We start from the raw sequence: 72,089 nt of genomic DNA, 5'->3' as shown, positions 1-72,089 counted from the left end.
TCATGGTGGCAAGATTGCCAGTAAGGAATTCTAGACTTAGCGTTTTTCTTCAAATCTTCATGCTTTAGGCTACTACGCTGTTGCTACAGTCCGGGGCTCTAAAACGCAATTTTTTGTGTTGATTTCTTCTTGAATCGCGTTGTCAAGCTCACCTAGGCTTTTTCTATGCCTGTAAGATGAAATGAACCAATTAAACCATAAAAAGGCATCAATTCACTAAAAAAATACACAAGTTATACACAACAAATACATATAAAATACATACATTTAAACGTTTATCACTGTTGTTGAATTCTTCTAGATTGACTATGCCTTATCCTTCTTGTTAAAGTTATTGACGCAAATGTTTCTAGTTGATTAACTGCCATTTAGGTTTAGCTCTCTAGAATAAATCTATTCTAATGCAGTAAATGAATTTCATGACCCATGTGACCAGCTTGAAAATGGGTATCCAATAGGTAGGAAGCAGACGTAGGATTGAATTGATCAAGGTTAGTTGACCACCAATGCATAAGAAGTTTGTTTTCTAGGTTGATAATCATGATCTTATCCCAGTAATTAACTTCTCCCAGTCTTGCCTCCTAGGCCACCAACGAGCAGTTGACCCACCCAAGTACGATAAGGGAAGAATACGCAAGGAACAAAATAGGGGTTTGAGCTCACCTTATTCTAGCAAGAATGTCGAGTAAAGACATGATTACTAGGCCTGAAATCCCTTCAAACAGGTATGGAATCAGCTTGATGATCCTGAGATCTACTTTTCCTCTGTCAGCAAGGATGATGAGGTCATCTGCATATTGCAAGTGACATAATCTCCTATGGATTCCTAGAGGTACACTGTAAATAACCCAGGATGAGAGTGCATGGGTGAAAATTGTGTTGAGAACATCCATAGCTAAGACTATAGTAATGGAAAAAGAGGATATCCATGTCTTAGGTGACTTGATATCAAGCATATCTATCGGTGAGCCATTGATGAGTATTAAGGCTTTTGAAGTGCTCAATAAATGCTCTATCCATCCTCTCCATTATGGGCTAAACCCTTTAGCTGGTAGAAGGTCCATTAAGAACATCCAATCAAAGGTATCAAAAGCTTTGGCAAAGTTAACTTTAACTATATTGCCCATAATGCCCACTTTTCAAGACTGAAAATCAATTCCTCTACTATGACTACATTATCCATGATTTACCATTCATTGATAAAAGCTAATTATGATTTATCCACCAACTAGTCCATCCTTTAGCCAGTCAGGCTGCCAAGATTTTGGAGATGATTTTGAAAGATGAGTTAATCAGACTTATTAGTCAAAAATCATTAACAATAGTGGGTTCTACATTTTTTAGACAAGTAGAATATTTGTCTAGTTGATCTATTCTAGATTTGTTGAGTTGCTATAGAAGTCATTGCATTCTTTAATCATGTCTTATTCAACCACTTCCCAAAATTTACAAGTAATATATTGGGAAACCGTCCTACCCAAGAGCTTTATTAGCTCTTTAGTCTAATAATGCTAACTTGATTTCTTCAATGGAAAAATGAATTTTTTAGGTGGGATATGTCCACATAGAGTTTATCAGCAAAAAGCATAGACTAGTCAATCTTAAGTCTTTGTTGGTGTTTAGTGCCAAATTGTGGTATTATCATACTCTATCTTTTGAATATAGTTTATGTTTCTACATCCATTGGCTAAGTGGTGAAAAACTTAGTTGTTGGCAATGCCATATTTGAGAAAGGTCACCCATGACCTCTATTTCCAATAGTTATCCTCCTATTGTAGTGGTGTTATGAAAGAGTGATTGAAGTCTAATTTCAGTTTCTATTTATCTGCATTAAGATGTCAGGTCTTTTTTGTTACATTAAGAAAGTCGAATGAATCAAGAGTTATGAGTTTTCATGCTTAATGACCACGAAACTATTTCTATCCTAGAATTTTTAGTCTCTTTTTTAGCTAATTTAGTTTTTCTTTAAATTATGAAGGCACCACACCCTACCAAATGTGGCTCATTCCACCACTCTCTGACCAGGTCCGTAAATCCTTTTGTGGAACACCAAGTATACTCAAATTTGTAACGCATGGGTTTGAAACTATACCTCCATGACTCTAAACAGATTGAGTTATAATCAGAACTAGTTCTGAGAAGACTGATTTGGTGAACCCGAGGGAATTAGGTTAACCAATCTAAAGTGACAAGGAACATATTTAGGCAAACCCACATAGGGGTTCCTATCTATTTGTCCATGTGAACCTCAAGGATCTAAGGGGAGTTTCAAACAAGTTTAGATCTTGATAATCTCTTCGATGTTGTGGATATCCTTTAGGTTTGGATTTCTAGAATTCTTGTCTTGGGCAGAAAAAGTTGGGTTGAAATCTCCACAAATTTTCTAAGGCAGTGTTTTAGATGCTGCACTTGCCCAGAGTTTTGTTCAAACTTTTGTCTTTAAAGCAATGGAGTTAGGTCCATACCTTGTCATTCATAGCCAACTATTTTGATTTTGCATGTTAGAAAATTCCATAGTCAAACAGAAAGGTCCAAAGTGAATTAAGGTTCCTTTAAGCCTAGAGCTCTTCCATCCTACAATCATTCCTCCAGAGGTCCCTTGGGCGAGGGTGAAATTGAAACAATTAAACTGGCTACCACCAATTAACCGTCAGAGAGAACTATTCATATATGCTAACATTGATTCTTGAATATAACAAATGTCACCATTATAAAGGTCTAAGAAATCCCTCACTAAGAATCTCTTAGATGTCCTACCAAGGCCTAATACATTCCAAGATATGATATTCATAATGAAAGGGTGCCTTATCGAGGTCCCTTAATGGGTCCTTGTTGTAGCTCTAAATGAACTCCATTTTTTATTTATAATTATCTAATTTATTCCAAACAATTTAATTTATGATTTAAGATTTCATAAAAAATAATGCTACATGCCATGCAAATATTTGATAATTGAAAATCAGGCCATGTTGAAATCAAAAGGTGGTCAGAAGGTGTACCTTTAGAGGAGCGTCCTGATATACCTTTCTTCTTTATTAGTAAGGTGGTGGAGCCAAAAATCTTACATCCTCACTCCGATGTGAGGAGGTTTTTTTGTTTGCTACTCTGCCACTAACATGTCAAATCATTTGTGAAAGGGAACATTGTGTTCTGTCACGTGGGAGTAGGTTAGCTGCCTCCTTAGTAGTATCCTAATTTGACTTCCCAGAGTTTTTATTGATGTTTCCTTGTGGGTCTTAGCCTCCAGTCTTGATGAGTCAAGGGTTGATGGCTCATTTTGATAGACATCCATAGTCCAGTCCTCCTCTACATCTTCTAGGTAGATGGTATTTGGATTAGGAAGGAATGAATATATCATGTTTGTGTTCATTTCGGGGACCATTGACCAAATCCCCGATATGAATTACTACATTAAACCAAGTGGATTGTGAATCCCCTAGGATAGTTTTATAAGCATCCTTGAATAAATCTAGTATCTAGTCACCAGTAGATAATGAGCCCTGAGTGGAATCAACTGTAGTTATAGATGCATTTGTGTCCCAAGCACTTGAATCAAGTGAAGGTGTAGAGTACAATGGGCCCATAAATAGTCTTCAGTCTAGCTTGATTGATGCTAGAGCCTAGTTCATTTGTTTGGGTTGCCTCATAGCTAGTCAGTTTGTTGAGCTAATTCCCTATGAAAGTCTTAACAGCTGATGAAGATCCAATATCTAATTAAACTCAGCTACATTGTCAATCTTAGATCTCTGCATCGAATGATACTCTGGTGCCTTTAATTGATCAAGAGCATTGCTAATTGACTGAGCCAACTCAACATAATGGGCCTTAGGTAAGCTAGCATCATGATCTGGTAGGATTATGGCATACCCAATTAGAGTTGAATCACACTTGGTTTTAGTTGTGTCTAATATGAAAGCAATAAAGCATAGTTCAATGTTTAAATAGGCATCCTTTATTGTGCCATGTTACTGCATCTGCACATTAGATGTTTTGGACTTTAAAGAATCCCATTGTGCCACCTTAGCGTCTTGGTTTGCCCTCACCATGATTATGTGATAGCAATGTAAGAAACCCAAGTTTGTATGGTTTGACACTCTCCTAAGTTGCCCTCTGAATGATTACTAGGCACTATAAAGAGTTGTGAGTGGCCATCTCTCTAATTGTCATTTTGCTGTAGTTTCCAGTGATCACCGTTGCAAGAACTCTTGGGACTCAGGTGTTGATGGTCATTTGAATCTCAACCGAAGCTAAGGAACCACCAATGACATCAACCTCTAGCAGGATCATATTTTCCAGAAAGCTTATCTCAGTTTGAGCTCTTATCATCATACTTTTCCCTTGGCCCTCTCCCGAACCTTAGTCGGTTGAATGAGTGCTATGGACCTCTATCTCCACATCTAGGATATCTCTGTCATTTTCATGCAATACATAGATGTCATCCTAGGATCATACTTTGGCACTGATGATCTCTGTAAGGTCAATAAAAGAGTGAATCCCCTTATGCATAATGCTAAGCTCCACGTTCATGGACAAGATGGTTATTACACGCTCACTCAGTGCAGTTGTTGGAGATTTAAAATGGTTTTTCACCGTAACAAGCCCAATGATTGGTCTCGAAATCTCCATCACTGTACTCCAACCCTAGCAATGCAATGGGAGGTTCTAAATGTGGGCCACTCCTTAATACACAATCCCTTGCTATCCAAAATTTCATAGATAAAACAAGTAGAAAAGTTTACCCAAATAGGTCAGGTAGTCCAATCCACAAAGACTGGGAAGCTTTTAGTAGTAACTGATCTTCTAATATCTAACTGGATCAAAGGTTAGGAAGGTATTAATCTAAGAATCTAAAAGGATCTAAGGATGATAGGGGGATGGAAAGAAATAGGGAGTCGAATTAGATAAGAATCACCAAGATGAAGCAGTACTCTAGACTACTCCCTTTGAGGAACATGTATTGATGCCTACACTGAAAGTTTGACAACATAGGCCCTATCTCTAGGCACGTACTCAATCTGTATCCTCTATGTGTGCCCTCACAAGAAAAGATGCAACTATGGTAATTAGGCACAATGAAATTATGCAATCCAAGATAAAACATAGAATTAGAGTGCAAAAAACTCTATAGTCAATGTAATTAAGCAAATCAAATACGACACATCTCAAGGTTCATAATCCGGGGCACTGGAGAACGGTTTAGCCCCTCATGGTTTCACATGACATAATAAAAATAGAGAAAACAAATAAGTAACAATCCATAAGACTCCCTTTTGCTTCTCTAATCTCGATAATCATGCTCCGAGGAAGTTTGTGCTGACTTAGCTCGGCTCTAATCAATGCTCTAGTATCTCATCCTCTTCCTTTCCAAGATGGTGATGAAAATCGCTCAGTAGCCGCAATAGAAAACATAGAAAAGTCCCCTAGAAACCCTAACTTTGGGATTTAAAAAGCAGTTCCTAATATGAACACGACTGTGCTTAAGCGGTGTTTATAAATATGCATTTTATGGGTAAGTTTGGGTTTTTGAATCTAGTCAAAAATCAGTGAGGTAGTGATTTGCACAGGCATAAGCATGCCCGTGCTTGGGCCGTGCTTCCATCTTCACATTCGTGCTCTGAACTTGGCACCTGTGCTTCTCTTCTTCTTACAAAATCTCTATATCTTGAGATCTGAACGAGGCTAAGCATGGTCTTAACATGCCCGTGCTTCTCCTGATGAAGTTTATTTGTGCTTTGTTTATGCTCACTTCACTCCAAATGTTGTTATTTTACCCCAATACCTGTTTACCTGCACTTTGAAGCACAAATACCCAAAGTAGCTAATAAGTGCTTGAGTGAACATATTTTGAAATATGTTTTACATGCATTGAGCATAATTTTTACCATGGTTTATGTCTCATATTGTGTATTTGTTGTTCTTTTGTGCAATTAGGTTGTGAATGCCTTGAAGAATTAAAAGGGAGCAAATATAGGCTATAAAGGCACAATGTTGAGAGTTCTTGTGCAATTCAAAGACTAAGAAACTAGAGGAGTTCATGAATGTGAAGATGTGTGCCAACTTCCAAGGAGACTCAAGTCAATTCACTAGTTGGAAGGGCACAAAGGCAGTCACATCTTTATGTTCCTTCTCTTTATGAAGATTGCAAGATCTCTCAAAGACGTGTCGATGAAGAAAAGTCTTATAGTCTACCACATGATTGTGGGCCCGATTATGTGGCCTCGAGAGAAGAATTTTTGGATTGCATTTGTGAAAATCACTGTAGTAAAGTATTGTAGTAAAGTGTTGTAGCAAAATATTGCAGCATTTTTACTATAACAGTACTATAGCAAAGTTACTGTTTATGCGCCATGTGGAAATTCCTGCAGCCCACACGGGCGCGTGGGAAATCCACATGGGCGCTTAAGGGCACGTAACAGATGCGAATCTGAGCTATAAATAGGCCATTTGCTCTATTTTTGAGGGACTTTTTGCAGATCTTTTGTGCGGCTCTTGAGGGGTGAGATGGCTAGGGTTTGGAAATGAGGTCTTTGCCAATTTGGAGGATGTTCTTCACTAACTTTGATAGTTTCCTTCGCCGTCATAGAACATGAAAAGCCACCGGCGGCCTAGCTTCTAAGAGGAATCCTTCAAGATGTTGAACTACCCATCAAGGCCAATCATCATGAATTCAAGGGAGTTTTCTTTATGGTTTTTGTCGCTTTTCATTGTATTAATCATTATTTTGTAACTTGCCCCATGGAGGGCTAAACAATAGTTGGTACTTGGGCATGTGAACCCTAAGATCTATTCTTTTGTATTGATTTGCTTTATATTTCTAGTTAATCCGAGTTGATTTGAGTTTTAACCTTGTAATTTCATTGCTTGCATGTGTTATTGATCTTTGTGATTGATCAACATTGCATGATTTGTTACTTTGATGTGAGAGGTCTCCATTAGAGTTAGAACTTCAAGGTTAAAGAGGGTTGAGAGGGTAAGTTGTGGGATAATGGAGCGCCCCCTTTCCCTTCTGATTGAGTGTTTCCTATCTCCGTATTCCCTAGACTCTATCCAACTATATTTGGTGTCAGGTGTGAGATTGATAGATTTCTCCGCCAAGACCTTGTAGGGGGTTAGGAATCTTTCGCCAGGAAATAGGGTTGGATCTATCTTAAGGAATCGGTTTCACTCTTAGGTATCCCTAGAGCTCATTGCAGTCATATGGGGTGTGAGGTGTTGAGATTGAGCGATTTCTCCACTAAAACCTTGCAGGGGACTAGTACCAGTGGCTTGGAGCAAGGGCCAGTTGTTCTTGGATTACCTCCACTCATTAGACTCGGTTTAGAGGCATTTAGCAAGTCTTGAACTTCATGTTAGATCCTAGGGGGAGCATTTACCGGGTACCTCGTCTTTATTGATTGAGATCTCCCTTCATTTTACCCTTGTATATTTGTCTCCGGTATTCATTTCTTCATACATTAGATCACCACACAATTTATCATTAGGCTAGATAGCAGAGAAGTAATTAGTACTAATAACCTTGTTCCCTGTGGATTTGACTACCCACTCACCAAGGTATTTATTACTTTGACTCCCGTGCACTTGCAGTATACACACGCATATTCGAACGTGTCAGTAGCATCAAAACACAAGAATTGAATGCTAAAAGACAAGCTAAATACATAAAATAGGTATATAAAATGTTTATATAAAATACACTCATCACTACTCACTACTCGTCACATGATCTAATGGCCCCTTCTCTGGTGTCCATGGTGATAAGAGGATCAATAGTGGCCATGCGATGAAGTAAACTAGAATTTTTATAAATCCGAAATCACCTTGCCTCCTTCGAATCATTACATGTGAGAAGGAATGAGTTTCCCCCTGACAACTGAGAGTGCACCCACCTTTGATAACCTTAGTTCATTTGCTAACGCCTTCTTGATCTCTTTCACCAGAATGAAACCCAAATAGACCTTTATGAGCATCACTTTTTGTACATGTTGTTTAGCCTTGATATCACCCGGCATTAGTGGGAGGGAGATAGTAATTTTTTGATGTTGTTGCTATGCCACTAACTACTGATGTGCCTCTAAGGCTAACACTACCTCATTCCCCTTATAGATTTGTGTCTTATGTCTCACTTGCATTGAAGCTTTACCTTTTCTTCTTTGATTGTCCGATCTATCCTAGGAGGGATGGGGTAGTGGAATACCGTGTGGCCTATGCGAGAGCATTTAATATAGCTAATTAGATCCTTTAATTCCTCCGTCTTGTACCTAGCCTGAGGCAATGCATGCAACCTCGAGGTAACTTTCGTCAATCTTGGCAGAGGCATTCCTCATTCAAGCTCATCCTTTACGTCAACCCACCAACCAAGATGATTGTTAGTCCTTGTAAGTTGGTATCTGTCACTGCGGTTGTTGATTTATGGCCGGCCGGGAGCTTGCCACATGTACATATAGGGTCCTAGGTCTTACTTGTCCCCCATCTGATGAAGGGGCCTTGCTATGTGGGTTTCCTGTGTTGTGAGAATGCTTTCTCTGTGCTCTGGCTTAATTGCTGCTATCTGCATGTTTCAAAATCTTACCTGGTAGTATGTCCATCGTCCTAGCCATCCACCCCCTTAGGAGCTTCGCCATGTTTTGTTAATTTGATAAGTGTCTAAATGTATGTGTTTTATCATACATATTTTATACGCTTAGCATATATTTCATTAAGAATTGATGCCCGTTTTGTGCATAATCGTGTTATTTGTTTTGTAGGGCACAGACAAGCCATGGAGAACACGAAGACATGATTAGAGTGAAAAAAGAAGAAAACTAGTGTTCGCAAAACTGTAGCGTATTTATGCAGTAGATTATTGTAGCTGTAATACTGTAGCACTTGCAGGTTTTTCAGAAGAGAGAATTTTGCCTAACTCATGTGGGCTCCATACAGGGGGGGCATGAAGGCCACGTATGCACCCTGGTATGCCACCATTCATCAATATTTTGGGCATAATACACTCTCCATACGGCTCCTATATGGCCTCGTATGACTTGGGGATATTAAAGCAATATTTTAGGGCTGAAAAGGATGCTTTTTGCGACCATTTGGGAGAGAAGACAGATCAAGAACGACGACATCTTTGGAGGTGAAATTCAAGGGCAAGGAAGGTTTCAAGTGCTTCATCACTCAAAGGGGAAATCAACCACCACCAAAGAAGGAAGGATTCTTAAGACCGGGAAGCGGCCTTCGGCTAAGGGAAGACTCATTCGGCAATCCTTGGATAGGGGAAGCATCATTTGGCCTGATCTCCACCTCTTTCATCATTTTAGCTAGGAAGTGTCATCTATGAACTCTTATTATGTTTTACTTTACATTTTTAGACCCCCAAGGCCACTGGATGTTGGTGAACCTTGGGAGTTTCATCATGTATTTTATATGATTGATGCTTAATTCTAATGTTTGGTGATAAGTTCTTGAGTGAACATGTTTTTATAAGCATTTTACATGAATTGAGCATCATTTTATATGTGGTTTATGGCTCATATCATGTATTGGGTGTTCTTTTCTGCATATAGGTTGTGAATGCATTGGAAATGCAAAAGGAAGCAAAGATAGGCTATTAAGGCACTATGTTGACAGTTCTTGCGCAAATCAAGGACGAAAGCACAAGAGGAGTTTGTGAATGAAGAGATGTGTGCCAATTTCTATAGATATGCAAGTCAATTCACCGTTTGGAAGGGCACAAAGGCAGTCACATCTTCACATTCCTTATTTTTGTGAGGATTTCAAGATCTTTCAGGACGTGTCGATGAAGAAAAGTCTTATAGACTACCACATAATCGTGTGCCCGATTATGTGGCCTCAAGAGAAGAATGTTTGGATCGTGTTTATGGTAATCATTGTAGTAAAGTACTGTAGCAAAAGCACTGTTGTAATTTTACCGTAGTAGTATTGTAGTAAAATTACTATTCACACGCCCTCGTGGAAATTCCTACAGCCCATGCGAGTGCATGAAAAATCCACATGGGCGGGTGGAGGCACGTGACAGACGCGGTCTAAGTCCTATAAATAGCCGTTTTGCCCTATTCTTTCTCATTTTTTGTGCGGCTCTTGAGGGGTGAGACGGCTAGGATTTGGAGAGGAGGTCTTTGCCGATTTGAAGGGTGTTCTTCACCAAGTTTGATAGTTTCCTTCACCGTTATAGCACTTGGGAAGCCACTGGCGACCTAGCTTTTGAGAGGAATCCTTCAAGACGTTGAATTACCCATCAAGGCCAATCATCCCGAATTCAAGAGGGTTTTCTCGATGGCTTTTGTTGCTTTTCATTGTATTAATTATTGTTTTATAACTTCCCCCATGGAGGTCTAGACCCTAGTAGGTACTTGGGCATGTGAACCCTAGGATCTATTCTTTTTGTATTGATTTGCTTTATGTTTCTAGTTAATCTGTGTTAATTTGAGTTTAACCTTGTGATTTCATTACTTGCATGTAATATTGATCTTTGTGATTAATCTACACTGCATAATTTGTTACTTTGATGTGAGAGGTCTTAATTAGAGTTAGAATTTCAAGGTTAAAGAGGGTTGAGAGGGTGAGTCATGAGATAGTGGAGCGTCCTCTTTTCCTTCCGATTGAGTGTTTCCTATCTCTGTATTCCCTAGACTCTACGCAACCATATTTGGTGTGAGGCGTGAGATTGAAAGATTTCTCCGCTGGGACCTTGTAGAGGGTTAGAGATCCTTCACCAGGAATTAGGATTGGATCTATCTTTAGGAATCGGTTTTATTCTTAGGTATCCCAGAGCTTATTGCGGTCATATGGGGTGTGAGGTGTTGAGATTGAGCGATTTCTCTGCCGGCACCTTGTAGGGGACTAGTACCGGTTGCTTGGAGACGAGGACCGATTGTTCTTGGATTACCTCAACTCATTAGACTCGATTTAGAAGCATTTAGCGAATCTTGAACTTCATATTAGATCCTAGGGGGAGCATTGCCCGGGTACCTCATCTTTATTGATTGAGATTCTCCCTCCATTTTCACCCTTGCATATTCGTCTCCGGTATTCATTTCTTCGCACATTAGATCACCACACCTTTCCATTTATCATTAGGCTAGAAAGTAGAAAAGAAGTTAGTACTAGTAGCCCTGTCCCCTGTGGATTCGACTACCCAACTCACCGGATATTTTATTACTTTGACACCCGTGCACTTGCGGTACACACACGCATATTCGGACGTGTCACTTGGGCTACTTTGTGATTTAATTCATTGTGCTTCATGCTTAGAATTACTTATGGAGATATCTGTAGTTCTATCTTGAGTTATACACATTGATGTGACCTACTCACGTGTATTAGATCATGAATGAATTAAAAGGGGTTGGTTGTACTGATATACCAAGAGATTGGATGCCGGTAGCCCTCCGATCTTCAAGGGTTTAGACTTAGGTTAATTGTACTCTTATCTTGGGATTTCCTTGTTCTTAATGTAATTGTAGGGATGTTGGTTAGGAAGGGATTCCAATCAACATTCATATGGGATTAGGGTTTAATGAACAAGAAATTGGGGTTGATCTAATCTCAAGATCCCTCTATCCAAATCACCCTTGCATCTTTTGTTCTTCATCCTTTTGTCATGTTGACCCCTCAAAGGGATCCATATCCATAGGCCTTTGTATTTTATTGTTGCTCTTGTATTCTCTTACTTCTTTAATTTGTGTAGCCATATCTTATGTATTGTTTTGCATCTAGTAAAGTAAATTCTCTTGGTTAAGATGTTGGGTTAGATAGTAAGCGGTAAAGGAGTAATAGTAGATCTTTAACCCTGAGGAATACGATCCTCGTGTCTTTATATGAGGTATTACTTGGCGATCCAGTACACTTGTGGAGAAGCAATCATAATTAGAACTATGTTTTCATGCAATGACGACTCAAGGGTAAAGTCAATCAAGCAACAGCTTTAGGCCTCTGAAAATTGGCAACTCATCTAAGTTTAAACCAATATAGTTTTTAAAATTAAATCACTATAATTATAATAATAAATTATAAATTTAATTTGCGGCATCATTATTAACTTTAAATTTTATAGTAATGATAACCCTAATCCAAACACAGCATAAAATCTTATCCGTGTAATCATAATAATTATTTATTGTATAATTAATTCATACTTAAACTTTTTCATTTAATACAGCAGCATAAAATCTTTCATCAACTAGGTTTTTAAAAAAAAATTAATAAATTAAATTCTTAATTATTTTTACTTTAATGTATAATTAATTCTCTTCTTCTCCCAACAAACAAATCTATTTACAAAAAAATGTAGCTCAATGCATAATTAATTCTCTATCTTCTCCCAACCGACCAATCTATTTTAATAAATAAATAAATAAATAAATAAATTATAGCGTGAGTAACTAACGATCATATTTTCTAATTTCTATTATAAATCATTCTTCTAATTAATTTATACCGTTAATGTTTTTTATCTTTGCTAATTGCTATTGAATTCTTGCTTGCGATACTCATCGCTGCATTAGCTGTGGATTTCTTTTTCAAACCTACAAGCTAAAATAAAACATTTGCAATTTCTATGAAGCTTAAGCTGTGTTCCCAAAGGAATCTTTGATCAACTTATATTTTGTCAGATTACTTGAGCCTCACTGATCTTTTCCAACATGATGAAATGGTTGTGCTTTGGACATACAAAGAAGATATCAAGTCTCCTAAACAACTTCTAAAGACTTGGTCTAACATTATGTCGGAGCTCATTCATAGACAACATAATTTAATGGCAAATAAACTTGCTTAATCTTGTAGCATAAAACCCACAGGTTTTGATCTACCTAATTGAATGGCACGTACCGCAGGTTTATGTAAAAGAAGGTTTTTTTTTTTTCCAAAATAGCTTTATTCTATATTATTTTTATTTGCTTTTTGTTGTTTGTTTTGGTGTCTATCATTTTTTTTTTTTGGACAAATAGACGACAAGAATGTCCCATTTAAGGACATGCATAGATGATGATTTAGTAGCGCCACCCCTCTGTGCCCTCACCCCATAGGATCGATTCCTCGCCAACTGCGAAAGGATCTCACAGAGGACCCAAGTGCTAATTGACCCGAAGACCTTGGGCAATCTCTATCATTTTGTTGTTGTTTATTTTATATTGTATTTTTTTAATAATTTTTTTCTTATTAATTGATTAGGACCCCGTTTTATGCTTGGGCTTTAGGTTTTTATAAGCCTTGAGCCACCTATGTTTTCATGTACTCTCTGTATCCATTCATTATGTTTTTTAATGAATTTGTAGTTTATCTATTTAAAAAAAAAAATTTTAAATAACTAATAAAAAATATTTTCTTAAATTCTTGCAAAATATAGCATATATTATCTGAACAATTTTATGAAAATAACGAAAGAATTAAATGCATGTTTTAATAACATGATTATTTTGTAAGATCAAAAAGAATAATAATAAAACAAAAAAAGAAGGTAAGAAAGTGAAGCTGCCGGCCACCTCAAGGGGCCACCCATGTCGTCTTTCCCTTGTCATCGACCCAGATATTTTTTTGACAACAGCGAACTAAACCTAAACGAGTTGTCATTCCCAAACTTTTGATCATCACCACCAACAGAAACAAAGTGAGACAAGAAACCAGCCATAAACCCAACCAAGTAGTTCACGCATCCTATCACACTGAAAACAACAACCTAATTAATAAGATCTAAGAATGTGGAGTTAGTTGACTTGTTTTCCCTTGACCAATTCTACCCATGCCAAAATCCGGCAATCGCCCAACCTCATCTTCTTGTTTGCCATGAATCACCTCCAACTATGTTTTTCTTCATCAACAAATACCTCAAAACCAATTCAAAAGTCACCAAGAAGCACCAGTCTGAGATGTCATCTGGCTGCATATCTGCGGATGCTCCTCAAGCTTGCATCCGGGGCTGCTGTCTTGCTCTGGTCGAAACCAGTCACCATAACAAACGCCTAAGCAACGCCAAGACAGTAAACACAACAACAACAACAACAACAACAAAAGCATCACGCTCAGACTTCGTCACCACCACGGTCACTCTTCTCATGTCCAACACCTTCTTCACCAACCATGAATCCCTCCCAACAATCTCTGACGCCTTCTCTAATTTTATCTCTACTTATCCCCAATATACAAACACTGAGCAAGCTGATCACATTAGAGACTATGAGTATTATCATCTATCTTCTCATACTTGTCTTGACTATACGGGCCATTGCCTTTTCTCGCATGCTCAATTATTGCCCACAGCTTCATCCATTCATGCACCCGTCAGAGTGCCGTCCTTTGCTATCTCCTACAAGTCTGCCAGCCTCAAGTCTCAAGTCCTCTACGGTGATCAAGAATCAGCAATGGAATCGAGCATTAGAAAGCGAATTATGAGATTCCTGAATATCGCCGAAGATGAATATAGCATGGTCTGCGTCGCAAACAGGACTAGTGCATTCAAGATCTTGGCTGAGTATTACCCCTTCCACACCAACAAGAGGTTGCTAACTGTCTATGATTATGAAAGTGAAGCCGTGAATGTTATGATAGAGAGCGCTCAAAAAAAGGGAGCTAAGATTGTCTCCGCTAGTTTTTCATGGCCTAATTTGAGGATCAACACAGGAAAATTGAAGAAGTTGGTGATCAAGAAGAAGAAGATGAAGAATGGACTTATGGTTTTCCCTCTTCAGTCAAGAATGACTGGTGCCCGATACCCGTATTTGTGGATGAGCTTGGCTCAGCAGAATGGTTGGCATGTTGTTTTAGATGCTAGTGCTCTTGGGCCGAAAGATATGGATACTCTCGGTTTGTCTTTGATTCAACCAGAGTTCATAATTTGTTCTTTTTTCAAGGTTTTTGGAGAGAATCCTTCTGGTTTTGCAGCCTTGTTTATCAAGAAAACAATTACTAGTGTGTTGGAGACTTCGGTTGTTGGTAGGAGTATCGGTATAGTTCGAATAATTCCAACGAAAGCAGGGTCTCAGATTTCTGAGGAATTCTCTGGAAATGAGTCTGAGTATTCACAGGTCCCAAGTTCATTGTCTGGTCCTGAATCTAGCCATGCTCATTGTGATCTGAAGCAGAAGCAAGTTGAGGTGTTTGAGATTGGAGAGACTTCTGAGATTCAAGGTTCAAAACCCCGAGAAGAAGAAGATGATGATGAAATTGTTGAGTTGGAGAGTGATGATTATGTTCAGGAATCAAGTGTTAATAAGACTTGTGGTAATGAGAGAACACCGTATTCAGAGATTGAACTTAGAGGACTTGATCATGCAGATTCTATTGGATTGCCACTCATTACTGGCAGATTGAGATACATTGTAAATTGGTTAGTGAATGCATTAATGAAACTCCGGCACCCGAATTCTGATAGAGGGCAGCCTTTAGTTCAACTATATGGTCCTAGGATAAAGTTCGACAGAGCACCTGCAGTTGCATTCAATGTGTTTGATTGGAAAGGGGAAAAGGTTGATCCTACACTTGTCCAGAAACTTGCTGACCGAAGTAGCATTTCTCTGAGTTGTGGATTTCTACAGAACATATGGTTTTCTGATAAATACGAAGAAGATAAGAATGTATTGCTGGAGAGGAGAGTTTGCGAGGTGACCATTGCAGGTAATAAGAGAAGAGAGACAATTGATTTGGGTATAACTGTTGTCAATGCTTCCCTCGGTTTCTTATCGAATTTCGAAGATGCATATAGGCTTTGGGCTTTTGTGGCCAAGTTCTTGGATGCTGATTTTGTCGAGAAGGAGAGATGGAGATACATGGCTCTTAATCAGAAGATGATTGAGGTATAGAATTTCATTCTTCCCTTACAGAGATTTAGCTCTTGCTTACAGTTTCAGGCTGATGGTAATTCAGATATCTTTCAGCATATCATGTTTGTGTGCTGACTGTGGATGTAGAGATTTGTTTATTCTTTATCAATCAAACTTTTAAATCATTGTAATTCAAAACTTTTGATGTTACAACAGAAAAGAAGAATGAAAGTTGCCGAACTATTTGTCAATATCTGCTGAATTAGATAAGAGTACAGCCAGAGATATTAGAAGGATACAAAGAATTAATTATAAATTCCTTGATCCGTCTGAAACACACCATTAAATTACTGAATACTTTGAAAGAAAAGTCTTTATTTCGATTAAGATTTCTGGATGAGTACCCAATGGGCTAATTCCTACAAATAATCCTTTTAGAAAGAAGATCTATTTTAAATAAACGGCAGAAAAACAGTTTGCTTTGATATCATGCTCAGTCTTAAATGAAACAAAAGGATTGCAAGAAAGTTTAGTACATCAAGCCACCTGTAATTAACAGTAGTACAGTAGGCCCACCTAAACCCAATGCGACAGCATCTTCCTTGTTCCTAAGTTTCTACCAAAGGCTGCAACAATTAACTGAGTTTAACAAGTCTGACTGAAGGACAATTCATCAAATAATGGCTCTCTTCATTCTTATTCGAGTATTTCGATCCTTTCCAAAGGGCTTCATGATGTCTGTGATTGATAGAGTAGTTTCTATTAACTTGAGACCTTGGATTTTTAGCACTTCAGGGCCTAATTGATAGTTTAACTGAACAAAGCTCGTGTTATGTTTTTTTGCCCTTTACATCATTGATAATCTAAACATTATAGTCAGGCTTTGCCTGCTTTATTTCTGCAGATTACATAATGTGGATTAATTAAATTCAGAAAGATAAGCCTTCTCTTATGGTGTATTAAAAGAAATCAGCTCTTCTCAATCCCACGTTTAACGGTTTGTAAATTTGAAAACGGTTTATTTATAATGTCTATGCGGTTTAAGTTGCAGGAATGTCTTCATATAGGAAATTAATTAGTGGTTGATAACGGGCCAGCTCCACATGGCTATCACGCTCAGCATGATTAGCCAGCACGACAAACAGCATAGCTCTGTCTCGGCCTGGCTAGTAGTTCGGTTGTGCCGGCCCACAAGCCGAAATTATACTTAAAAGACCTCCGAGTATTGATGTCATTTTAAATATATATATATATATATATTAAAGTTGTGATTCCAATTTTGTTTAAACAAATTTTTTCAAACAAATATATAAAAAAAATCTTAATTTAAATTTAATGAAAAAGTAAACAACAATAAATAAATGTAAAAAAATAAACAAGTTAAACAGGAAGTGGTACAAGATATTGAGGAAAAGTAACACCTTTATCATCATGAAATTTTATCGATCACCTAGAGGTTCACGGGTCACGGATGACTTGACTACTCAAAAGCCTAATGCAATGTTTAAGATGATGATGCTCCATGGAATTAGTCTAGTAGGTGTTTGGTTGCAAGCAATGGAATACAGAGGAAATGGAAGAGTAATGACAACTATATTTAGTTGGAAGTAATGGAATTGAGGGGTATCAGAGAAGGAATATGAATAAAAAATATGTTTAGTTGGAACGACTGGGGAAATAATTTATTGGAAATGGTAAAAGTGAAAAAAAAATATGATAAAATTACTATTATGGCCTTTACGCATATGAATGGTATGTAAAATGAAAAAAGTAAATTAATTAATATAAATAAATATTTAACTTTAATAGGTCACCAAATCTCAAAAATTTTGTTAATATGATTAATTAACTCTAATAAATAATTAATTACATGTTTAAAGATGTTTTAAATTAATAATTAAAGATTTTTTTGTTAATATCATTAATTAGTAATTAATCAACTATAAAAAATAACTAATTAATGAAAAAATATAACTAATTAATTATTATAAATAAATATTTAACTTTAATCATTAGTTATTATTATTACATTTTAATTATAAATTATTATTAAAATTATCTACTTAATTATTATATTTAATAAATTATTATTATTTTTTTTAATTAATAATTTTTAAAAATTTATTTATTTATTTATTACTTTAATCAAATTATTATTTTAGTTAAATGGTCATTTCTCGCTAAGGAGTGAGGGGAGAATGAGCAATTCTCCCATTTTTGGGAGGATTGCTCACTGCCCAGTCACTCCCCACCCACTCCTATCTCATTCCTATTCATGCCATCAAACAAAGATTTCGGTTTACTCCATTCCCATTCCCATTCACATTCCAAGCATGCCAACCAATCACCCCCTTAGTAGTAGAACCACCATCTATATTAATTCAAAGTCAGAAGATTTTTGTCGCTATACCAAATTGATAAAAGTAGAAGGAATACTGTGAAACAATTCCTATCTATAAATGAAGACTCAAAATTTGGCAATAAGCAATGACAAGGTCCAAGAACATTTTCAAAAGGCTGTGAGAGATGCAATGTGATTTTCATAGCCCAATGATTTTGTTGAGCCCATATGATGAACAACCACATATTGCCCATTTCAATCTTTAGAGATGGTGAGCTGTGTGAATAAATCTATAAATCATAAGTGCCCATGTTGATTAAGTAATAATAGTGTGGAAGCAAAGTTGAGCCCTTGATGAAATTGAGTTCTAAATACTTACTCCCTATTATTTAGGTAAAACAATGACAAATTTAAGACTCAAAACAAACAAAAACAAATAAGAACAACATAATCACTTCTAAATCTCAAACTCAAATCAAGAAATGATCAAATCAATAAAAGTATTGCTTAGATCATGAGTTCTTTTGCTTATTAAATATAAAAGACTTCTAATTGAATGTTCTTGAGTCTAGTTATTCTTTATCATTGGACCGTGAGGTTCCTTGCATAAGGTAGCTATTGTACCCTGCCCTATTTTTAACCCTAATATTTTTTTAATATTTTTCATACTTGGGAGTTAGAAGGGAAATTTGATCCTTTTCCATGTCCCTTCTTTTGGTCATACTCCCAACCATGCCTTGTCATTTCAAAGCCATGACTTGTCTTTTTAAAGCCATGCTTTTTCTTTCGTTACCTCATTGTTTTTCTCTTGGAGAAGAAGGAGACCTTGAATGAAAACCTTCCCTTGATAGATTGAAGCTCCATCTTTCCTTCCTCCTTCTCTCTTGAAGCTAGCAAGGTAAACACTATATTCTTCCTTGTTTTCTCCTTGTTTTCTCCATCCTTGCTAGAGGAATCTAGTGCTTGTGGTAAATGAGCATGTTTGAGCTTTGATTCTTGCATTATCTTCTTGTTAGAGTGTAGAAGGTTATTGGATTATGATTCATTTGTTTGTTTCCCAAAATATCATTGGAATCTCGAGTGAACTTTGTGCTTGGAATTTAAGGGTTACTGTAGCACCAGTGAGTTCTCCTTGTTTTTTTGGTTTCTTTGGCTTAGAGGGAAGCCTAGAACCTTTGGAATTCTTTAAAAATCCCTGATCTTAGTTTTGAGCTAACCCTTGACCTGGTTGAGGATCGTTTTGTGTGTTTAATCTTAGGTTTTTTTTTGGTGTTTCTTTGGCTTACTCTTTTCTTGTTTGTGTATATGTGTGCAGTCATGGTTAGTTAGGTGTTGAGGGATCGGCTTGAGGCAAGGAGCCCCCAGAGAAGTAACACTCTCGTGTGTTTGATAAGAGCCTCAATGTAAGTATGTATATGTTGATTATGTATATGTTTGCATTTTATTTCGGATAAATCAGTGCCTGTTTTTCACCTAAATTGGTTATATTCTTTTTGCAGGCCGCGAAGAAGCTAAAATGAGCTCGAGAACGCAATTGTAGTGAAATCAACACCAAAAATCACGTTTTTGAAGCAAGAACACTGTTGCAGTGCTATAGCAAGCAAAAACTTGGTACAGATGGCTTTTAAGTAAAGTTAGGCTTGTTTTACGGGAGAATCTTTTCCACATCTATCATCATCTCTTTCCCATCTTGGAGGCTGTCAGCTGGGGCAACTTCACCGGAGTTAATTGAGGCCGAATCTAACTATCTAGAGAGGGAAAATCGAGGGGAGAAGCGTTATTGGGCAAGATCATCATCGATTCCACCCTTGAGAAGATTGGAGATGACGAGAGAAGCAACCCCCATTGCGACGTTCATGGAAGACATCTGCGCCTTTCCCCTTCCTCTTCTTGTTCTCATTGTTTGAGAGAGTTTTTACATGCTTTATTAGTTGTTTTCATGAACCTATCTTGTGTAGTTTCATACATGGATATCTAAACCCTAAGGTCAACGGATGTCGGTGAACCTTGGGGTGAACTTATGTTGTTGAATGCTTTGATTTGCTTAATGCATGTGGGTTGTTCATGGTTTAAGCTTGGTGCACTTTTATGTGTTGATCTTGCATGAGAACTCTACATTTCAAGTTCGAGGTTGTACTTGGCGGTGACCATCACCCTTGAACAAGACACACCTTGCTTAATGGGGATTTATGTATGAACACGCCGTGACCATCAGGTGTTTCATACCCCTACAACCATTAGGGCTGGACCTAGGTTGAGTATTGGCCATAATTAGAGATTTCCCTATGCATCTTATAATCGAAGGAGGATTTGGCGAGAAGAGATTGTGAGCCAATACTCGTATGGGATTAGGGATCATCGCCGTGACCATGGGTGTGATCTATCTCTGGATCTCTCTTGGCCTGAACCACCATGTGCTTAGCAATTCTAGCATTCTTCTAACTCTTAGTAACCTAGGGAGGATCCACATCCGTGACCTCCCTCATTTCTTGATTTTCCTCTTCTCAATCAGCTCTTTCGCAATTATTTGCTTAGTTTTACTTTAATTAGTAGTTTTAAACATCAAGTGATTTATAGGTTAGACAATGAGTGAAAAGGAAGTAAGGGTACTACTTGGGCCCAGGGAATACGACCCTCTCGTGCTCGCACGAGAGGTATTACTTGATGACCCCATGCACTTGCGGGACAACCATCAGTGTTATACTCACTTAAGTTTGTGAGTGGGACTAATTAGCATAATTCTATTAGAAAACTACAAATATCTATATATATATATTGGCTTAAGTAAAGCTTTATTGGTTTATACTTGTTTTGCTTTTTGTTAAATGATATTTATTATTATTAAAGATCTTGAAGGTATTTTTTGGTGTTTGAATGTTCATACATGACTTGTAATTGAGACCCTTCAAGGAGTTTGTGAGATCCTTGTATTTGTTTTTGAAGAGTATTGTGGTTCAAAGTGGTTGTTTTGCAAAAATTAGGTTTCCTTGTGAAAATCTTTGATTTTGTGAAATATAGATTTGAAACTCATTTTTTTTGGGATGTGGAAAAGTAACGCCTTCTATGTTGTTTCTTGTGTTAAAGTTTGTAAAATGATTTGTGTTAAAAGCTTGAGTTTTGCTTGTGCTTTTATCATTTCCTTGTGGAAATGGCTGAGGTATTGTTGATTGATGGTTATTATTGGATATTGTACTCTATGTGGAGTTGTGCTTATTGTTCAATTTGTATGGTGATACCCAACTACAGTAGGCGGTCTCCACGGCAAGCCTATTGATGTGGCGTTGTAGACCAGCTGATTACTATAACAACCAGTTCAAGTGGAAGTGTAGAGTCTTGACTAGATATTCATCGGGTAACAATTGTTACCATACTGTAAACTAATGGGTCAATATCAAGGGCATGAGTACCTTGATAGATGTGGACCTAGTCGCGGCTACGACAAAGGTTTAGAGAGGTTTCTAGAGCATTTCATGCTGGGTGTGTGTTGTGGGTTGAGTATTCTTTTGAGTTGTTATTCTCTTGCTTTTGAGCTTGAGATTTATAGCATTGTGTTTCTTTGTAGTGCCATCTTAAATTGGTGGTGAGCAAGAAAAGCCCAACTATCGCTCCTAAGAGGGTAGTCTCCCATAAATTCAATTTGGCACAAGTATTATGGTTACTTATTATAAAACTTGACAAGATCCCCTTGCGTATATCCCGCAAGTGCACAGGTTTGTCGAAGTAATAATCCCGGGTGAGCGGGTATCGAATCCACAGGGAGTAGGGAATAAAGACACTTAATTCGATTCTTAGCTATGTGGAATATCAACAATGATAAGTGTGACAATGATTCAATTCTCAACAATTAAAAGCAACAAGTAAGAGAGCAAAAGTAAGGAGGAGGTAAGGCAATCGATAAAGATGGGGTACTCGGATGATGCTTCACATAGGATAATCGCTTCAAGTGCAAGAACTCTCTATTATGCTTCCTAATCAATGCAATGGTGAGTCGTGGAAATCCTTACATACATAGTCCCAAATCTAAGGTCAACTATGCCTAACTCTATTCATGTCCCGGAGGAAAGATTAAATAACCTCTCAACCTCGCACTCGAATAAAGTTGCAATGAGCTCTAGGTTTTCCAGGTGATAAATCTCTTCCTAATTATAGACCTGACCCTTTGGTCCAGGCGGAAGGTCCCTAACCACAATTAAGCCCTAAATACTAAGATCCTCTCAACGCTTCACTCCGTTGCAAGCGGAGATTCATCCCTTAGACCATTCACTCTATTATGGCCGCAAAGAACTCGAGGAACGGATGTAGAATCTATCAGGTCGGAGGGGAAAGGGGACGCTCCTGTACCTCTCGACTCACCCTCTCAACCCTCTCCAACCTAGCTTTGTCTAACGCTCGTGGTGTGTCACTCACTCACAAGGTTACCAACAAGAACTCTCAACCCTAGTGTCACTCTAGGGGAAATGTTCATACAATCAAGCATTCAAGGTTGGAACTCACAATAAACATCAATTTATTGAAAGCATAATAAAAAAGTTCAATGAAACGAATACATCCTAGGGTTCACAATCACCCAAGTAACCACTAGGGGTTTAGCTCTCCATGGAGCTAAGTGCAATCAAAGAAATCGAATGTAAAAGCAATGAATCCATAAAGAAACCCCCTCGATGGTCGTATCGATGGTCTTGTAGAGAGTCCTCTACTCGTCGTAAGGGATCCTTTGTCCGGCCTAGGATACACCTCGCCGGATTGATGCCGACGAAAGCTCTCCCAATAACCTTCTTCCAAACGACGCGCGATGTCAGAGCAGTAGAACCTCTCCAAAAACCTATCCAATACCCCTCAAAACCCTCACCGAAGCCTTCTCTCAAGTTGGGGAAAAGATGGAGAAAAGAATACAAAAATCGGGGCTGATTCGGCTTTAAATAGGGCTGGAATCGGGCGACTACACGGGCATGGATGCTTCACGTGCCCGTGAGGAATTTCCACACGGGCGTGGGTAATTTCCACACGCCCGTGTGGATTCTCTGAAACTGCCATTTTCGGCCGGCTGTGAACAGTAACTGCTACAGTACTATGCCAAAAAATACTCCCGAATCCACTTTTCATCGAGGTAACATAAACGGGCACACGTTTATGCCGTGGATAGCTTTGCTTCTTCAATGACGGATAAGTTGATGGAGATCTTGTTCTATGTGCATAAGTCAGAATGCTTGAGTGTGACTGCCCTTGTACCCCTCCAAATGGTTGTGTAAACTCAAATACGGGGAGGTTGGCACGCACTCTAGCATCTCGCACCCGACTTATATCTTCGCGTTTGAACCTTAGCAAGATTTCCTCCAAAATCGGTGCATTGTGATCCACATTGGCTTCTTTCCTTCATAATTGGTTTCACAACCCTAACTGCATAAAAGTAATATAAAAACACACATATTAATGTAAAAACCCGAGTAAAGTAATGCTCAATATAAGGAAAGAATGCTTCGCATTCATATCACACAAGCACTTATCAAAACTCATGCTATTTACTTTGTCATACTTATAATTGGAACTATTTTGATTTATATCTTAAATGGTGGAAGTTTTGCTTCATGCTTAGCTTGTTTTCATAATTTGAAAACCATAGTTGGAGTAAAAGACTTTCTTTACACTATCTTTTGTTACATTGTATTGATGATTTCTATTATATGTATTTATTTTCTAAACTATTGGTATAATTGGTAAAACCTTATTTGGATGATTTATATCGTCTATCTTGGCATATTCTTATAGAGTTGTGCTAACCCACTCACCAAGTAACTTTAGTTTCTCACCCCTCTTTCTTCTTCCAAGGCGGTTACAAGTAGTAGCTGCGACTGTGTGGCAGTGTGCTGAGCATTTGTTACCTTCCTACATTTTGTGTTTCCCTTTCTATTCATGTATGCTATTTTGGCCTTGAACATGTTAATTGAGTCTTGGATCCACTAGTAGGTCAAAAACTATGTTGCATGGTTTTGTATTTTAACAACTTTTAAACTTTTTGAGTATGAGCATTTGTAGTTGTCGTTGTTGCTTCTGTATGTGCTTGTGCATCTCTTTATTTTCCATACTCATTGTCATTGTTGTTGTTATTGTTGTTATTACTTCCGCTGTGTATCATTGTGCTTCTGCACTCTATATCCGTGTTAGATATTATCGAATTTCAAGTTTGTTGAGTAGCCTTGAGTGTCCCAAGGGTTGAGAAGCAGGGTGCCCCTACTTGGGATTGTCTCGGCGGTTGTCGTGTCCTGTGGGCCTACGGGTCGGGGCGTGACAATAGCCCTTATGTAAGTGACTAGCTCCTAAATATAGAGGAGTAGGTATTCACATATCTCCTTACGAATGCATTATGTTTTGTTAACATCTCTATTAGATTACCCTAATTTAGAGGTGTTTTGCACATTCTCACACATACTCGGGCTCTCTCTAACTAAGTGTGTGACTAGTCATAGTTTCAAGCCCTAAATAAACCTATGCTCACTCATTAGTGTCTAAATGTATGTATTATAGTATATGTATTTAATACTTCTAGCATGTATTTTTATATGAATGGATGCCCGTTTTGTGCTTAATCTACTATTATTTGCTTTGCAGGGCATGAAAATGCCATGGAAGACACGAAGATATGATTTGGGCGGAAAAAGAGAAGAAAACCAGGCCACGGTACTATAGCATATTTACTGTAGCTGGAGTACTATAGTAGTGGCACCGTAGCAAGATTAATGTAGCCAATATTGTAGCACCTGGATGATTTTCAAATCAGGAATTGATCTAAGCCATACGGCCTCAATGCTGCCCAGGATTGACCCCGGGATGAACACTGTAGCATGAGAAGAATGGGTTTTGGTTGGTCCATACTGCCTCAATGAGGCCACCATTGACCCCCTCATTCACCCCGGCATGGCATGTTTTTGTAGAGTTTTGGTCTCTTTATGAGGGATATACGGCCTCTATATGGGAGATATACTTGGGGGGTTTATGAGGGCATTAGAGGAACTTCTCGGGGGAGCTTAGAGAGCTTCGGGAGTAGCCAACACTTGGGGAAGAAGAGGAAGAACGAAGACATCTTTGGAGAGCTTTGGCTTGAGGCTTGGAGGTGATCAAGGGCTTGAACTTCAAGGGGAGAGCTTCACCATCAAGGGAAGAGGAGCATTCGGCACTCATTTGGCTAGAGGAAGTGTTATTCGGCCGGTATTGCTCTTCTTCATCATCATTTGGACTAGGGAGTGCTACTTATGCATTTGTTTCTTGTTTTTCTTGATCTTGCTATACTTGTTTGTATGATGGCACACTAGACCCCCAAGGCCATCGAATGTAGGTGAACCTTGGGTGGGTTCATCATGTATTTTGGATGCTATACTCTTATTTGATATTCATTTGGTTGATTTATATTTGGCTCATTATTATTCATGTCTAGAACTATTAAATGGAGAGATCCTTAGTTCTTTGTTGAGTTGTACATGTAGATGTAACCTACTCATATGTACTAGATCCTTAATGAGCTAGAAGGGGTATTTATGGATCGATATGCCGATAAATTGGATGTCAGTAGCCCCTCCAAATCTTAAGGATAGACTTAGTTTAAGTATGTCCTTATTGCGAGATTTTCCCTACACTTAATACGATCGTAGGAATGTGATTAGGGAGAGATCCTTATTGACATTCGTATGGGATTAGGGTTCAATTGCCGATAAATTGGGATTGGACTAATCTTGAGATCTTTCAGTATAAATCACCCCTGCCTTGATATTACTATGCATCCATATATTATGATGACCCCTCAAGGGGATCCTCATCCCTAGGCCTCTGTATCCCATTGTTGCTCTTGTGATCTACTGTGTTGCTTGTAGTTTTTATTCTTGCAAGTTGTTTGTATTATCTCACTTGTTAGAGTGGTAAATTTTGCTTAAGTTGTAAGGTTAGATAATAGGTGATGGAGGAGTAATAGGAGCTCCTTAACCTCGTTGAATACGACCCCTATGTCACTCAGAAGGTATTACTTGCGATCCCGCACACTTGTGGGCAAGCAATCAAGTATTTGGCGCCGTTGCTGGGGATTTAAGGAATTCTAGGAAACTTATAGCTTATTACTTTAACCATTTTTATTTTCTTTTATTTCTTCTTTTCATTTATCTTATTTCTTTTGAGCTTAACTTTTTATATCTTTCATGACTTTGCAAGGTACAGTGCATCACACGAGCAAATCCATCAAACCTAGTCAAACCTGACAGTTAAATTGAAATGACCTTGCATCAAAGATTGAGAGAAGTGGGTGAAGGCTCAAGTGAATGAAATTATTGAAGTTGAGGATAGAGAATCTATAGTCATGGCCGAGGAAAGTCATACCTTACCCGAATATGAAAGGCGACAATTCACGGGCGAAGAATTCAGTGTTCAAGCACCATCCATCGTCACAAACAATTTTAAAATCAAGGCAAGCACCATCAGCATGATCCAAAATTCAGTCCAATTTAATGGTCTTGTGAATGAAGACACTCATGATCATCTTTCCTGCTTTCTCCAAATCTGTTCTATTTTCAAGATAAACGGAGTGACAGACGACGTAATCTGGCTGTGACTATTCCCATTCAGTTGGAGAGATGGAGCATACCGGTGGCTCACATCCTTACCACCGAGATTGACAAAATATGGAAAGATATGGTTGGAAATTTTTTGGGAAGGTACTTTCCTCCTAGCGAAGAGACGAAGCTAAGGTAAGAAATTTAAGCATTTAAGCAAGGAGAGTCGGAAACATTATTTGAAGCATATGAGAGATTCAAAGACCTCTTTCGAAGATGTCCCAATCATGGCTTTGCTTCTTGGATGCGGGTTCAGATCATCTACGACGGGTTGAACTATGTAACTTGTCACCTAATTGATGCCGTAGCTGGTGGATCTCTTAGCAACAAGTACCCCGATGAAGCCGAGCAACTCCTTGAATCAATGGTGAGCAATGAGTCTCATTAGGCCTCAAGAGGTTCACCACAGAAAGGGGCCAGACTTTATGAAGTTAGTGCCAATGATGCTCTTGCCACAAAGGTTGATGTGTTATCTCGGAAGCTAGACATGCTGACAACACCCCTTGCGTGTGACCTGCAAGTGCACAGATTTTTCAAAGTAATAAATCCCAAGTGAGTGGGGTATCATATCCACAGAGAGTAGGGAATAAAAATACCTAAATTTCTACTTAACCAAGTGAAGATAAATAATGATTGTGTTGATAAGATGCGATGTAAATAGAAATAAAAGGAACAAGAATGAGAGGCTCAGGTAAGTGAGAGGTAAGGCAATTGATAGAAGTGGGGTACTCGGATAACGCTCCCCCTAGGACTTATGCTTCAAGTATAAGACCTAACATTATAATTCTTAATTAATGCTCAATGAGTCGTGGAAATTCTAAAGCACAAGATCCCAAACCTAAGGTTAACTGTGACTAACCCTACACTGTGTTCCGGAGGAGAAATCGCTCAGTCTCAACACCTCACACTGCACAAAGTTGCATGGAGTTCTAGGAATTCCAAGTGATAAACCCTATTTCTATGTGTAGATCTAATTCTTTGGTCCAGGCGAAAGACCCCTAAGTACAATTAAGCACCAAATACTAAGGTCACTTCAACACTTCACTCTGTTGCTCACGCAACTAAGCCCCAGTGGAATTCATCCCTTAGCACTTCACTCTATAGTAACCGGAGAGGAAAGGGGACGATCCGCTAGAAAGGGGACGATCCGCTACCTCTCGACTCACCCTCTTAGCCTTCTCCAATCTAGCTTTGTCTAACCCTAATGGCATGTCATCCATCCACAAAGATTACCAACATTGACTCTCAATCCTAGTGTCACTCTAAGGGAGAAATCATTCAACAAGCATTCAAGATTGGAACTCAAATAAAAGCATCAATTAATGAAAGCATAGTGGAAAGTCAATGAAACAATTACATCCTAGGGTTTACAAAATCTAACAACCCACTAGGGGGTTTAGCTCTCCATGGAGCACAATACAATCAATAATGAAATCAAAAATAAAGATAAGCAATCCATAGGAAAACCCCCTCTGTATTCGTGATGATGGTCTTGTGGAGTAGCCTCGTCTTCTCCAAAGGTCCTCTTGTCCGGCCTAGGGCACACCTCGCTGAATAGGTACCGACAAAAGCTCCCTCAATAACCTTCTTCCAAACGAAGCGCAGTGTCAAATCCGGAGAACCACTATAAAGACTTCCCAAAAGTCTCTCAAAATGCTAACCGACAGCCTCTCAAAAGATGAAGACAAGTTGGAGAGAAAGGGGAAAGAAGATCTCCAAAATCGAGTTGAATCACGGCTTAAATAGGGCTGGAATCAGGCATCCACACGCCCCTATGGATGTTCAACACAGGTGTGGGTAATTTTCACATGGCCTTGTGGATTGTCTAGAAATCTGATTTTCGGCCGGCTGTGAACAGTAACTCCACCGAAGCACTCCTAATTCTATACTTTTCATCGAGACAACATAAATGGGCACACGTTTATACCGTAGATCGTAACTCTGCTTCAATCAAAAGCCTCTTTAGTGAAGATCTTGATATCAATACACAAGTCGGGATACACAAATGTGACTGCCTTCGTGCCCTTCCAACTCATTGTAATGGCTTGAATATACAGAGGTTGGCACACAATCACGTATCTTAGAGCCACACTTGTGTCTTCGCGTTTGTTCCTTCCAAGATTCCACCAAATAGTGCATTCACGATTTACTTTTGGCTTCTTTTCTTAATACTTAGCTTCACAACCATACATGCACAAAAGAACACAAATACACATGTATTAGCACTTAAACATGATAAAAGTAATGCTTACCGTAAGGAAAGAACACTTCGCATTCTTAACACACAAGCACTCACCAAACTCCCCCACACTTAAGCTTTTGCTTGTCCTCAAGCAAAAATAAAATATTGAAGCATAGAAGAAGGAAATATTGAAGTGCTCGGCCTTAGGTTCAACAAAGCATGTAACGGAAGTATTCTACAAGTAAGGAAAATTTCAACACTAAATACGAAAAATCAATGCTATAGCTAAAAACTCGAATAAAAAAGGACAACAAACCCGAGATCGTGTAAGTGTGTGTAAACTCACTCATGTAAACCCAAAGTATACTCCTCAATGTTCCAAGTATAAGGGACTTATTTAATTACAAAACATAACAAAACGAAAAGATTATAGTAGCTTTATACATCCTCTAAGGTAGCCCTTTCTGAAGCGGCCTTTAAGGTGGCTTTCATACTTTTGAGGTGGTAGTTGTTTACACCGGGGTGGTAGCTTTCACTCATCCCATGAGATAGCTCTTCCTCTCATTATGACATAAATAGTATCTGACTTATGAGAGTAGCTTCATACTTTATAGGTGGTAGCTCTTTCCACCCAAAATGCACAACTAAACAATATATCTATTTTTTTTTCTTTCTTTTCTTTTTCCAATTTTTTTCAGCAAAATAGAACAAGAAACAAGACTAATTATTCCCTTAAACATCAAACTTGAGTTTCCAAAAGAGTTTCATGAGCGAGTGGTGCAACAAGTGTCAATCGGGCAAAAATTCCTAGAAATTCAAGTAAAAACTAGAGCATGAGAACATTCAATGCTAAAAATTCTCCTAGACTCAAGAATACAAGCATTGCAACTAAGGTAAACCGCCATTGGCTACGTGAGCATGTATATCAGTCAAAACTCATGTAAAAGACATGTGCAAAGTAAACTCCCCACCCCACACTTAAGATGTACATTGCCCTCAATGTACACATGCAAGAATAATAGAAAGTATAGCAATCAAGAAAAACATGTGGGAGTGGGCAATCGAAACAATACTCCCCTGACTCCTAGTGTTACGTTTGATGGAGCTAAATCCTTGGGAGTAAAGTTCCAGCAGGTTGTTAAGCACACAAGGCCCACATTGGCCATGTCCATGACTAGTTCTCAATTCCCATACTGACAAGACCATCTGCACGCATACAAAAGGGGGTTCAATGAAGCTCGATCAAAACAAAAACAACTCAAGTATATAAAAGATAAAGCAATGAAATACAACTCGAGACAAAAATAGAAGATAAACTCAGAAGGAAGATCCTTTCTTAGTGTACAAGTCCAAAATAAAATGCGAAAGTAAAGAAGAGAAAGATGAGTCAAGTGTCGGTGTCATCTAGTGTCAGCTCTGCTGCTGCTGCCTTTGCCAGGTCGAATGGCACCAATGGAGATAGAGATGGTGATGCTGGCGGGGTCTGAGGGGTCCTCGGTCTCATGATGAGAGGTGAGGACGTGTCAAGACGTGCCATCATCCCTGTGTACTGTGCAACCTGTGTAGCCCAAACCTCGGTGATCTCTGTTCGAAGAACACCCACAATACACTTAAGCTTCTCAAAATGATCATGGGCTCGAGAAGGAGTATAAGTGTGTACCAGGCAGCAGGGAGTCTGCCACTATGTGCCCCAGGTGAATCGGCACATTTCGGGCCATGGAATATAAATAAAGTAAGTCCTGCCAGCTCAAAACACCTATGTTGTCGCCTTGGCCATTCACAGATCTGCTAATGACTAAAAGTAAGTATTTGTAACTCAGCCAGGACAAACAAGAGGCCTTGGACACTCCCGGTTCATACTGTCCCTTTCTACATAAGCCTCAGTATGCTTGTTGCGGGGTTAGGGTACTGGAGTAATCCGTCGGCAAGTGTTCGTACTCCTTTGTGTATGTGTATCTGTCATCATACAAGCCCATACGAACTAAAAACTCGGTAACACTCATGCTAAACTGGTGTCCAAATGCTCTGAACTGTATGACATCAATGATATTGAATCTCACATACGACTAGTCGACTCAAAAGATGCTAATACCTCCAATGTCAATGCGAGGAAAAATGGCTGTTGAATCATCAATAACCTACGTCAGTTCCCCACGGCTAATAGCTCATCTATCTCATCAGCCAGCTGATAAATGCCTAAATGTATATATTTTATATGTATTAATCTTGTATCATTTATGAATATGTTAACGAATTGATGCCCGTTTTATGTCTAAATTGGTTATTTCGGTGTTGCAGGTTTTAAATGAGTCGAACGATGCTCAAAAATGTAAATCGGATGAATTCGACACCAAAAACGGCATTTTTGGGGTCCCAGCACTGTAGCAGTATTGTAGCAGGTCATTGTTCTTGCTGCGGGCATTTGGCTGTGAGCTTCACGGGCTCCATGCGCCCGCATGGATGCCCGCATGGACTGACGGGATATAAATGAAACCGATTTTTCTAGGGCAAAGGGAGGAGTTTTTGGGAGAGTTCTTGGAGCCGATTTTCACCAGTCTTTAGGAGGCAAGATCACACGTTTTGGAGAAGGGAAATCAAAGGGAGAAGCTCAGTTTTGGCTAGATCTGCATCGATCTCTTCTTAGGGAGTTTGTAGACGACGAGGGAAGCCGCCCCCATCGCGGCGTCCGTGGAAGCATTTCCACCTAGCTTGGCTTGTCTTCCTACTTCTATTGTTTGAGGGAGTTTTCTTATGCCATTTGTAGTTGTTTTCATGGACTTGTTGCTTGTATTTGTTCGCATGGACAAGTAGATCCCAAGGTCACCGGATGCCGGTGAACCTTGGGGTGAACTTGTGTATTTGGATGATTTAATTTTGTCTATTGCAATTGTTGTGTATTTGTGATTCATTCTTGGTGCATTTGATGTGTTGCTTACATGAGAACTCTGTAAACCAACTGCTAGGTTGTACTTGGTAGCGTGACCATCGCCCTTGTACTAGACACACCAAGTTTGGAAGGGATTCATGTACGAATACGCCGTGACCATCGGGTATTCTGTACCCCTCCACCATTAGGGCTAGACCAAGTTGTGTTCCGGCCCAAATTAGGGATTTTCCCACTTGTTAATGCAATCGTATGAGGATTTGATCAGAAGAAATTCCGTGTTAATACTTATACCGGATTAGGGGTTAATTGCCGTGACCATCGGGTTGATCTAATTTAGGAAATCTCTAGGTCCAAACCTTCAATTGCATGACATTCTTAGCATCCTTTGCACTTTAGTAGCCCCTAGGGAATCCGCATCCGTGACCATTTCTTTCCCCTGATTTTATACCCCTACCTTATCATAGACTCCATTTGTAGTTCTTTTATTTCAAGTAATAGATTAGAGAAACCCTTCGAATCATTCGGCTAGACAATACGCAAAGAGGAAGTAAGAGTAGATTCTTGGGCCCAGGGAATACGACCCTCTCGTGCTCGCATGAGGGGTATTACTTGACGACTCCGTGCACTTGCGGATCGCTCATTACCAGCACATTTCCTCACTGAACCTCTCTCAGCGGAGCTAAGTCCACAAAATGAGACTGTCCAAACCTGAGTCTCAATAACCACTCAAATCGAGTCTGGTGCTCAGGATTCGAGAACTCAATGTGCTCCAACTCAGGTGAAGTCTCCTTAGGATGCTTACCCTCTTGTTTCTTTGAACGAGGTGCCATATTTGAAAAAATTAAAGAAAGAATGATCAAAGAAGCTCACAAAATAATATTGCAGGAATCTACACGGTCGTGTGGAAATTCCCCACAGCCGTGTGGATTTACGGTGTGTGAAAACCACATGGCTGCTCATCCAAATTCCACAAATACAGCAAAAATTTTGTTTCTAATCTCACTCTAAGCATGTATAGATCATGTTATCATAGAAATGGAACATTATTCACCATTTTGAATCATTTAAAATCAAGTGTGTAGAAGAAGAGAAAGAATAAGGGTTTACCGACGAGAAGAAGATGAAAATTTTGGAAATCTGCAGAAAAACTCGCTTTAAACCTTGTAAACTCGACCGTGAGAGGTCGGGAGAGTGAAAAGAGTAAATTTTCTGAGCGATTAGGAGAATGACAATAGAGATGTGAGATGAGCTCTTAAGGAAAACTCGCGTTTCTTGGAATTCTACACATCAACACGGGCATGTGGAAATAACCCACACCTGTGCGACTCCACAGGAGAGACCCACAGGGGCAGACGCACGTCCCTGTGTGCTCTCTGGATAACACCCTATGCTTCTGTACGCAACCACACGGGCGTGCAGAAACTCCCCATGCCCGTGCGCCCGATCCACAGTGGCATCTCCACTCCCCTACAGCTCCTCTGTCCAACCGAGAAAATTCTCTAACTGTTTCCCACGCCCGTGTGGAATTTTCACACGGGCGTGGAACTTCACAAGGCCTGTTCATAGGGACAAACGCACGCCCCTGTATATTCTCAGGATGGAAAAGAGCTCATCTGTAGAGATCCACACGGGCGTACAGAAATTACCCATGCCCGTGTGTTTATCACATGATCATCCACAGAGGCGAGTTCACGCCCATGTGTCTTCTCAGGAAAAATGCTAAGTCTCTGCAGGATGCTCTGTTCCTCAAGTTCTTTGTGGCCATAATAGAGTGAATGGTCTAAGGGATGAACCTCCGCTGGGGCCTAGTTGCGCGTGCAATGGAGTGAAGCGTTGAGGTGATCTTAGTATCTAGGGCTTAATTGTGGCTAGGGACCTTCCGCCTGGACCAAAGGGTTAGGTCTAAATCTAGGAAGAGATTTATCACTTGGAATCCCTAGAGCTCATTGCAACTCTATGCGAGTGCGAGGTGTTGAGATTGTTCGATTTCTCCTGCGGGACATGTATAGAGTTAGGCATTGTTGACCTTAGATTTGGGACTATGTATGTAAGGATTTCCATAACTCACCGTTGCATTGATTAGGAAGCATAATAGAGAGTTCTTGCACTTGAAGCGATTATCCTAGGTGAAACATCATCCGAGTACCCCATCTTTATCGATTGCCTTGCCTCCTCCTTACTTTTGCTCTCTTACTCGTTGCTTTTAATTTCTGAGAATTGAATCATTACCACACTTATCATTGTTGATATTCCACATAGCTAAGAATCGAATTAAGTGTCTTTACTCCCTACTCCCTGTGGATTCGACCCCGCTCATCCGGGATTATTACTTCGACAAACCCGTGTACTTGAGGGATATAAGCAAGGGGACTTTGTCACATACAAAGAGAGCATTCTACAAGTAAGGGAAATTTCAACACTAAATACGAAAAATCAATGTTCTAGTTAAAAACTTCAATAAAAAAGGACGGCAAACCCGAAATCGTGTAAGTGTGTGCACTCACTCAAGTCAACCCAAAGTATACTCCTCAAAGCTCCACGTACAAGAGCCTTATTTATCTACAAAAGGTGATAAAAATTCAAAAAGGGTATTAGCTTCACACATCCTCTAAGATAGCCCTTTCCAAAGCGGCCGCTAAGGTGGCTTTCACACTTTCGAGGTGGTAGCTCTTTCTACCGGGATGGTAGCTTTCACACATCCCATGAGAAAGCTTTTTCTCTCATTAGGGCCTAACTAGTATCCGACTTATGAGAGTAGCTTCATACATCATCGGTGGTAGCTCTTTCCACCTAACAAACACAACTAAACAACAAAACTATTTTGTTCTTTCTTTTCATTTTTCCATTTTTTTTCAGAATTAACACAAAAAACAACTAAAACTAGTTCCTTATACATCAAACATGAGTTTCCAAAAGAGTTCAAAGAGTGAGTAGTGCAGCAAATGTCAATCGGGCAAAAATTCCTACAAATTCGAGCAAAAACTAGAGCATGAAAATTCAACGTTAAAAATTCTAATAAACTCAAGAATACAATCAATGTAACTAAGGTGAACCGTCATTGGCTATGTGAGCATGTATATCAATCAAAACTAGTATAAAAGAGATGCGTGCACTATGAAACTCCGCCCCAACACTTAAGTTGTACATTGTCCCCAATGTACGTACACATGCAAGCTCATTCATAATGTAAATCAATTAAATTCAAATGTGGGAGAGGCAATCAAAACAATACTCCAACGGGTTGTGAAACTCACACGGCTAAGTGCCGAAACACCTTGGCGGTGCCCATGACACAGTCTCAATTACCATGATGACAAGACCATTTGCATGCATACATGAGGGGGTTCAGTGAAGCTCAATAAAAACAAACATAACTTGAGTATATAAAAGATAAGACAATGAATACAAGTCAAGATACAAAATGAAAATAAACTCAGAAGGAAAGTCCTTTCTGAGTATACAAGTCCAAAATAAAATATCAAAGTAAAAGTTGAGGAAAATAAAATCAAGTGTCAATGTCGAGCTCTGGCTCTGCTGCTGTTGGTGCTAGATCAAGGGGTGCTAGTGGAGGTAGTGAATGAGATGCTGGAGGGCTGGGGGTCTGCTTCTCAATAACTGTCGTAAGAAGTCAAAATGGGCCATCATATCGACATACTGTGCTGACTATATCGACAGCATCTCGATGAACTTAGACCGCAATACACTCACAGTGCTCTCGAGCCTCTCTATACAATCATAGGCTCCTGAAAGGGTACCTGGGCACCCTGAGGTCTAGGTCATCGTCGGTGCGTAACCCTCCACTGCATCCGTGCCATCGTAGGCGCTCTCAGTGGTGGTAGTGGCTAAAATGTAAGCTCCAGGCCCATATCTGCACACCACTCCCATCATCGTGAGAGTATCGAGTCTAAGCGGAGAGGGAATAACTGTCCGATCGGTATCCCGAAGAGCATCACGGAGACCCATCCCCAGAATAAGTCTAGTAATGTAGGGACCAACAAATAATACTCCTACTCTCCCATTCTGGCCCCGGTATCGCATGTAATCTGCCACAACATGCCCCAGATGAATAGGTACGGGCCTAGCCATTGAATACAGATAAAGCAAACTTTGTCGGCTCAGAGTACTAGTGTTATCACCTAGGCCATCCACACATCTGCTAATGATAGCGGATAAATATCTATAGCTCATCCGAGACAAACATGTGGCCTTGGATACTCCCGGTTCATGCTTCCCATGTTCGCACAAGACTCGGTATGCCTGCTGTGGGCTCAAGGTGCCAAAGTAATCTATTGGTAGATGTCCATACTCCTCAGTTTCTATATATGCCTCGTCATACAAGCCCATGCAAACTGAAAACTCAGAAATACTTATAGCAAATTAACGACCGAACACTCTAAATTGTATGTCATCCACAAACGCAAAAGATGCCAGCACATCATAAGTCAGCGGCAAAAAAACTGGATCTCGTATAGACAACGACCTCTGCAAGCCTCCTACGGCTATTAGCACCTCCAACTCCCTGATTAACTCATCACCCTGCTGGACCCCACTTAGCACACTCAGGTCCGCGAACTAGGATTCGCCAAACCTAAGCTTTGATAGCCACTTGAAACGAGCTTGATGTTCAGGATTCAAAATTACAATGTGTGCTAACTCGGGTGAAGGCTCCCTAGGGCGCTTGCCTTCTTGCCTCCTTGAGTACGGTGCCATTCCTACGATAAATGAGGAAGAAATGATCAAATAAACTCAAAAATAGCATACTGCAGAATTCCACACGGGCCTGTGGAAATTACCCACGCCCGTGTGGATCTGCGGGTTGTGAAAACCGCACGGTTGTGCACCAATTCTCCAAAAATTCAACTTAAAACCATCCCTAAGGACTTCCTAAACATGCATAAGACATTATATCATGAAAATTGGCACAACTCAAGATCCTCAATCCAATAAAAACCCAGGATTTGCGAAGAAAAGAGGATAAGAAGGGTTACCGATGAAATAGATGATAGTACTATAAAAATTGGCACGAAATGTGAAGAAAAAAATCCTCCAAAACAACGGTGAAGGGCCGGGAAGTTGATCAGGAGTGGTTTTCGGGTGATTGGAGATGATGAAGAAGAGAATCCACAAAGATTTTTAAAGAAAAACTCGCGTCTCTTGGAATTCTGCGCATCCACAGGGGCGTGCGGAAATTACACACGCCCGTGTACCTCCATAAGAAAGCTTCACAGGGGCAGGTGCACGCCCCTGTCGGCTTTCAGGAAAACCTTCATTGCCTCTAAACGTAAATACACAGGCGTGTGAGAAATACCCACGCCCGTGCGCCCGACCCACAGGGGCAGCCGCACGCCCCTGTTGCTGCTCTGGACATCCGAGAAAAATTGCTAAGTGTTCCGCATGCCCGTGTGGTAATTCCACATGGGCGTGGGCATTCACAAGCCCAACTCACAGGGGCAAGCGCATGCCCCTGTGACTTCTTGGGATGAAGAGAGTTCAATTGTAGAGATTCGCACGGGCGTGCTGAAATTACCCACGCCCGTGCGATTTTCACAAGGTCGCCCACAGGGGTGAGTCCATGCCCCTGTGCTTTCTCTGGATGAGCTCGCAATACAAAACCACAAGCGTGTGTTAATTCCACATGCTTGTGTGTTTTCTATGGATGCCTTAGAAAATTCTGCGGGCTCAGCAGAAAATTTCTGAACATGTTTACACACTTAGAGCCTGCCCCAATATGCAATTTACAACAGTGAAAAACATGAGAAATAACTCAAATGACCAAAACTTCACCAAATTCACATGAAAACACATGATGAACTTGAAAACCCATGATAAAATCACAGCAGAAATATAAAACATCAAGACACCAACACTCAACAATTTATTCAAGCAACACTAAACTGCCAAATTAAGAAAACAGTAAACACTTCGGTTGCCTCCCAAGAAGCGCTTGTTTAACATCACTTAGCTTGATGTACCTTGTCTTACCTCACGTTGGTTTATGAAGGAAAAGTACTTCCTTGTTGTTATTACCAACCTCTCCTTCGTAATATGGCTTCAGCTTGTGTCCATTAACCTTAAGTGTATCATTCTCCGGATGAGTGATCTCAACAACTCCATGAGGTGAAACTTCGGTTAACGTATAAGGACCAAACTATCTAGACTTCAGTTTTCCTGTGAATAACCGTAAATGAGAATTGAATAGTAACACTTGATTGCCCACTCTAAACCCTTCGGATTCTTGATATGCTTGTCATGCCATTTCCGAATTCTTTCCTTATAAATCCTAGCATTCTCATATGCTTTGATTCGCCATTCATCTAGTTCATTGAGATGTAACATTCTTTGTTCCCCCGACTTGCTCAAATCAAAATTCATAGTTTTGATTGCCCAATATGCTTTATGCTCTAACTCCACAGGTAAATGACAGGATTTTCCGTACACCAAATTGTAGGGAGTAGTCCCTATCGATGTTTTGTACGCTGTTCTATGAGCCCAAAGTGTGTCATCTAACCGTTCAGACCAATCCCGCTTCCCTTCTTCCATGGACTTAGTTAAAATCCTCTTGAGCTCCCTATTTATAACTTCCACTTGTCCTCTCGCTTGCGGGTGATAGGGGATAGCAAGATATTGATGTACTCCATAGCACTTCAATACTTTCTCAAGTTGTGTTACAAAAATGGGTTCCTCGATCGCTAATGATGATTCGTGGAGACCCAAATCGATTGAAGAGCCTCTTTAGAAATTTCACCACAGTTCTTGCATCATTAGTTTGAAGAGCTTGAACCTCCACCCATTTAGAAACATAGTCAATTGGCACCAAAATATATTGATTACCATTAGACTTCGGGAATGGTCCCATGAAGTCAATTCCCCAAACATGGAACACCTCGCAGAACTGCATCGGATTCTGAGGCATTTCATCCCGTCGCAATAGGTTTCCAACCCTTTGACAACTATCACAACAAAGAATAAACTGATGAACATCATGAAATAAAGTTGGCCAATAGAAACCAGCGGCTAGAACTTTCTCAGCAGTTCTGCTCGAAGCATAATACCCTCTAACAGGACCCGAATGACAATGTGCAATAATGCTCCAACCTTCCTTCCTAGAAGCACATCTGCAAACCACATGGTCTGTACAAATACGGAATAGGTAGGGATCATCCCAAAAATAGTTCTTCAAGTTACTGAAAAACTTTTTCTTTTGTTGAAAACTGAGGCCTTGCTTCAGTACCTTTCCTGATAAATAATTTCTAAAATACGCGAACCATTGAGTATCTTCTGACTCTGACTCCTGTACTACATACAGATGTTCCTTAGGGAAGAAATCATTGATTTCCTTGCTTGCCGGTTCCTGCCCCTCACAACCTTCTAATTTTGAAAGATGATCTGCGATCACATTTTCGGTTCCCTTCTTATCTTTTATTTCCATATCAAATTATTCTATCAATAAGATCCAATGAATTAATCTTGGCTTTGTGTCAGCCTTGTTCATGAGATAACAGAGTGCCGAGTGATCAGTAAATACTGTGACCCTAAATAAAATGAGGTATGGCCTGAACTTGTCAAAAGCGAACACCACTGCTAACAACTAATTTTTGGTGGTTGTATAATTCTCTTGGGCACTTGTGAGAGTCTTGCTCACATAATAAATTGGTCGAAACTGCTTATCTTTCCTTTGTCCCAAAACTACTCCGACAATGTAATCACTTGCATCACACATGAGCTCAAAGGGTTCATTCCAATCTGGTATAGTTAAAATTCGTGCTTGCACTAATCGCTCCTTCAACATATTGAATGCACTCAGACAATTATCCCCAAAATCAAAAGGAGCATTTTTTTCTAGGAGTTTGGTCAAAGGTTGCATGATCTTCGAGAAGTCCTTGATAAAACTTTTGTAAAAACCTGCATGGCCCAAGAAACTGGGGATCCCTTTAACATTTGTAGGTGGAGGAAGCTTTTCAATGACCTTAATCTTTACCCTATCCACCTCTAAGCCTGCTCGGGAAATCTTATGTCCAAGGACAATGCCTTCTTGGACCATAAAATGACATTTCTCCCAATTTAAGATGAGGTTTGTTTCTTCACACCTCACTAGCACTCTTTCCAAATTCTTCAAGTATATGTCGAAAGAGTCCCCAAATACAGAAAAATCATCCATGAACACCTACATAATATCTTCCAAAAGATTATCAAAAATGGCTGTGATACAGCGCTGAAATGTTGCTGGTGCATTACACAACCAAAAAGGCATTCTTCAATAAGCAAAAGTGCCATAAGGGCAAGTAAATGTGGTCTTCTCCTGATCTTCTAGAGCTATGGGGATTTGAAAGTATCCTGACATGCCATCAAGGAAGCAATAGAATTGATGCCATGCCAATTGTTCCAGCATCTGATCTATAAATGGTAATGGGAAATGATCTTTTCCAGTGGCATCATTTAATCTTCTATAATCAATGCAGACTTGCCATCTTGTAACCATCCTAGTTGGAATCAATTCATTCTTTTCATTTCTCACCACTGTTATTCCCCCTTTCTTCAGAACCACTTGAGTTGGACTCACCCATGCACTATCGAATATAAGGTAGATAATTTCAGCATCCAGGAGCTTCACCAACTCCGCCTTGACGACTTCCTTCATATTCGGATTTAACCTCCACTAAGGTTGGATCACCTATTTGTAATCATTTTCTATTAAGATTTTATGAGTACAGAATAATGGATTTATGCCCTTAATGTCGGAGATCTTCCAAGCAATAGCCGATGTATGCCTTTTCAACATGCTAACAAGCCTTCCCTTTTGATCCTCTAACAAGTTTGAAGCTGCAATCACTGGGAGTTTAGATTCTTCCATAAGGAAGGCATACTCTAAATGTGCTGGTAAGGTTTTAAGCTCAAGTTCTGGTGGTTCGTCAATCAAAGGGCACAGCCTACTCTCCTTCAATTCGTCAGTCTCTTAAAAGTCCTTCGCCTCATGTTCGCAATCATTCTCCCCTTCTTCTACTTGTAAATGTGTTTTGGTGTGGTCTTCTATGGCAAACAATGCTTCCATTCCACAACACTTTCCTCCTGACATCAACACACACAAAGAGAAAAGTTCCTGCTTTTGTTCATGATAAGATGAATCAAATTGAGCTAGGACCCTCTCCAGACTTTCCTCTAAGTGATCATTCATTGATCCCAATGCCGATCTCTCAAACTGATCAAACATATTATCTAATTCGCAGTTTCGTTCTTGAATTCTGGTAATATAATCTTTAACAGATTATTCTATGGACTGTTGAATATTATACGTCTCTTGTAAGAAAGAACATAGTGTGTTCTGTACTGCAAACAATTGAACCTTTTGTTTTGCATTTTCGACCATTCCTGTGATAGTGCCAAATAACTCGGGTATTTTAATCATTTTGTAACCAAAAGAAAGAAAACAAAATTAGAACGATGATAGAAAAGAAGTCATGAAATAGAATGAATGAATAGCTAAGAAAAACAAAGTGCAAAGTATCTCTAAACGCCTACTCCCCGGTAACGGCGCTAAAAACTTGACACGTCCGTATATGCATGTAAACTGCAAGTGCACGGGTGTCGAAGTAATAATCCCAGATGACTGGGTATCGTATCCACAGAGAGTAGGCAATAAAGACACTTAAGTTATTTCTTAACTAATATCGAAGATGAATAGTGATATGTGTGACAAGATTCAATTCTCCAAAAGTGAAAATAATAAGAAAGAGAGCACGAGTAAAGGAGAAGGTAAGACAATCGATAAAGATGGGGTACCCGGATATTGTTCCGCCTAGGACAATCATTTCAAGTGCAAGAAACCTCTATTATGCTTCCTAATTAATACAATAGTGAGTCATGGAAATCCTTAATTGCATATTCCCAAATCTAAGGTCAACCATGCCTAACTCTATACATGTCCCAGAGGAGAAATCGAACAATCTCAACACCTCGCACTCGTATAGAATTGCAATGAGCTCTAGGGATTCTAAATGATAAACCCTATTCCTATGTATAGACCTAACCCTTTGGTCCAGGTGAAAGATCCCTAGCCACAATTAAGCCCTAGATGCTAAAATCACTTCAACGCTTCACTCCGTTGCACTGGCAACTAAGCCCCAGCGTAAGGTCATCCCTTAGCCCATTCACTCTACTATGGCCGCAAAGAACTCTTGGAACATGGAGGTAGGATAGATCACACCGGAGGGGAAAGGGGACGCTCCGCTACCTCTCAACTCACCCTCTCAACCCTCTCCAATCTAGCTTTGTCTGACTCTCATGGTGTGTCACTCACTCACAAGAGTTACCAAGAAGAACTCTCAACCCTAATGTCACTCTAGGGGAGTATTCATACAATCAAGCATACAAGATAGGAACTCACAATAAACATCAATTAATTGAAAGCATAATAAAGAGATTCAATAAAATGAATACATCCTAGTGTTTACAAATACCCAAGTACCCAGTAGGGGTTTAGCACTCCATGGAGCTAGATACAATCAATGAAATCGAATGTACAAACAAAGAATCCATAGAAAATCCCCTCCTTAGTCATGGTGATCGTCTTGTGGAGAGTCCTCTACTCGTCGCAGGGGTCCATTTGTCCGGCCTAGGATACAACTCGCCGGATCGGTGCCGACGAAAGCTCTCACACTAACCTTCGTCAAAACAACGCGCAATGTTAGAGCCGTAGAACCTCTCCAAAGCCCTAGCCAAATATCTCTCAAAACCCTAGCCACAGCCCTCTCTCAAGTTCGGAAAAGATGGAGAAAAGAATGCTGAAATAGGGTCTGAAATCGGCTTTTAAAGGGCTAAAACCGGGAATCCACACACCCGTGTGAGCGCCCCTGTGGATTTTTCACACGGGCGTGTGGAATTTTCACATGCCCGTGTGGATTCTCTGTTTTCTATTTTCTCGGCAGGCTATGAACGGTGCTGGTACAGTATTCTTGCTACAATTTTGCTACAGTATTGGCCCAAAATACTCCCGAATCCATGCTTTCATCGAGGTAACACAAACGGCCACACGTTTACGTCATGGATTGCTTTGCTTCTTCAATAACGAACATGTTGGTGGAGATCTTGTTCTATATGTACCAGTCGGAATGCTTGAATGTGACTGCCCTTGTGCCCCTCCAAATAGTTGTGCTAACTCGAATACGAGGAGGTTGGCACACATTCCCGTATCTCGAACCCGACCTATGTCTTTGTGCTTGAACTTTAGCAAGATTTCCGACAAATTGGTGCATTACGACCGACATTGGCTTCTTTCTCTCATAATCGGTCTTACAACCCTACCTGCATGAAAGTAATATAAATACACACATATTAGCGTTAAAACCCAAGAAAATTAATGCTCAACACAAGGAAAGAACACTTCATATTCTTATCGCACAAGCACTTATCAGTCTTGGAACATTGAGGGCCAGTAAAAACCTACATCTAAAATCTTCCTCGTTGTGTGACTCACACTGTTGTAGCCCCGGGTAGGACAGGAATGGCAGTGTTTCAGAATGTCTTGCCCTTTTCTTTGTGACATGCATCTTCTAACAAGCTGATTAGAACATACCCTAAAAAGATATGGATCTTCCCAAATACAGTACTTCAAATGTAAGAAACACATCTTCATCTGTTGATAAGTGAGCTACTTTGGGAAGGTTTTTGCGGCCAAAAAATTTGCAATGTTGGTAAACCAAGGGATCTCTTCATCCATTACTGCTTGAATGTTATAAAGTTGCCCTGCAGGGAATGCATCATTTATCTCCCTCTTTTGCAAAACATTCTCATGAGGACCCTCAAGTTGGAAAGGTGATCTACGACTAAATTCTCTGATCCTCTTTTATGCTTTATCTCCAAATCAAACTCTTGGAGCAAAAGTACCCAATGGATCAATCGAGGCTAGGAATCTGATTTGTTCAACAAGTATTTTAATGCAAAGTGATCAGTATACATGATTAATTTATAAAGCACCAAGTATGACAGGAATTTCTCAAAAATAAAAACCACCGTAAGTAATTCCTTTTCGATAGTTCTGTAGTTTTCCTAAGTGTCATTTAGAGTCTTACTCATGTAATAAATAGGATGAAAATAGTTGTCTTATCATTGCCTAAGTACTATCCCAACTGCATAATAGCTCACATCAAACAATAATTCAAATGGTAGATTCCAGTCTGGTGAAATTATGATCAAGGTTTTCATGAGCTTTTTCTTGATGGTGAGAAAGGAAGTCATGCAATCATCATTAAACTCAAAAGGAGTATCTTTTTCGAGTAGCTTCATCAACAATCATGCGATCGATGAGAATTCTATACAAATCTCCTATAGAAGCTGACATGCCTTAAGAAGCTTCTAATAGCTTTTAATGATGTAGGAGGGGGTAGTTTCTTGATGATTGTAACCTTCTCCTTATCTACTTCAATCACTTTGTGTGAAATATTGTGCCCAAGTATTATGTCCTCCTTAACCATAAAGTGACATTTTTCCCAACTAAGAACCAAAATGTTCTCCTCGCACCGGCCTAGATCTTGTTCCAAATTTTTGATGCATAATTCAAATGAGCCATTGAAGGCCGAAAAGTCATCCATAAATACCTCCATGATTTCTTCTACCATATCTTTGAAGATTACCATCATATACCTCTAAAAAGTGGCCAGTGCATTGCACAACATGAAGGGCATTCGACGGTACGTGAATGTGCCATATGGACAAGTGAAAGTGGTCTTCGCTTGATCTTCTGGGGCAATAGTGATTTGAAAGTAACAAGAAAGACCATCCAAGAAGCAGTAGTATGAGTACCTTGCCAAACTTTCAAGCATCTGGTTAATGTAAGGTAGGGAAAAATGGTCCTTCTACTTGGCGTCCTTGAGTTTCCTGTAGTCTACGAACACTCACCATCTTGTGATGGTTCTAGTGGGAACAAGCTTATTCTTTTCATCATTAACAACCACCATCCCCTTTTTTTGGGTACCACCTACACTTGACTAACCCATGCACTATCGGAGATGGGATAGATAATGCCTCCATCAAAGAGCTTGATGACCTCATTTCACACAATCTCTTTCATGTTGGGGTTGAGTCTTCGTTGAGGTATTGCTGTTGTTCTATGGTTGTCTTCCATGTGAATCTTGTGGGTACAAAATTAAGGATTGATCTCCTTGATATCAGAAATTTTCCAACCGATTGCTTTTTAATACTTCTTTAGTACACTCAAAAGCCTATTTTTTGTCCAATTGTCAGATCTGAAGCAATGATGATTGGATGTTTGGATCCCTCTGTAAAAAATGCATCGCTAGTTTCTTCATAACTGTCAAGCCTCATTTGATCTGCATTTTCCTTACTCAGCTGAATTAACACTAAGGAGTTGTCCAACACACTCTTATGTTCCTCAATAGTGGTTACAGGGGATAGATTGAGTGGATTAGGCTCCATCACTTGGGTAATCTCATATGATTCTGTAAACTGCTTAAAGAAGCCATGTACACCTTGCTTCCTCAGATCAAGGGTATTTGGTGCATTGCAATACTGTGTCTTTCACCACTCATTACTAATAAGTGCGCTACCGACCCCTGTCCTATTCAATTCATGCAAATGATTCACTTAGACAATAAGTCCCGTAAATAATAGCAATTAGTCCAATCATTAGCTAATGCCATAACTACAAAAAGGTAAAAATATGTATTTACAGAAATAAAATGTGGTAGTAAAATACAACAATGAACAAGACATGGAAGATAACTATATACAGTAAAAACAAACAATAGAAATAAAATGCAAATTAAAACTGTAATTTCCTTGTTTTCATTCTTGTGTTAAAAAAACTGGTCATATTCCTTTTGGGATGCCCTACCGGTTACATAAAAAACTTGTGTAAAAAGATGGTATAAAGAGCTATCACCTTAGAAGAGTGGAAGCCGCGCTTGAGTAGCCAAATTTTGGGCATTACAAGTGTACATTTTATGGCCTACTGAGAGAGAAGGCTACATCTAGGGTGTATGAAGCTACTACCCATTGAGTCTGGTTAAATTTAAGATCTAATTTTGGAGGTTGATTCCTAAAGAGCATGGAGAACTCAATTTAGGGTTTACAAGCACAAGGTCTTTGAAGTAAGAGTATAGCCTTTTATTTGAGTACGGTTGATGGGCGAGCATAAGACTCCGAGGCCGCAAGTGCATGGGTCGTTAAGAAAATAACCTCTTGCGTGAGCATGAGAGGGTCGTATTCCCAAGGGCCCAAGATCTGCTATTACTTCCTCCTAGGCATTACTATCTAATCAATCAATCAAGGATTGATGTTAAAAAACACAAATATGAAAAATAAATAAAATAAAAAACTATAAACAAAATGGACTAAGGCTCACCATACAAGCAATCTAAGGAGCAAGTAGCAATAAGTAATAGAGGACTCAAGCGAGGATGCCCTACGGAGAAGAACAAGTTAGTATGAATCTGGGAATTTGATAATTGCTTGTGTGTCAAGATTGCAAAGTATTCTTTCCTTACGATGAGCATCACTTTTATTAGGTTTAAGCACTGATACATGTGTATTTGTGTTCTTTTGCGCATGTAGGGTTGTGAAGCTAAGCATTAAGAAAAGAAGCCAAAAGTAGATCATGAACACATTATTGGGTGGAACCTTTGAAGGAACAAATGCGAACACAGAAGTGGAGCTCTAATATACGTGAATGTGTGCCAACCTCCATGTATTAAAGTCATTATACTGAGTTGGAGGGGAACGAAGACAGTCACATTTGCATATCCTGACTTCTTTATTGATTACAAGATCTTCACCAATGAGGCCTTTGATTGAAGAAGAGTTGCAATCTAAGGCATAAACATGTGCCCCTTTATGTTGCCTTGATGAAAAGTGTGGGATTGGGAGTGTTTTGGCGGAGTAATGTAGCAGGTTACTGCAGCAAAACATTGTAGCATTATACTGTAGCAGTCAATGTTCACACTCGACCGAAAATCAGATTTCCAGAGAATCCATACGGGCATATGGAAATTCCCCACGCCCGTGTGGATATTCCACAGGCCCGTCTGCGGAATCCACAGGGGCGTGGATGCCAGAGTCCAACCCTATTTAAGCCGTGAATCAGCCCGATTTTTGGGGATCCTTTTTCATCCATCTTTCCAATTTTTCTCTATCTTTTGGGAGGCCATCGGCTAGGGTTTTGAGAGGCTTTTGACAAGTCTTTGGAGTGGTTCTATGGATTCGACATTGCGCTCGACTTGGAAAAGTTATTGGGGAGCTTTCGTTGGCTTCGATCTGGCGAGGAGTGCCTTAGGCCTTACAATTAGACCTTTGGAGAAGACAAGGCTACTCCACAAGACCATCGACATGAATACCGAGGTGTTTTTTCTATGGATTACTTGTTTTTACATTCGATTTCATTATTGATTCTAACTAGTTTCATGGAGAGTTATACCCCTAGTGGATACTTGGATTTGTGAACTCAAGGATATATTTATTTTATTAATCTTCTATTATGTTTTCCTTAATTGATGTCTTTAATTGAGTTTCAATCTTGAATGGTTGGTGTGTGATTTCTCCCTTAGAGTGACACTAGGGTTGATAGTTCATATTGGTAACCTTTGTGAGTGAGTGACACACTGTGAGGGTTAGACATTGCAAGATTAGAGAGGGTGGAGAGGGTGAGTCGAGAGTTAAAGGAGCGTCCCTTTTCCCCTATTATGTGATTTATCCTACCTCCACATTCCAAGAGTTCTTTGCGGTCATAGTAGAGTGAATGGGCTAAGGGATAACTACCACTGGGGCTTAATTGCGACTATGGGTCTTTTGCATGGACCAAAGGGTTGGATCTATACATTGGAATAGGGTTTATCACTTGGAATGCCTAGAGTGTCTTGCAACTCTACAAAGTGTGAGGTGTTGAGATTGATCGATTTCTCCGTTGGGACATAGTGTAGAGTTAGTCACGGTTGACCTTAAACTTTGGGACCATGTGTTTAAGGATTTCCATGACTCATTAAGCGTCAATTAGGAGATATAATAGTTGATTTTGCATTTGAAGCAATTGCCCTAGGTGGAACAATATCCGAGTACCCCACTTCTATCGATTGCCTTACCTCTCATCTATTTGTGCTTCTCTCTTTCTTCTTTCTTTTATTCTTGCTTTCATTATATTTTATCAACAAAATAATTATTCCTTCTTTGCTTAGTTAGATAGCAATCTTGGTATTCTTATTCCCTACTGAATGTGGATAGGATACCCACTCACCTGGGATTTATTACTTCGATAAACCCGTGCCCTTATGGGTCACACACAAGGGCCGTTGTCAAGTTTTTGGCACCGTTGCTTGGGAGTAGGCATTTAGAGATACTTTGCACTTTGCTATTTTAGCTATTCATCATTCATTCTATCATTGTTCTTATTTTTCTTGTCTTTTTGGTTGCAGCTCCAGGTTTTAACCCGAGGGAATCCTTCACAAATTATTGAAAGAGATCCTGAGCTTGAGCATACACTTAGAAGAAGGGGAAAAGAACCTGTATAAGAATCATTAATCTGAGCTGAAGTAGGATTTCAAGGGTCGGATATTATGGTAGAACAGGATGAGCAATAAAGAACACTTTTTAACTATGCCAGACCTTTAGTTTTGGGCACACAATCGTGTATTGTGTGACCCCTGATTGCAGCTCCAAACTTTGAGCTGAAACCGCCATTCATCCAAATGATTTAATAGTCAGCACAGTTCGGTGGTTTGCCCGATGAGGATCTGAACAATCATATTGAGAACTTCTTGGAAGTTTGTGATATATTGAAGATTAATGGAGTGTCGGATAATGTTTTCAGATTGAGGGCTTTCCCATTCTCTCTTAAAGGAAAAGCCAAGCAATGGCTTCATTCATTGCAAAAGGCTTCCATCACGACTTGGAATGAAATGGTCGAAGCCTTTCTTGCGAGAGACTCTTCCCGGGAAAGTCAGCAAGGCTTCGTAATGAGATATCCTCATTCACACAGATAGAGCTCGAATCATTATTGGAGATATGGGATGATTCAGTGACATCTTGCGGAAGTGTTCGCAACACGGTTTCCCCGATTGGATGATCATTCAAACTTTTTACAATGGCTTGAATCCAAGTTCAAGATAGCTACTAGATGCTTCCGCAAGAGGTACAATGTGGAACAAGATCACTAATGAAGCCCGACTATTAGTAGAGGAAATGGCGATGATAGCTACCAATAGAAGGCATGGGAAAGGAAGAAAGTGGCCGGACTCCACGAAATTGATGCAGTCACTTTTTTGGTAGCCCAAGTGGAATCATTGAGCAAGAAGATAGACCTTCTAACTTCTAATAGATTGGCAGCTGTCACTAATTGCACGAGTTGTAGGAGAGGACTACTCCAACCGATTGCCTTATTTCTATTGGTGATGTATCTTCAGTTGAGGAAGTCGATTTTGTGGGTAATGCCATGAGGAACCAAGGTAATCCATATAGCAACACCTATAATCCGGGTTGGAACAACAACCCCAACGTTTCATGGAGTAACCACCAAGGGCAGCAGAAGGCCATAGCATCACCGGGCTTCCAACAACAACAACATGCCCCAAACATGGAGAATCATGTTTCAGGTTTGGAGACTTGGATGAATGATTTAGAGAAAGCTTTGACCAAATTTATGTAGACATCAGACAATCAATTTCAGTCGGTCGAAGCTAAACTTCGCAACCACACCCTTTCATTGCATAATCTAGAGAATCAAGTGGGGTGAATTGTGAAGTCTCTATCAGAGAGACCACAAGGAAGCCTACTGAGAAATACTGAGATTAATCTAAGAGAACATGTGAAGGCTATCACTTTGAGAAGTTGTCGTGAAGTTGAGGGTAAACCTCCTAGTGAGAAGACCAATGTTGAAGTGCCCGAGGTCATGGAGGTTGAGGAGAGAGCAAACAAGGAGAAGGAGGTGGCACCCCCACCTTACAAGCTGAGAATTCCCCACACTTCAAGATTGAAGAATGACCAAAATAATGAGCAATACAAGAAGTTCTTGGGCCTATTTAAGCAATTGCACATCAACATTCCTTTTGTGGAGGCGTTGTCTCAAATGCCTCGGTATGCTAAGTTCTTGAAAGATTTGTTGACCAACAAGAAGAAGTTGGAAGAGAGTGCATCAGTGATCTTAGATGCCTCTTGTTTGGCGGTGTTGCAAAAGAATATGCCCAACAAAAAGAAAGACCCCGGAAGCTTCATCATCCCATGCAACATTGGTAATATGGGTGAAGAAATGGCATTGGCGGAATCTGGGGATAGTATCAATGTCATGTCATATACCTTTTTCAAGAAGCTAGAATTGGGAGAGCCTAGGCCTACTCGGATGGCATTGCAATTGGCAGACCAAACAGTGAGACATCCGAGTGGCATCATTGAAGACATACTTGTCAAGCGGACAAGTATATATTTTCTATGGACTTCATAGTGTTGAATATCGATGAGGATGTAGATGTTCCTTTGATACTTGGGAGGTCATTCTTGGGCACCTCCAAGGTATTAATTGACATGGACGGTGGGAAGTTGACACTGAGGGTTGGATATGATAAGCTCACATACCGCCTCACCGAAGCCATGCAACATTATCTTGACTTTGTTGATACTCTATATTTTCTTGACACTAATGATGAGATCATTGATGAATATGTGCAGGAAATGTTGAATCCGGACCCATATGAGGTGTTGCCAGACAAAGAGATGGATAATAAAGAAGTAATGATGCTTGGTCTAGAGGAGAAAATGTCATCTACTCCAGGAATCATGAAGAAGATGCTCTGAAAGATGAATCAGCCAAGGAGACACCACAAGAAACGCCCCAAGGCTATTAGGAATGCGCAAGAACATAACAAAGTTGACGAACCCTTGTAAAGTGGTAGCAAGCTCGACAACTCTCCCTCTATATTTGAAAGACTATGTTCATCGTAGTTCCAAGTCATGGGTAAGAGGGAAACCTTCATCTATGAGCCCCCGTGAGGTAAGACAAGGTACGTCAAGCTTAGTGACGTTAAATAGGTGTTTCTTTAGAGGTAACCTAAGTCTTTATGTTTTCCTAGTTTTAAGTTTAGTGTTTGCATGAATAAGGCTTTAAGTGTTGGTGTCTTGATTCTTAGAAGCTTTTGCTGTGATTTTCTCGTGGACATTGTGGTGTTATCATGTGCCTAATCATGTGTGGTAAAGAATCTTGGTCGTTTAAGCATGTTTTCCGTGTTTTCTCTGGTTAAAATTACATTGTTAAACAGGCTCTGACGGTATATTTGTGTTCAGGAGTTTTCTGCAGAGCTTGCAAAGTGTTTTAAGTGTCCAGAGAAACCATACGCCCGTGTGGAATTTCCACAGGCCCGTGGATTTTCATTCAGAGCTCATCCAGAGACGGCACAGGAGCGTGGACTCGCCCCTGTGAGTGACCTTGTGATGGTCCATGTCCGTGCAGAATTTTCGCACGGGCGTGTGTTTCCCTGAAGAGACTTAGAGTTTTTTTTTCCCGAGAAGACATAAGGGCATGGACTCGCCCCTATGGACGATTCTGTCAACAAACACACAGGCGTGGGTAATATTACGCGATGTGGTTCTTTGCAGAGAATTTCTCATCCATTCTGAGAAGACACAGGGGCGTGCATTTGCCCCTGTGAATTGCCACATAAGGATCCACGCTCGTGTGGAATTCCCGCAAGGGTGTGTGAAACACTTAGAGAATTTTCTCGGTTGGATAGAGAAGCTATAGGGGCATGCGTTTTCCCCTGTGGGTCGGGTGCATGGGCATGGGAATTTTCTGCATGCCTATGTGGATGCGTTCAGAGCAAAGGACTGTTATCCCGAGAGCGGACAGGGGCATGCATCTGCCCCTATGGATGCTCTCCTGTGGAGCCACAAGGGCATGGGTAATTTCCACACGCCCGTATGGATGTACAGAACGTCAAGAGGCACGAGTTTCCTTTAAAGTCTCAACGTGTTTTTTCAATCTCACACTCCTAATCACTCAAAGAGCACACCCTTACTTTCTCCCAACCTCGCACCATCATTTTAGAAGGATTTTTACTTGTTTTTCCTGCCGATTTCAAGTTCTACATCTTGAACTTATCGGTAAACCCTCTTTCCTTCTTTTCTTCATCAATTCATGATTTTAATCGATAAAACTAGTGAATGTTTCTTAATTTCTACGATTAGAAGGGGATGCATGCTTAGGAAGAAATTAGAAGAGATTTAACTATGTATTTGTGAGATTTTAGCGTCCGGCCGTGCAGTTTTCACTCCCTGTGGATCCACACTAGCGTGTTGAATTTCCACACGACCATGTGGATTTCTGCTTTATTATTGTGTGAACTTCTTTGATTGATTAACCTTTAATTTTTACAGATATAACACCTTGGTTGAAGAGGCAAGCTGAGAAATGTCCGCTTGAGTTATCACCTGAACCTGAATAGATGGAATTCGTGATTCCAGAGCATCAGGTTTGATTTCAGAGATTGACAAAGCTAAGGTTTTGGTAAACACACTTTCCCAACATGGACACAGTAAGAGAGGTTCAGGGGACAAGTGACATGGTAAAGGAGATAAAAGAGATTCCTGCGGTAGGTGGATGCAGTCAGTTACTAGCCATACGAGATCCTGTGATCCATATGTTGACGCTTGATAAGTGCTTGTATGATAAGAATGTGAAGTATTCTTTCCTTATGATGAGCATTACTTTTATCAGGCTTTTGCGCTAATATGTGTGCATTTATGTTACTTTCATGTGTATAGGGTTGTGAAGTTAAATGTTAAAGAGAGAAGCCAATGTAGGTCGTGAATGCACTATTTGGAGGAAATCTTGAGAAGGTTCAAAGGCAAAGTCATAAGTCGGGTTCAAGATGCAAGAATGTGTGCCAACATCCTTGTATTCAAGTTGGCACAATGATTTGGAGGGGCACAAAGGCAATCATATTCAAGTATGCCGGTTTGTGCATTAATAGCAAGATCTTCACCAATGAAGCCGTTTATAGAAGAAGCAAGGTGATCTACAATGTAAACGTTTGCTTGTTTACGTTACCTCGATAAAAACATGGATTCGAGAGTGTTTCGGGCCATTACTATAGCTGGATTCTGTTCACAGCCAGCCGAAAAAGTGATGTTCAGAGAATCCACAGGGGCATGTGGACATTATCCACGCCCATGTGGAATTTCCACAAGCCCGTGTGGAGAATCCACAGGGGCTTGTGGATTCCCGATTCCAGCCCCATTTAAGGCCTATTTCAGCCCTGATTTCTGAATTCTTTTCTCTATCTTTTCCCCAACTTGAGAGAGAGCGGCTAGGGTTTTGAGAGGAATTGGCAAGGGATTTGGAGAGGTTCTATGACTTCGACATTGCGCTCCATTTGGAAGAAGGTTAGTGGGAGAGCTTCATCGGCATCGATCCGGTGATGTGTATCCTAGGTCGGACAAAAAGACCTTTGTAAGAGTCGGGGCTTCTCCGCAAGTCCATCATCACGACTATCGAGAGTGTTTTCTATGGATTACTTGCTTTTACATTCAATTTTATTATTGATTGTAACTAGCTCCATGGAGAGCTAAATCCCCTAGTGGGTACTTAGATTTGTTAACCCTAGGATGTATTTGTTTCATTAAACCTTTTATTATGCTTTCATTAATTGATGCTTTAATTCAATTCCAATCTTGAATGTTTGATTGAATGAATACTCCCTTAGAGTGAATCTAGAGTTGAGAGTTCTTATTGGTAACCATTATGAGTGAGTGACACACCACGAGAGTTAGATAAAGCTAGATTAGAGAGGGTTGAGAGGGTGAGTCGAAAGGTAGTAGAGCGTCTTCTTTCCCCTCTGGTGTGATTTATCCTACCTCCATTTCCTCGAGTTCTTTGCGGTCATAGTAGAGTGAATGGGCTAAGGGATGACTTTCCACTGGGGCTTAGTTGCAGAGGCAACGGAGTGAAGCGTTGAAGTGATTTTAGCACCTAGGGCTTAATTGTGACTAGGGACCATCAACCTGGACCAAAGGGTTAGGTCTACATCTAGGAAGAGGATTTATCACTTCGAATCCCTAGAATTCATTGCGATTCTATACGAGTGCGAGGTGTAGAGATTGTTCGATTTCTCCTCCGGGACATGTATAGAGTCAGGCATGGTTGACCTTAGATTTGGGACCATGTATTTAAGGATCTCCACAACTAATTAATGCATTAGTTAGGAAGCATAATAGAGGCTTTTGCACTTGAACCAATCGTCCTAGGCGGAACAATATCTGAGTACCCCATTTATATCGATTGCCTTACCTCTCCTTTACTTGTGCTTCTATTTCTTGTCTCTTTTATTCTTGTTTACATTACATCTTGTTAACAAAACAATTATACATCTTTTACTTGGTTAAGAAACAATTTAAGTATTTTTATTCCCTGCTCCCCGAGGATACGCGACCCACTCACCTGGGATTTTATTACTCGACAAACCCATGCACTTATGGGACATACGCAAGGGGCATTGTCAATGCTCGAATTGTTATCATCATCCGAATTTGACCGCTTTTATTCCAGCTTTGATAGCGTAGACACTATATAGTTTAGAGCACTTAGACAGCACCACAATATGTCAGTCACCCAGTTCTCGATTAAACTGGGACTTTATAATGCAGCATTCAAGGATACAAATGACTACGAGCAGTTGCCTACGGATTACCCCGATGCGTTGTCACCGCAGCATGCATACATAGCGCTATGTGGACAAGGGCAGTATGAGCCCAGGGTAACTAAGGCCACATGTCTCTCTGGTGCGAGTTACAGGTATATACATGCCATTTTGAGCAGGGCAGTTAACGGTCATGGTGATAGCACCAATGTGGCCAGCCGACAGGAGCTGCTATATCTCTATTCGATGGTACAAAGCACACCGATACACCTAGGACACATCCTGGTAGAGTATATATGACATCAGGGGCAGTATGTTAGATTAGGAGTGATATTCTTGAGCCCCTACATCATGAGACTAGTTATGGGTATGGGTTTCTTTGATGCGATTTGAGGAATAGAGAAGGTGAGTGTACCTGCCCTCTTGGGCATAGAGATGATGAGGTTGATGGGGATGGTTTTTAGGTTTGAGACAAGAGTGTATGCTTTAATTACACCTGCCCCAGAGATAGCCGAGGGTGAGGGTGATGATGCCGAGGGTTCTCAACCTGTCCCCGAGCCTCAGCCTACACCGATGGACACTGAGGCGCCTCCTGCGGCACAAGAGCCACCTCCGCTGTGTGTGTTTTCACCATCTCAAGCCCATTATCAATTTGAGATGCTCGAAAATGTGGTAGGGGTGCTATGGACCGAGATCACTGAGGTTCTCGAGACGCATGCTGCGCAACATGCAGAGGTGATGGCGTGATTCGATAAATTACGATGGTTACTTGAGCGCGATGCATCTTCACCTTTTATTATGAGACCGAGGACCCCTCAGGCTCCTCTAGAATTAGCATCAGCATCACTAGATCTACCTGTACCATTTGATCTATTTCCACCAGCAGCAGCAGAGAATCGACCGTCGACGACACTGACGCTTGATGCTTCTTTGTTTTACTTTGTGTTTATATTTTTCATCTTTTTTTTCTGCATTTTATTTTGGACTTGTATACTCAGAAAGGATCTTCCTTCTAAGTTTATCTTTATTTTTGTCTCGGATTGTATTTCATTGCCTTATCTTTTATATACTCAAGATGTTTTTGTTTTTATTGAGCTTCATTAAACCCCCTTATGTATGCGTGCAGATGGTCTTGTCAGTATGGGAATTGAGAACTAGTCATGGACATGGCCAATATGGGTCATGTGTGCTTCATAACCCATTGGAACTTTACTCCCAAGGATTTGGCTCCATCCAATGCAATATTAGGAGTCAGGGGAGTATTGTTTCAATTTCCCACTTACACATATTTACTTAATTGCTATACTTTTCTATTGTGCTTGCATGTGTACATTGAGGGCAATGTGCATCTTAACTGTTGGGGGGAGATCACTTTGCTTATATCTTTTACACAAGTTTTGATTGACATACATGCTCACGTAGCCAATGGCGGTTCACCTTAGTTGCAATGCTTGAATTCTTGAGTTTAGGAAAAATTTTAACATTGAATGTCCTCATGCTCTAGTTTTTACTTGAATTTCTAGGAATTTTTGCCCAATGAATATTTGTGCACCACTCACTCATGAAACTCTTTTGGAAACTCAAATTTGACGTTTAAGGGACTAATTAGTTTTGTTTTTAGTTCCATTTTGCTAAAAAAAATGGAAAACGAAAAGAAATATATATATATATATAGATATATAGATTGTTTAGTTGTGCATTGGGGGTCGAAAGAGCTACCACCTATGAAGTATGAAGTTACTCTCATAAGTCGGATACTAATTATGCCCTAATGAGAGAAAGAGCTATCTCATGGGATGAGTGAAAGCTACCACCTCGGTAGAAAGAGCTACCACCTCGAAAATGTGTAATCCACTTTAACGGCCGCTTCAGAAAAGGCTACCTTAAAGGATGTGTGAAGCTACTACCATCTTTTTGTTTTGTTACATTTTGTAGTTAAATATTTCCCTTATACTTGGAACATTGATGAGTATGGTTTGGGTTTACTTGAGTGAGTTCACACACACTTACATAATCTCCAGGTGTTGTCCATTTTGATTCGAGTTTTTAGCTAGAGCATTGATTTTTGCGGATTTAGTGTTGAAATTTCCCTTACTTGTAGAATACTCTCCTTGCATGCTTTGGTGAACCTAAGGCCAAGCACTTTCAATTTTTCCTTCTTCTATGCTTCAATGTTTTATTTTTGCTTGAGGACAGGCAAAAGCTTAAGTGTGGGGAAGCTTGATAATTGCTTGTGTGTTAAGAATGCGAAGTATTCTTTCCTTATGATGAGAATTACTTTTATCAGGTTTAAGCGCTAATACATGTGGATTTGTGTTCTTTTGCGCATCTAGGGTTGTGAAGCTAAGTATTAAGAAAAGAAGCCAAAAGTAGATTGTGAATGCACTATTGGGTGAAACCTTGGAAGGAACAAACGTGAAACAAGTGGGGCTCTAAGATACGTGAATGTCTGCCAACCTCCATGTATTCAAGTCAATACAATGAGTTGAAGGGGCATGAAGGTAGTCACATTTGCATATCCTGACTTGTGTATTGATAGCAAGATCTTCACCAATAAGGCCTTTGATTGAAGAAAAATTGCGATCAACGGCATGAACATGTGTCCATGTATGTTGTCTCGATGAAAAGTCCGGAATTGGGAGTGTTTTGGTGGAGTACTGTACCAGGTTACTATAGCAAATTAGTGTATCATTACAATGTAGCAATTACTGTTCACAGGCGGCCGAAAATCAGGTTTCCAGAGAATCCTCATGGGCGGGTAGAAATTCCCCACTCTCATGTGGAGAATCCACAGGGGCGTGTGGATTCCCGATTCCAGCCCTATTTAAGCCACGATTCAGTCGGATTTTTGGGGATCCTTTTTCACCATTCTCTCCAACTTTTCTCTATCTTTCAAGAGGCCGTCGGCTAGGGTTTAGAAAGGCTTCTGGCAAGTCTTTGGATTTGTTCTACAGATTTGACACCACGCTCCGCTTGGAAGTGGGTTATTGTTGGACCTTTGGAGAAGACGAGGCTACTCAACAAGACCATCGGCACGAATACCGGAGTGGTTTTTCTATGGATTAGTTGTTTTTACATTCGAATTCATTATTGATTGTAACTAGCTCCATGGAGAACTAAACCCCTAGTGGATAGTTAGATTTGTGAACCTTAGGATGTATTATTTTCATTAATCTTCTATTATGTTTACCTTAATTGATGTCCTTAATTGAGTTTGAATCTTGAAGGCTTGTTGCATGATTTCTTCCTTAAAGTGACACTAGGGTTGAGAGTCTATATTGGTAACCTTTGTGAGTGAGTGACACACCGTGAGGGTTAGATATTACAAGATTAGAGAGGGTCTAGATGGTGAGTCGAGAGGTAGTGGAGCGTCCTCTTTCCCCTCCGATGTGATTTATCCTACCTCTACATTCCAAGAGTTCTTTGCGGTCATAGTAGAGTAAATGGGCTAAGGGATGACCTCCGCTAGGGCTTAGTTGCATAGGCAACATAGTGAAACATTGAAGTGACTTTAGCACCTAAGGCTTAATTGTAACTAGGGGTATTTCACCTGGACAAAATGGTTGGATCTATACATTGGAATAGGGTTTATCACTTGCAATCTGTAGAGTTTCTTGCAACTCTACACAATGTGAGTTGTTGAGATTGATCGATTTCTTCACCGGGACATAGTGTAGAGTTAGTCACGGTTGACCTTAGGTTTAGGCCCGTGTGATTAAGGATTTCCATGAATCATTAAGCGTCAATTAGAAGATATAATAGTTGATTTTGAACTTGAAGCAATTGTCCTAGGTGGAACAATATCCGAGTACCCCTTTTCTATCGATTGCCTTACCTTTTATCTATTTGTGCTTCTCTCTTTCTTGTTTCTTTTATTCTTGCTTTCATTACATTTTATCAACAAAATCATTATTCCTTCTTCGCTTAGTTAGATAGCAATCTTGGTATTCTTATTCCCTACTCCTCGTGGATAAGATACCCACTCACCTGGAATTTATTATTTTGACAAACTCGTTCACTTGTGGGTCACATGCAAAGGGCATTGTCAAGGTTTTGGCACCATTGCCGGGGAGTAGGCGTTTAGAAATACTTTGCACTTTGCTATTTTAGCCATTCATCATTCATTCTATTTCACATTTTCTTATTCTATCATCATTCTGATTTTTCTTTTCTTTTTGGTTGTAGCTCCAGGTTATGACCTGAGGGAATCCTTCACAAATTGTTGAAGGAGATCCTGAGCTTGAGAGTACACTTAGAAGAAGGGGAAAAGAACCTGCACAAGAACCGCCAATCTGAGCTGAAGTAGAAGGCGAAGGGTCAAATAATATGGCAGAATAGAATGAGCACCAGAGAACACTTTTAACTATGCCAGACCTTCAGTTTTGGGCACACAATAGAGTATTGTGTAACCCTCGATTATAACTCTGTACTTTGAGATGAAACTGGCATTCATCCAAATGATTCAACAGTCTGCGCAGTTCAATGGTTTGGCTGATGGGGATCCGAACAATCATATTAAGAACTTCTTGGAAGTTTGTGATATATTAAAGATTAATGGAGTGTCAGATAATGCTATCAGACTGAGGGCTTTCCCATTCTCTCTCAAAGGAAAAGCCAAGAAGTGGCTTCATTCATTGCCAAAGGCTTCCATCACAACTTGGAATGAAATGGTCGAAGGCTTTCTTGCGAGATACTCTCCCTCGGGAAAGTCAGCAAGGCTTCATAATGAGTTATCCTAATTCATACAGATGAAGGTCTAAATTTTCCGAGTACAAAAAGAAGCAAATGAACAAAATAAAAGAAACAATGGTTAAATCAATAAGCTCTAAGTTTTCTGAGTATTCCTTGTGGTTCCCGGGCAATGGCTCAAAAAACTTGATGTGAACTCGTCCGCAAGCGCACAGAATCTTTAAGTAATACCTCTCGCGCAAGCACAAGAGGGTCGTTTTCCCTGGACCCAAGCATCTACCCTTACTTTCTCTTTGCGTATTGTTTCGCCAATGGATTCAAAGGGGTTCTCTAGACTATTAATTAAAATAAACAAAACTACAAGTGGAGTCTAAAACAAGGCAAAGGTATTAAATTAGGGGAATGAAATGGTCACGGGTGCGGACTCCGTAGGGGTTACTAAAGTGCACAAGGTGCTAAAAATGTCATGCAATTAGAGGTTTGGACCAAGAGACTTCCTAAAATAGATCAACCCAATGGTCACGGCAATTGACACCTAATCCAGTACAAGTATTGATATATAATTTCTTTCGATCAAATCCTTATACGATTGTATTAAAAATGGGGAAATCTCTAATTAGGGCCGGAACACAACTTGGTCTAACCCTAATATTGGAGGGGTACAAAATACCCGATGGTCACGGTGTATTTGTACATGAATCCCTTCCAAACATGGTGTGTCTAGTACAAGGGCGATGGTCACACTACCAAGTACAACCTAGAAGTTGGTTTACAGAGTTCTCATGTAAGTAACCCATCAAATGCACCAAGAATGAATCAACAAACACACAACAATTGCAATAGACATAATTAAATCATTCAAATACACAAGTTCAGCCCAAGGTTCACCGGCATCAGGTAACCTTGGGGTCTATTGGTCCATACAAACAAATACAAACAATAGGCTCCTGAAAACAACTATAAATGGCATAAGAAAACTTCCTCAAATAATTGAAGTGAGATAACAAGCCAAGTTAGGTGGAAAGCTTCCACGAACGACGCGATCGGAGGTGGCTTCCTTTGTCGTTTATGAGCTCCCAAAGAAGAGATCAATGAAAATATAGCCAAACTAAGCTTCTCCCTTTGATTCCCTCTCTCCAAAACACGCGATCTTGCCTCCTCAAAGCTGATGGATGTCGGCTCCAAGAACTCCCCAAAAACCTTCTCCAAAAAGCGTCTCCAAAAAGAAATTCTTTATCCTAGAAAAAGCAGTCCAATATATATCCCGTAAGGTCCATACGGGCTCCATGCGGGCACATGGATGCCCGTGAAGCTCACTGGCATTTTGCCCAAAAAATATCTAGTTGCTACAGTAACTCATCTACATTAATTCTTCTGTAATAATTCTGCTACAGTATTTCTGATACAATGTTTCTGCTACAGTACTAAAAGTTATGAATTTCCAGCAAACCTCACGGCACTCATGCTGGTGCATGGACCCCGTGAAGCCTACAGCCGAATGCCCGCAACGTCAAACAGTGACTCCGCTACAGTGTCGAAACCCTAAAATGTGGTTTTTGATGTCGAATTCCTCCCAATTGGTTTCTTGAGCTTTGCTCGGCAAAGATCTGCAACACCAAAATAACCAATTTAGACTTAAATGGTTATCAATTCATTAACATATACACAAATAATACAAGATCAATACATATAAATTATGTATAATTAAGCATTTATCACACCAGCACATTGAATCCCCCTTCAATCATTGTACGGCCTAATACATGCAAGAATCCCGCTATACATATAAAATTCATTAATCAAAAACTACAAAATCCATCCATTGTATGTTGAACATGAAAACAATACATTGAATCCAACAAACATGCCAACAATCAATTAAAACTAACAATGATCATCCATCCATACAAACAAGTTCCTCTCCCAAGGTTCACCGCAGCCCAGTGGCCTTGGTAGTCTAAATCCACATCAAAGGTGAGAGTACATGAAATAATCAATAAAAATGTTTATATGATAATCCCTTGGGTGTAGGCTAGAAGATGGTGACGAAGGCTCGCCGGATGTGCATCGTCGAGCTCCTTGATGTGTTTCTTGAGTACAACCTTCTTCTTCCCTTGAGTTCTTGCTCTTCAAATAGTCTTCCAATCCTATGATGGTGATGAAGAATGATGGAGATGATAGTGGAGAATGGTGGAGATGATGGTGGAGAAGGATAGAGGAGATGGTGGCCAAAGTCACTCTCTAAAAAGCCTTACGTTGGCTTATATAACCTCAACAAAACAACTTCTGCCTGTGTGTGTGCACCTAGAGTATGAGGTGCACACTAGGCCACACACATCATGGGCAAAATACTGTAGTTAAGCACTACAACAATTTACTATAGCAAATCACTAAAGCACAGTTTGTGTGCTCCTCGCACAACCATACTCTGTTGAGGAGCGAGGGCATGCTCATGCTGAATTTCTGTGATTTTATTGTCTTGACTTTACCAAAATATTCAGGAGGAGAAGCACCCCCTAAGCACGACCGTGTTCACCACGAAAACAACTTTTTATGCCCAAATTGATGTCATTTTAGAGGACCCTTTCTTCCTTCTTCTTGGGGGGGTGGCTGCCATGCTCTTCCCCTTCAGTTTTCTGGAGCCAGAGTGGAGCTATGGTGCAAGATTGCGAGTGGAGTGGAGCTAAGCCAGTCAAACTTCACTAAAGCATTATCATAGTGGTTGAGAAGCAAAGAGGGGAGTCTTTTACGGCTTCGTTACCTTTTGTTTTCTTTAGTTTTTTTATGGATTTGCAAAACTATGAGGGGTTAGCCACTCTATGGTGCTCCGGATTTATGAAATTGGATATTTATATGTTTTGTTAATTTACTTGCTTTTAATTTCTAAGGAGTTCTATTAGTTTCTTGTGTTTTAATCATGTGTGCATAACTTGATGTGTTTGATTTGCACAGTTGCTTACGTAATTTAATTACCTTAGCAAAACTTGGTGTATTTGAGAACCATGGATGCAACATTGCTCTTGAGCACACACAAGAACTTTAGGATGTACCTAGTAGGTATTAGGAGCAAGTCCATTGCATGTTTCAATAGGGGACTAGGCCGGGACACTGCTCTATCTCTATGTATCTCACCTAGTTCCATTCCAGCCCTTACCTATCATCTTTTCTCCCTTTAGAATCTAGTTGTAACCCTTTTACCAACTATCGTTGATTAGTTAGACATTAGAAGATCAATTAGACTTTGAGTCCAGTCCCTGTGGTTCAACAACTCTACCCCTCACGGTGTACCATTGTATTACTTGTGTGCGCCTTGTATACTTGCGGAGAGTGCATTAAGTTATTGGTGCCATTGCCGGGGACTAGCCACTCTTAGGAACATTAGGATTCTAGTGATCTAGCCATTTATCTATTTCTGCATATATTTCTTTCTATTTTGTTTTTGTTTTGTTACCTAATTATTTTATTTATCACTTATTTCAGGAGGGTCGAGCTATGGATGAACTGCTTGAAACCTTGAGAAATTATACAAGTCACTCATTTTATTATCATCCAAGTTACTCGAAACAAGAGCATGGTTTAACATATTTACTATCACATCATCGCACACATGTTAGCCACACCAACGACAACTATGATTATCATACCATTTCCACCTTGAGAGATGCAGTATCAAGTTTGAGGAAAGTGTAGTGTAGTGGCAACGCATATTGAATTTGTTGGGCGTAATACCTTGAACAACCCAAGATGATCAACCATGGTTTTCTAACTTCAGTGTTGATCCTCCTATGATCTATGAAGAAACACCACTCCTAGCACAAAATATGCCAATTTAATTTAAGATGAACTCTACCATGGAAAGTTGGGAATTTTTGGGACAGGAGGATAATATTCCACAAGTGGCATGCACACTTGAACTAATTGCTCCAGATGAAGATAAATTTTTGCAATGGTCTAATGGTAATGTGGAGGCAATTGAGAGTTGTACATTTTATGATTGGATGGGATTAAGTTCCTTGAATGAAGAACATCCAATTCTTTGAGGCTAGAGTTATACAAGGAAGTGGAAATGATGAAGCTTATGATCAAGAATTAACAAGGCCAATTAACTTCTTCATGATGGAAGAACCTCTTGTGATCCCTGAAATGACCCTTTGCATGTTAACCGCAAGTGCACGGGTTTGTCAAATTAATAATACCCCGATGAGAGGGTAGTCGAATCCTCAAGGCTTAGTGCTTACAAACAAAAATATTGCTATTTTAGTAGAATGAAAATGAGTTGATGGTGATGTGAAAATGATAAGTGTCTAAATGTAGATGTTTTCATGTATATATCATATTCACTTTGCATGTATTCTGTGAGGTTTGATGCCCGTTTTGCGCTTAATCATCTATTATTTGCTTTGTAGGGCATAAGGAAGCCATGGAGAACAAGAATATATCATTTGGGCGAAAAGAGAAGAAAATAGGAATTTCATACTACCCCCATACTACCCAGTATGGGGGCCGTATGCACTGTAGCAGGGATTGATTTGGAGTGTCTGCCCAGATTTTCATACGACCCAGTATGGTGGCCATATGCACCCCGTATGGATCGTGAATCTAGGGTTTTTGGGTGCTATACGACCCCCATACGACCCGTATGCCTCGGGAGGTATAAATACCAACTTTTAGGGCAGAAAAAGGAGACTTTTGGCTGGACCTTTTCTTGGCCAACTTTGGGGAGATCACTTGGGAGATTTTGGGTGACCTTGGGAAGGAGAAGAAGGGTAAGGAAGCTAGGAGATCATTCAAGCCCAAGGTCCAAGACTCTCAAGGCAAGAAGGCAACATCATTCAAGGGGAGATTTACCACGATTTGAAGGAAGGAGACCCACGGCTAGAGGAAGCGTCATTTGGCACTCCTTTTGCGGGGAAAGCGTCATTCGGCACATTCTTCACCTCCTCCTTTACCATTTTATCTAGGGAGTGTCATTTATGCTTTTGTTTCATGTTTTGCTTGTTTGTATTGCTTGTTGTGGGATGATGACACACTAGACCCCCAAGGCCACCGAGTGTTGGTGAACCTTCGGGGGTTTTATCATGTATGTTGGATGATAACTTGTTAATTCCATGCTTGGGTAATTTTGAGATTTAATCCATTGTTTTCATGCTAAGTGCTACACTAAGGAGAAATCAATAGCTCTTTTATGAGTGATGCATGTAGATGTGACTTGCTCGCATGTATTAGATCATGAATGGATTAGAAGGGGATACTTGTATCATCACGCCGAGAAATCGGGTGTTTGGTAGCCCTCCATGTAGGTTTGATCCGAAGAAGAGTAGGTTTAATCCTAAGTGAGATTTCCTCGTACTTAATGCAATCGTAGGAATGTAGATTTGGAAGGAATTCCTATCTATGTTCGTATGGGATTAGGGTTCAATCGCCGAGAAATTGGGGTTGTTCTAATCTTGGAATCTCATGGTCCATTTTACCCTTGCATCTTTAGATCATCATCCATGTTGCATGATAACCCCTCAAGGGGATCCTCATCCATAGGCCTTTGCATCTCATTGATTTTCTTGCTTGCTTATTGCTTGTTCTCTCTAATTTGGTCATAATCTCGTTTTAGCTTTAATTACATTTAGTAGAGTAAAAATTCATCACTTGAGATCTTAGGCTAGATAATAGCTCGAGAAGGAATAATAGGAGATCCTTAGCCCCGTGGAATATGATCCTCGCGTCTTCACGCGAGGTATTACTTGGCGATCCCGTACACTTGTGGGGAAGCAATTAGAAAACAAATCAATGCAAGTAAAGATAACAAAAGAAGTTAGAGGCAAAATAAAAGATAGGAGAGGCAATCGACGATAAATGGGGCACCCGGACATTTCTTACACTAGGACTATAGTTTCTAGTTCAAAACCAATCATTATACTTCCTAACTGGTGTCTAACAAGTTGTCGAGATCCTCAAACACACGGTCCCAGACTTAAGGTTAGCCGTGACTAACCCTACACTATGCCCCGGTGGAGAAATCTCTCAAGTCTCGACACCTCACACTGTGCTAGATTTCTTTATGCTCTAGGGATTCCAAGTGATAAACCCTATTCCCTAATATAGATCTAACCCTTTTGTCCAGGCCAAAGACCCCTACTCACAATTAAGCCCCTGATACTAATGATTACTTCAATGCTTCACTCTGTTGCTTGCGCAACTAAGCCCCAGTAGAGTTCATCTCTTAGCACTTCAATCTATTGTGACCACAAAAAACTCTTGGAACATTGAGGTAGGATAAATCACACCGGAAGAGAAAGGGAACACTCTGCTACCTCTTGACTCATCCTCTCAACCCTCTTCAATCTGGCATTGTCTAACCCTCATGATGTGTCACTCATCTATAAGGATTACCAACATGGATTCTCAATCCTAGTGCCACTCTAAGAGAAAATCAACTCAATAAGCATTCAAGATTAGAACTTAATTAAAAACATCAATTAAGGAAACTATAATAAAAGGTCAAAGAAACAATATCATCCAAAGGTTTACAAGTCCAAGTACACACAAAGGTTTAGCACTCCATGGAGCAAAATATAATCAGCAATGAAGTTAAAAGTAAAGAGATGCAATCTATGAATAAAACCCCTCGGTGTTCATGTCGGCGGTCTTGAGGAGTGGCCACGTCTTCTTCAAAGGTCCCCCTGTCAAGCCTAAGGCACACCTCACCCGATCGGTGTCGATGAAAGCTCCCCCAATAACTCTCTTCCAAAGGAAATGCAGTGTCGAAGGCCATGAATCTCTCCAAAAGGCTGGCCAAAGCCTCTCTAAACCTTAACCGCAGGCGCCTCCAAAGGTGGAGAAAGATAGGACAAAAGATGGGGAAAGGATCTTAAAATTAGGCTAAAATCGTGACTTAAATAGGGTTATATTCGGGCATCCACACGAGCGTATGGAATTTCCACACGCCCGTGTAAATTTGCAGAAATTCGATTTTCAGTAGCCTATTAACACTCCTAAAAACAGTACCCTTCCAAAAACACTCCTGAATCCACACTCTTCATCAAGGCACCATAAACGGGCACACGTCTATACCGTAGATCGCGTTGCTTCTTCAAATAAAGCACATTTGATGGGAATCTTACTAGCCTTGCACAAGTTGGAACACATGAGTGTGACTGCCTTTGTGCCCCTCCAATTTTCACATTCCATCGAGCATAATGGAGGTTGGCACACACTCATATGTCTTTGGGCACAACTTGTGCCTTTTCATGTGTTCACTTCAAGATTCCATCAATATAATACATTCGCAATCCACTTTGCCTTATTTCTTCTCTATTTGGCTCTACAACACTGTATGCGCAAAAGAACACAAAAACACATGTATTAGCAATAAAATCTGAGAAAAGTAATGCTCGTCGTAAGAAAAGAATACTTTGTATTACTAATATATTAGCACTTATCAATCCCTAATGATTTTGACAATTTTTGTTGGGAGAAAACCCATGATGTGATTGTCCCCATTTTTGTAGAACAAACCCTGATGCGAGAGAGACTTTCCCCAGATAAGGAAAATCAAGAGTTGGCCACAGTTATTTGTAGAAGACACACCACCAAGATGTGACTTGGGGAATACATGGGAGAAAACAAAAATTCAATAGGTGAATGAGACATACTTGATTGAGTTTGAACAAGTAACCTTTTCTCATAAGGATGAATGGTCATATAAGAAAAGAGCACTTTAAGTGGTAAAGTTAAGTCATGTGATAAGGGTGAAGCAATCTTTAGGTCCTCCTATATTGAAATTGAACAACTCATGTCCTGGATTGTTCCCTTGGAGGTCTAAGCATCAATGTTTGAAACTTGTATCATTGATGAGAGCTCGAGAACTGGGGCATAAGGGGTTTGATTGTGGAAGAATTAAGAATATGGAGATGACCCCTAATGCCATATCACACATCTTGGAGTTTGAACAAACTATTCTTGAGGAATTCCCCGGTAAGCTCACAAACATCTCACTTTTTGAAATCAACTCTTCAAGCTATAGCTGAATGGGACCCTTGTGTTTTCAAACCAAAATGCTAGAAGATGATGCAAACTCCAAGACAATGGAACACAAATCTTCTTGTACAATTGATGAGCTCATTTAAGGAAAGAAGAAGAGGTTGGGAATTCAGGAAAATATGGGTAAGAAAACAAGCCATCTAATGAACCACATGTGCACGTTCTGAGCTTGGATAATTTCTGACCCAATTTGTTTCCATAGAGGCCTAAAATAAGACTACTCAACCTATGACATGTATTCCTCCATGGCAGATAATTTTGGTCTTTAATGGTATAGCTATGCAATTAATAGCCGGGAGGAACGCACTCTCTTCAAGCCTCCTTAACATACCCCTTGTGGTGTGTACCACAAGTGCACAGGTTGTCAAAGTAATAAAGTATCTAACGGGTTGGTAGTCGAATCCACGGGGAATAGATGCCTAAAAACAAGAAGTATTGCTTCTTAGCTAAAATAAAAATCAATTGTTGATCATGATTCAAAATACTAATGAAAATAAAGAGAGAAGAAAAGAGAGTAAGCAAGAGTAATTAGAAGAGATACTCAATGGTAAAGTGGGGTGATAAGTGTGAAAAGTGCTTGTGCGATAAGAATACAAAGTACTCTTTCCTTATGATGAACATTACTTTTATCGGGTTTTGAAGCTAATATGTGTGTATTTATGTTACTTTTATAAAGATAGAGTTGTGAGGCCGAATATTAGAAAAAGAAGCCAATGTGGATCGTAAATGTACCATTTGGAGTAAATCTTGAAAATGTTCAAACACGATGAGGTAAGTGGGGTTCGAAATGCGGGAATGTGTGACAACCTCTTCGTATTCAAGTTAGCACAATGATTTGGAGAGGCATAAGGGAAGTCACATTCAAGCATTTCGGCTTATGCATGTATAGAAAGATCTCCACCAACATGTCCATTATTGAAGAAGCAAAGCGATCTACGATGTAAATGTGTCCCCGTTTACGTTACCTCGATGAAAGCATGGATACAGGAGTGATTCGGGCCGACACTATAGTAAATTACTGTGGCAGGTACTGTTCACAACAGGCTAAAGAAGGATGAAAACAGAGTATCCGCACGGGCGTACATTAATTCCATCCCATGTGAAAAATCCACAGGGGCGCCCATAGGGGCGTGTGGATTCATGATTCCAGCCCTTTAAAAGCCGATTTCAACATTTTTTTCTCCATCTTTTCCCCAACTTGAGAGAGGGCTTTGACTAGGGTTTTGAGAGGTATTGGCTAGGGATTTGAAGAGATTCTACGGCTCTGACATCGCGCTCTGTTTGAAACAAGGTTAGTGGTAGAGCTTTCATCGGCACCGATCCGGCGGGGTATATCCTAGGCCGGACAAAGGGACCCTTAGACGAGTAGAGGACTCTACAAAAGACCATCGCCAAGACTATCAAGGGGGTTTTCTATGGATTCTTTGCTTTTATATTTGATTTCATTGATTGTAATTAGCTCCATGGAGAGCTAAACCCCCTAGTGGGTTCTTGGGTATTTTTGAACCCTAGGATGTATTCGTTTCATTGAACCTCTTTATTATGCTTTCAATTAATTGATGTTTATTTGAGTTCCAATCTTGAATGCTTGATTGTATGAATACTCCCTTAGAGTGACACTAGTGTTGAGAGTTCTTGTTGGTAACCCTTGTGAGTGAGTGACACACCACGAGAAATAGACAAAGCTAGATTGGAGAGAGTTGAGAGGGTTAGTCGAGAGGTAGTGGAGCGTCCCCTTTCCCCTCCGATGTGATTTATTCTACCTCAATTTCCTCAAGTTCTTTGTGGTCATAATAGAGTGAATGGCTAAAGGATGACCTTCTGATGAGGCATAGTTGCGGGTGCAACGTAGTGAAGCGTTGAAGTGATTTTAGCACCTAGGGCTTAATTGTGGCTAGGGAACTTCCACCTGGACCAAAGGGTGAGGTCCACATTTAGAAAGAGGATTTAGCACTTGGAATCCCTAGAACTCATTGCAATTTTATACGAGTGCGAGGTTGAGGGGTTATTCAATTTCTCCTCCGGGACATGTATATAGTTAGGTATGGTTGACCTTAGATTTGGGACCATGTATTTAAGGATCTCCATGACTCAATATTACATCAGTTAGAAAGTATAATAGAGGGTTCTTGCACTTGAAACAATTGTCCTAGATAGAACAATATCCGGGTACCCCATTTATATCGATTGCTTTACCTTCTCCTTTACTCGTGCTCTCTTTCTTGTTCTTTTAATTTTTTTATTTCACATCTTGTCACACATATCACTATTCAGGTTTCACTTAGTTAAGAAACAATTTAAATGTTTTTATTCCCTACTCCCTTTGGATACGAGACCCCACTCATCTGGGATTTTATTACTGTGACAAACCTGTGCACTTGCGGGACATACACAAGGGGCGTTGTCATGGAGTACTTGGACAATGCTTATCCTAGGACTATTATTTCAAGTGCAAGACTAATATTATGCTTCATGACAAGATTCCCTTGTGTATATCCCGCAAGTGCACGTGTTTGTCGAAGTAATAATCCCGGATGAGCGGGTATCGAAGGAATAAAAACACTCAATCCGCTTCTTAGCTATGTCAAAGATCAGTAGTGATAAGTGTGACAATGATTCAATTCTCAAAAGTAAAAGCAACAAGTAAGAGAGCACGAGTAAAGACGGGGGTAAGGCAATCGATAAAGATGGGGTACTTGGATAATGCTCCGCCTAGGACAATCGTTTCAAGTGCAAGAATCCTCTATTATGCTTCCTAATCAATGCAATGGTGAGTCATGGAAATCCTTAAATACATAGTCCCAAATCTAAGGTCAACTATGCCTAACTCTATACATGTCCTGGAGGAGAGATTAGATAACCTCTCAACCTCGCACTCGAATAGAGTTGCAATGAGCTCTAGGGATTCCAAGTGATAATCTCTTCCTAATTATAGACCTAACCCTTAAAGCCCTAGATACTAAAATCACCTCAACGCTTCACTCTGTTACACGCGCAACTAAGGCTAGTGGAGGGTCATCCCTTAGAAGACTCACTCTATTATGGCCGCAAAGAACTCGAGGAATGGAGGTAGAATCTATCACGCTGGAGGGGAAAGGCGACACTCCTGTACCTCTCGACTCACCCTCTCAACCCTCTCCAACCTAGCTTTGTCTAAAGCTCATGGTGTGTCACTCACTCACAAGGTTACCAACAAGAACTCTCAACCATAGTGTTACTCTATGGGAAATGTTCATACAATCAAGCATTCAAGGTTGGAACTCACAACAAACATCAATTAATTGAAAGCATAATAAATAGATTCAATGAAACAAATACATCCTAGGGTTCACAAATACCCAAGTACCCACTAGGGGTTTAGCTCTCCATGGAGCTAAGTACAATCAAAGAAATAGAATGTAAAAGCAATGAATCCATAGAGAAACCCCCTCGATAGTCGTGTCAATGGTCTTGTGGAAAGTCTTCTACTCGTCGTCCAAGGATTCCCTTGTCCGGTATAGGATACGCCTCTATGGAAGCTCCCCTACCAACCTTCTTCCAAAAAATGACGATGTCGGAGCCATAGAACCTCTCCAAAACCCTAGCCAATACCTCTCAAAACCCTAGCCGAAAGCCTCATTCAAGTTGGGGAATAGATGGAGAAAAGAATGCTGAAATCAGGGTTGAATCGCTTTTAAATAGGGTTGGAATCGGGAATCCACACGCCCCTGTGGGCGCCCCTGTGGAATTTCCACACGGGCGTCAGTAATTTCCACACGCATGTGGGGATTCTCTGGAATTGTGATTTTCGGCCGGCTGTGGACAGTGCTGCCCGAATCTAGACTTTCATCGAGGTGACGCAAACGGGCACACGTTCATATCGTGGATCGCTTTGCTTCTTTAATGACGGACAAGTTGGTGGAGATCTTGTTCTATGTGCGTAAGTCGGAATGCTTGAGTGTGACTGCCCTTGTGCCCCTCCAACTGGTTGTGCGAACTCAAATACGAGGAGGTTGGCACACACTCTAGCATCTCAGACCCTGACCTATGTCTTCGCGTTTGAACCTTAGCAAGATTTTCTCCAAAATCAGTGCATTATCATCCACATTGGTTTCTTTCCTTCATACTCTACCTCACAACCCTACCTGCATAGAAGTAACATAAAAACACACATATTAGTGTAAAAACCTGAGAAAAGTAATGCTCAACATAAGGAAAGAACGCTTTGCATTCATATCGCACAAGCACTTATCAAACTCCCCCACACTTAAGCTTTTGCTTGTCCTCAAGCAAAAATTAAACATTCTGTGCATCAATGAAGAAAATATTAAAAGTGCTTAGCCTTAGGTTCACCAAAGTATACAATGAGAGCATTCAACAAGTAAGGGAAATTTCAACACTAAATATGAAAGATCGAAGCTCTAGTTAAAACTTGAATAAAAAAGGACAACAAACCCAAAATCGTGAAAGTGTGTGGACTCACTCAAGTCAACCCAAGGTGTACTCCTCAAAGCTCTAAGTATAAAGGAATTATTTATCTACAGGAAGAAAGTAACAAAAATTTAAAGATGGTTGTAGCTTCACACATTCTCTAAGGTAGCCCTTTCCCAAGCGGCCGCTAAGGTAGCTTTCACACTTTCGAGGTGGTAGCTCTTTCTACCGGAGTGGTAGCTTTCACTCATCCTATGAGATAACTCTTTCTCTCATTAGGGCATAACTAGTATCTGACTTGTGAGAGTAGCTTCATAATAGATAGGTGGTAGCTCTTTCCACCCAAAATGCAAAACAAACAAGAAAACTATTTTGTTCCTTCTTTTCATCATTCATTTTTTTTTCAAAATTTAACACAAGAAACAACTATAACTAGTCCCTTTAACATTGAACATGAGTTTCCAATAGGGTTTAAAGAGTGAGTAGTGCACTGAGTGTAATTCGGGCAAAAATTCCTAAAAATTCAAATAAAACTAGAGCATGAAGATATTCAATGTTAAAAATTCTTCTAA

The 72,089-nt window shown here is 40.0% G+C and overlaps 1 protein-coding gene and 1 non-coding gene across 2 annotated transcripts; one reads left to right on the top strand and one right to left on the bottom strand.

Annotated features, from left to right (window-relative positions):
* The first annotated feature begins 13,625 nt into the window (after positions 1-13,625).
* Positions 13,626-16,009, top strand: LOC120272526. Its single transcript, XM_039279363.1, has one exon. It carries the CDS (start codon positions 13,803-13,805, stop codon positions 15,795-15,797), a length of 1,995 nt encoding a protein of 664 aa, XP_039135297.1. The 5' UTR covers positions 13,626-13,802; the 3' UTR covers positions 15,798-16,009.
* A 10,808-nt stretch (positions 16,010-26,817) lies between these two features.
* LOC120272841 lies at positions 26,818-26,924 on the bottom strand. The gene has a single exon (XR_005540376.1). It is a non-coding gene; the product is annotated as a small nucleolar RNA R71 (small nucleolar RNA).
* Between the last annotated feature and the right edge of the window lie 45,165 nt (positions 26,925-72,089).

This window comes from Dioscorea cayenensis, chromosome 11 (assembly GCF_009730915.1).
Source record: "Dioscorea cayenensis subsp. rotundata cultivar TDr96_F1 chromosome 11, TDr96_F1_v2_PseudoChromosome.rev07_lg8_w22 25.fasta, whole genome shotgun sequence".
Classification (NCBI taxonomy): Eukaryota; Viridiplantae; Streptophyta; class Magnoliopsida; order Dioscoreales; family Dioscoreaceae; genus Dioscorea; species Dioscorea cayenensis.
This window is presented reverse-complemented; position numbering and strand designations above follow the sequence as displayed.

What these genes read in the sequence shown, in the direction of transcription:
- LOC120272526 (XM_039279363.1), top strand. Translation starts at nt 13,803, where the DNA reads ATGTTTTTCTTCATCAACAAATACCTCAAAACCAATTCAAAAGTCACC.